We start from the raw sequence: 72,089 nt of genomic DNA, 5'->3' as shown, positions 1-72,089 counted from the left end.
AAGAAATATAGAGGGGAATAGAGTCTTGTGGGACCCTACAGTTAGGGCTTTGGTACCCAGTAAAAAAGAGGGGTATAGAGCCTTGTGGGACACCTATAGTTAGAGTTTTGGTACCCAAGAAATATAGAGGGATATAGAGTCTTGTGGGACCCCTACAGTTAGGGCTTTGGTACCCAATAAAAAGAGGGGTATAGAGCCTTGTGGGACACCTACAGCTAGGGATTTTTTACCCAATAAAAAAGAGGGGTCTAGAGCCTTGTGGGACACCTATAATTAGAGCTTTGGTACCCAAGAAATGTAGAGGCGTATAGAGTCTTGTGGGACCCCTACAGTTAGGGCTTTGGTACCCAATAAAAAGTGGGGTATAGAGCCTTGTGGGACACCTACAGTTAGGGCTTTGGTACCCAAGAAATAAAGAGGGGAATAGAGTATTGTGGGACCCCTACAGTTAGGGCTTTGGTACCCAAGAAATAAAGAGGGGTATAGAGTCTTGTGGGACCCCTACAGTTAGGGCTTTGGTACCCAGTAAAAAAGAGGGGTATAGAGCCTTGCGGGACACCTACAGTTAGGGCTTTGGTACCCAAGAAATAAAGAGGGGAATAGAGTATTGTGGGACCCCTACAGTCAGGGTTTTGGTACCCAAGAAATAAAGAGGGGTATAGAGTCTCGTGGGACCCCTACAGTTAGGGCTTTGGTACCCAGTAAAAAAGAGGGGTATAGAGCCTTGTGGGACACCTACAGTTAGGGCTTTGGTACCCAAGAAATAAAGAGGGGAATAGAGTATTGTGGGACCCCTACAGTCAGGGTTTTGGTACCCAAGAAATAAAGAGGGGTATAGAGTCTTGTGGGACCCCTACAGTTAGGGCTTTGGTACCCAGTAAAAAAGAGGGGTATAGAGCCTTGTGGGACACCTACAGTTAGGGATGTTGTACCCAATAAAAAAAAGGGGTCAAGACCTCTTGACCTCTGTTCCCCAAAAGGAATCCATCCATCTCATCTCTAGGCCCTCCAGTCCAATGGTATGCATTCGACGAAGAAGCAGAGTGCGAAACTGTATTAAAGGATGGTGACTGGTCTAGCAATATCAGCACAGCCATTTCCCATTTGTCTAAATTACATTTAATGCACCTTGACACCTTTAGGAGAGCTGGTCCAGTGCTCAAGCTCTGCCTAAATCCGGGTTGGCTGGGGTGCAGGAGGTAAATAGACTCCAAAGAGCAAGAAAGCTGTTGGTTTACAGATTTCCCTAGCAGCTTAGACAGCACAGGGACCAACGAAACAGGACTATAATTGGCCAATGTTTTAAGGTTTTTTCAAAAGGGGAAGAATTTCTGCCTCCTTCCAAGCAGAGGGTACGGCAGCGGTGGATAGGGAGTCATTTAGCAATTTATTCACTAATGGATTCATAACTTCTGCCCCCAAAATAATGAATCAATGGGGCAGGGGTCCTGTGGCACGCCAGATTTAAGGCCCGGAATAGCCACTATGGTGTCCTCCAGGGAAATAGGGTTGAAGGAGGATAGAGAACATTCTGCAACCTCGATTGCTTCATTAGAGAGGGTTTTACTCAAGCCATTGAAAGAGGCCATGAGAATATTAGATTGAATTTTGAGAATCTTATTATGAAAAAAGTGACCAATTTTTCACACCATTCTAAAGAGAGTGGCAGAATTCTGACACAAGCAGCGGTGGCATTTTTTTTTACGACCTTAAACACTTCTCGCAACTTGTTACCAATGGACTAAATTCTGTCTCAATATATAGCTTTATCCTCCTCCTTATAATATTTACGCCAGCGTCTCTTAGCCATTTTAAAGTGTTATATTTCAACTGTGAGGGTTCCGTAAAACATGGTATAGAGGGTCTACTTGTGCAAGGTTTGCGAACAGAGATAGGAGCTAACTTGTTCACCACGATGTGAAGCCAGCTATTTACAGTAGTGGCATCTACCTCAATGTTTCCTGAGAGCCTGGGTGTAGTTTTCATCAATGAGCCAAGAAACTTACATGACTTAACCTTACTATATGGCTTAAATGAGTAAGGGTCTTATCTAGTATGTTCTCCAGTATGCACTGTAGTACACTACCTAAACTTTATTTGAAAATTAACAGCCCAAGGTAAGGGGGGGTCCAACATGACATTGGAAAAAAAGTAAATTATGTGTCCTGCCAAGTAGGTGGGCTTAATGACAAATTTGGTGAGATTGCAAACGACATTATGCCCAACAAAGTGACTACCTGCTTCTTTGTCTGACGGTCCATATAAATATTAAATTCACCCAGTACCATAACATACAAAAACCTCAGTGCTAAGTGGAATAGAGCTTCATCCAAGGAATTTTAAAAATCCCCTGTCGGCCCCAGGGGTCTGTAGATTATGATTAAGAGGACAGTGCCCCTACCAAATAATCAGTCGCAAGAATCGTACAACTATAGGCTTATTTTAGCACTATGGCATTTCTGCCTCCCTTCCGCTAGGCCAATCTAAATTGTAGAGTTTGTATTCCATAGGGATGACCATTTCAATCGCAGGGCGGGTGGAATTGGAGAGCCAGGTCTCGGTTATAAAGAGGGCATCAGGTTGCTCCTCAGATAAAAGGTGGATGCAAGTTATAGTTTGCTCAGTTAAGTATACCGGATGAATTTCAGTGTTTTTTGCAATTAAAAGGATATGTTATGACAGATATTTGCAACAAACTATAACATAACTTTTGTTTCTTTAGTGAATGTCAATTTATTTTAACATATAGTTAGATATTACTACCATACCTAACTATAATGTTACCTTAACATTTGATTCTGTATGTATGTGTGTGTGTATATATGAATGTATATATATACATATATATACACACACACACGCGCACAACATATATTTATATACACACACACACAAACAAACACACACACACACACTCTCAGGGTATCCACCCCGTCATGAAAATACAATAAAACACAGGAGGCACTCCAGAAAGGGTTATGACTTTAATTTATCATTGCAAGCAACATGAAAGGTGGTATGGCGCGTTTTGACTACAGTAGCAATTGGGATTCTGTTCAACTGTGTGCAAAGAATAAGAATGTGACAAGAAAAGTTCACTCTTCAATTGGAGAATGACACTAGTCATATAAATACCAGGGGCCTTATTTATGAAGGTCTTGCGCCGCTGGTGCGTCACTTTTAAAATGGGAAAAAGTGACGTACCAGTGGCGCAAGGCCCTCATAAATGAGGCCCCAAGCATTTTAAAGTCCAAATTTATGGGATTACCAATATATCCCAGATAGCCTTGCATGAGACATTCCTATTTGAGGGCCTGAATTAATTATATTAAATTGAAAAATTCATGTTATCATTGTAATCCGAATTGGGTAACACCATGCACACTGAGCAATAATGACATAAGAATGGGTCAAGTCAATTGGAGAATGATAATCACCATACATCTGTTAAAATTTGATTTAGGGTTTATGCAAGGATAAAATGTTTTGAGGATGAACAACAGTTACCAGAATGCTTTGCTGGATAATTAGAATTAATGAAAGGGCAATATAAATAGTAATAATAGTTAGTGTCCTTAAATCAATGGTTAGAGTCCATATCAAATGAACAGGTCCGAACTTGATGGTCGTGCATTTTCAATTCTTTATTGTATTTTCACAGTAGAAAAAAATGGTCCAATTCACAGTAGATGTTCTTTTCTTAGCTAAGAAAAGAACATCTACTGTGAATTGGACCATTTTTTTCTACTGTGAAAATACAATAAAGAATTGAAAATACACGACCATCAAGTTCGGACCTGTTCATTTGATATGGACTCTAACCATTGATTTAAGGACACTAACTATTATTGCAAAAAAATGTTTTGTTGATGGGTGCTGATTCCACAGTTTATGTTGTGTATTTGGACTTTGTCCTTGAAGGAACAGATAGGGTTGTGTTCCTAGGTTTCTCAAGCACCATCATACCACTTAAGAGTCACTGGCCATAACAGGTGCAGGTTTCTTGCTCCAACCCTTCTTTTGCTAGTGTGTGGCAATATAAATAGTAGTTAGACATGGTTGCCGCTTTATGTGATCAAGACTTGTAGGCGAAATAAGTCATACTGGCATTCATGTTATTGTAAATGATAAATGAAAGCCAAAACCTTTCAGTGTGATATTGGATATATATCTATATCTATCTATCTATCTATCTAATTTTCTCCATCCTCAATAACACCGGTGCTATCAGTCCAGTACTTGCCAGGCTAGAGGAGAAACCCTTGCAAATAAGATGCACCATATCGCACGCACTCCTTACCAACAAAATAGGCAAAATTCATAAACGCGTGCAAATGTCGAAACGCGTTGGGCTAGTTTGGCCAAGCAATAAAGAATTCTGATGGTACCTTTATGAAGTTTGACTATTGCGTTGGGAAGGAGTGCATGCCACACATAACTCGGTAGAGTTTTGCGATACGGTGTATCGTCTATCTATCTATCTATCTATCTATCTATCTATCTATCTATCTATCTATCTATCTATCTATCTATCTATCTATCTATCTATCTATCTATCTATCTATCTATCAGTATATATATGTTCACTGAAAAAAACATAGGTTTCAGACATCTTATAGTTAGGAATTAGCATTTAAAAAACCTTAGAAAATCAGTGAAAAAAACATAGGTTTTTGGGGTGTTATAGTTAGCTGGACATTTTACTCATAGAAATCCATTGAAATTCCTCCGTTATAGTTAGTTGTACTAAGTATAACTCACACGCCTGCAATCCACTGCTGATGATGCACATATTACATCAACCATGACATGGTCATTGACATCACTGATGACATCTCAAATGACATCACTGATTACATTATCCAGTGAATGTGCTTTGGTTCGATATTTAAATAAGTATTACATATATATAGCAATCTGCATTGAAGACTGATTGGATGTATAAGTGTCTGGATGGAGGATTTAGTAGCACTGTGATTGACTGTCTAAGTGACTAATTTAAAGTGTCTCACTAAATATATGGGATAGTGATTAAATGTGTGAATACCTGTATCACTGTATCTCTTGTTGTGTAAACGACTAAATAAGTTGGTTACTAGCTATGTGAAAGTCTACATTAGTTATTAATTAGTTAAGTGAGTCTTTGTATGGGAGAGTGAATGTGTGTGTGGTTGGGTGGGAGAGATGTGACTGTCCAAAGATGTGTAAATAGTTGATTTAGTAGGTATATGAGGTTAAGACTGCATGTGGAAACACTTGTTTGGGTGAGTGAATCTCTTTATGGGTGTGGTGATGAGTAAATATATTTCTCAATGATAGATGTCCAACAAAGTAGAAATATAAAAGGCGTGTAATGTCGATGTAGGTGTATAAGTATATTTAATAATGTTCTATTGATCTTTGTTAGCATGTATGAGTGAATCTATAGGTAAGTGTTTAGATGTGTGTGTAGATGTAGAAATCACTGAGTGGGTTTTTAGAGACTTGTATTGGTGTGTCAATGGTTTCAGATATGGTACTCCATATTTTATAAGGAGTGTTGAAAGGTTATACTAGTGTATGATGAGGTGTATCAGATTGTCACTTGGATGATGTCATCAGTAATGTCATCAGTGATGTCACAGGGGACCTCAGGATTTAATAGGAATTAATTTCCCAACTTAAAATGCACCACAGGGTGTGTTTGCACACATATCACCTCAGGCCCCGCCCCTACCTTCAACACTGTGCAAACGCGCCTGTGGTGCATTTTAAGTTAGGGGATTAATTCCCCTTGAATCCTGAGGGTCCCTGGGGTCCAACTAGCCCACCAGTTACCTCCAGTAAGCGCCACGGAGCTGCGTTGCAGAGAGGTGTAAAAAGGGGCATGGACTCAGAACACCTCTCTGCAACGCAGCCCCTTGGTGCATACTAGAGGTTCCTGGTGGGCTAGTTGGCCCCCAGGAACCCCCAGTATTCAATTCAAGAGGAATTTGTTTCCCATCAAGGGAAAGAGGGAGCATGGCCTTGGCGCCTTGTTTTTAATAAGGGGGGCTGTGTGGCCGCCCTTCTTTTTCCAATTTATTGGCCCTGGGGACCCCATCCCCCAAGGCATGCCCCCAATTTTTTTCAAAAAATGTAAAAATCAGGAAGGGGGCCGCGTGGGCCCCTCCCTAGGCCATAATCTGCCCCGGGGACCCCAACCCCCGGGGCATGGTCCTTTTTTATATACATTTGTTTGGAGGGGGACTGCCTTGCCCCCCTCCTGTGGCCACTTATGGTCCCGGGGACCCCATCCACCAGGGCCGGCCTGTGTTTTTTTTTTGTTTCAATTTGAGGAGGGGGGCCGTGTGCCCCCCCTACCGGGCACTATTAGCCCGGGAGACCCCATCCCCCGGGGCTGGCCCTCTCCGTTGGGGCCGTGGGGAGGGGTCCTCAATCCCCCACAGTCCCAGCCGGCTCCCCATGTCCTGCGGGAGCCGGCATTGCTTTTCCACATGGGGAGCAGCTAACTAAGCATGGGCGAATTTTGCGAATCTCGCGTTCGCGAATTTTGCGGATTTGCGAACTCGCAATCCGCAAAATCCGCGAATTCTCGCGAATTTGCGGATTTTTTTTTGTGTTTGCGCGGGTTTCTGCCAGTTCGCGAGGGTTTTGTACAATTTCGCAAACGCGAACTTACTTGTCGGGTCGCAAGTTTTGCGAACTTGTTGTTTCTACGTGTCCAGCCTGTTTGGGACACTCTTCTTCATCACTGCCACCCTCTGTCACCACTGCCACTCTCTGACTACTCATGCCACCCTCTGACCCACCCATGCCACCCTCTGTTTCATCACAGCACCCTCTGGTTGTCCAGTGTACATTATTGTGGCAAAGCAAAGCACACCTTCCCTGCCTCAAGTGACCTGAATTAATTTGGGGCTGATTAATGTGTCACAGAATATTTTTTTAGCTGGCACCTGCTTCCTTAGTGCTTCCTGATTAGTGATCTTTTGCACTTGCTAAGTGCTTTCATTGTTGCAAAATTAGTTACAACACCTGCCCTGCCCCAACTGACAATAATGAATTAGGGGCTGATTAATGTGTCACTGGATTTGAACTTCCAGCCTGGCTCCTGCTTGTCTCCCTTAGCTGTAATTCAGGACCTTTGTGGCATATGTGTAACTATTCTGAGGGTCAGAGCAGGGTCACATAATAGTTGCAAGTAGGCAACTGAACTCTGGAGGGGCCCCTCAGGAAGCACTACAGGAAATGGCTACTAATGATGAGCTTGAACTTTTGAACCTGGTAAGTAGTTTCAGTTTTGCTAAGATCGTATTTCTGCAATTTAGCGCTTATTCGCGGGGCGCGAAGTTGAACTGGGAAGCCGCGAACTCACGCGAACAGTGCGAGCAAGCCATAAAATCCGCTGCTCGCGGATTTGCGGATTTTGCGGGAAATTCGTGAATCTCGCGGATTGCGAATTTACCGAAAATCCGCAAAATCCACGAGCGGAACGGATTTTCCGCCCATACTTACAGCTAACATGCTGTTCCCCATGTGGAAAACCAACATGCTTTGCTTCATTGAAGCAAGAGCAGGTTTCCCTGCTCTCGCTTCAATCAAGCAAAGCAGTTTGCAATGACAGGGTGGGAGCCGCGTGGCTCCCGCCCTGTCATTGCAAACGACAGTCTCCCGGGGGTAGTTACCCCGGGACACTGCAGGCACCGGCCCTGTGGTGTTGCGGTCCCTAGGGCATCAAGGACTCCAGGAGGGGCCCCTCCCCACAATTTACAAAGCCCCGGGGGCTGGTGGGCCCCCCAATTTTACTATTAAGTGTCCCGGGGAGGTGACGGTCCCCTTGGGCATGTGGAGGGGCTTGAGCCCTCCCCTACACAGGTTTTTTTTTTTAAATAAAAAAATCAAGCCCCCTGCAAATATATAAATAAAGCCTCGGGGTTGGCGGCCCCAGGGCTTGGGGTGGCCTTTGAACCTCCCACATTTAATTTTGTAGCCCAGGGTGGTGGCGGTCCCCAGGGTTGCGGGGGGCATGTGCCCCCCTCAATATCAATTACGTTGAGCCCCGGGGGTGGCAGTCCCCGGGGGGTCTTAGAGACCCCCCCAAATTATACTATTAAATCCTTGGGGTGGCGGTCCCAAGAACGGCTAAACGGAATTACAGCAAATTTGGCAAAGTTGTAGTCCTTGGTTCAGACTCGTGCCTTTTGCTTAAATGGTGTAAATCTGTTCAGTAGTTCCTGAGAAAATTACAATTAAAAGTACATATATATCTATGGCCCTGGTGGACCCGTGCATCTTGCACGGATTATAAGCGCACCGTCCCGATCACGCGCTGAATGCTGATTGGCTGTCAAGTGGTTGTCAACATTCGAAACCAGGAAGTATTAGCAGCCGTTTTGTGCCTTGGTAGAAGCAAGGATCTAGAAATTAGTGGAACAAGTGTTCAAAATGTATAAAGGGGGCAGGGAAGAAATATTTTGACCTTCTAGACCTGCTTAGGGGGCCCCACAAGGACCCCTAGGGCTCAAAAAAGATTTTTTTTTGTTTTTGAAAAAACAGAGAAATGTGCTCTGGGTGAATGAATCTGTCGTAAAAAAAATAAAAACGAAGCATGGGCTCCTGTGGTTGTTTAAAAATTAGCTACTTGGGTAGGAGAAATCCGGGGGTCTAAAATATTGCATTTGAAGCGGGGGCTGAGAAAAAAGGGGTCCCAAAACGTGTTTTCCCCATGTAATTTTCCATAGGAACTGTTCATTACCGCTACAGCCCGAACGGCTGAAGGGAATTACACCAAATTTGGCAAAGTGGTAGTCTTTGGTTCAGACTCGTGCCTTTTGCTCAAATGGTATAAATCCGTTCCTTAGTTCCTGAGAAAATTACAATTAACATTTCATATATATCTATGGCCTCAGTAGATCCGCGCATCTTGCGCGCACTCTATGCGCACCGTCCCAATCACGCGCTAATTGACTGTCAAGTGGTTGTCAACATTCGAAACCAGGAAGTGTTGGCAGCCATTTTGTGCCTCAAAGTGTTCAGAACGTATAAAGGGGGCATTTAAGAAATATTTTTATCATCTAGACCTGCTTAGGGGGTCCCACAAGGACCCCTAGGGTCCCCCCAAATTTTTTTTTGGGTGGGGGAACTGAGAAATGTACGTTGGGTGCATGGATCCGCCGTTATAAAAATAAAAACAAAGCTGGGGCTCCTGTGCTTCTTTAACAATTAGCTACCTGGGAGCCAAATCCCTGGGTCTAAAATATTACATTTGATGGGGTCCAGATGGGCCTTGTAGCCCGGGGACCGCCATTCCTCTGTGCTACAAAATAAATGGGTGAGGGAGCTCAAAGGTCCATCTAAGCCTTGGGGATTACCACCCTCGGGGGCTTTTTATATTTTGGGAGAGGGGCCGCGTGGTCTTCATTCTGGAGCAGTCGAAAGCCTTGGGGACCACCACCTCTCAGAAACGGCTCCTGCTGTGTCTCGGGGTGTCTACCCCCGAGACACTGCTGTTTGCTATGGCTGGGCGGGAGTCGAGGTTCCCGCTGTGTCATAGCAAACTTGAGGGCATGTTAACAAGTGCCATTTCGCTGCAATTTTTTTAAAAAAGCCAAAAATGCGGTGAAAATTATATTGCCCTATTAACTAGGTAACGTTAAGATGCATTAATGCATGTTAGCAGCCAGTTTGCTAAGGGCTCGTCTCATATCTCCAATGAGTTGCAATGTAGATGTTCTCAGTGGCAAGGTAGGTGTTTCTATATGAATATAAAAAGGAAGAGGGAGGTATGACAACAGCGTTGTATTTACAAGGCTGCCCTGGATTTGAGGACCGATAGCAAACCTCTCGCTAATTGTGGTTTATGTCGTATTTTAACATCTGTTCTGAAGTAGACTTAAGCATGTTTAATATGCGAGGTGGATTGATATGTTAAGTCCACAGTCTTATATTAACAAGCTTTTCACTTGCGAACATAAATTATCGCTGTATTTCACGCGATATTGGGGACATATTTACAAGGACAGCATTAAAATTATCGTCCCTTTAGCATTAGAAAAGTGTTGTTAATGTGCCCATTATGGCTTAGTTATAGGCTTTTGAGAATTTGTCAGAATTCCAATAGAAGCCCAGGTTTACACCAGAACATTTTAACACCGTTAAAGCGGCGACAGTTTTAACGCCGTCTTTGTAAATATGCCCCTAAGTTTTGTAATGTCGACAATCCCGTCTCCCATTTAAATAGTCACGAAGTATTTACTGAAGTGCGTTGTGAATCGTGAAGCAACACTGTCTTATTGTGATCAATAAAGAATTTGAAGAGTTGTGTACTTATTTTGCTCGTAATGTACATAGGGGCAGATTTACAAGTCCCTTGCGCCACTATTGCATCACTTTTAACATGGGAAAAGTGATGCAAAAGGGGTGCAAGGTGCTTGTAAATCTGCTACATAGTGTTCTGTCTTAGTTTGCTTTCCTCTCTGTCATGTAAAGGATCCTGAGTAAATATAACGGTTTCTGTACAGACAGTACCTTTCAACCCTACCCCCCAACAGCTTAGTGCCTGATACCATAGTAACAGTACATGGAACAGTTAAGTGAGCACACAGGTTACAAGTTCACCACACAATTTTGCTAATCCAAACAGTTACTGTGCTGGAGTTTTTATAATTTTCCATAGGAACTGTTAATCGCAGCTACAGACTCTGGTAAAGAGCTGGTAAAGAGTTAGCCTCAGTATTATAATTCTAGTTATAAACATCATTTCTATTTTTAATTGTTTAATGTTTTCTAAGCATGTGATTATCACATTAAATAATAGTGAAATGTTGTCAGAAAAAGGTACCTTTAAGATAATAATATAATAAATAACTAGAAACATAACTTTAACATAACAATATAATAAACAAAATGTGAGATGGACTCCAATGGAAAGAGGGTAGGTAACCTGCAAAACAAAAATGAAAATAAGTGTTTAAAATTAGATTGATGAGACTGAATGAGGTCAAAGATCACAAATTAAGGTAATATTTGGTTATTTGCACATCTGCAGTGTGCCTTATACATTACACCTCTCTTATAGGCCCACATTGAAGAGGTGTCTGTAGGGAAGTGCCTACTGCGCTAGATTTATAGTATGGACCAACAGGTCTTTAAAATGATTCAGAGATGAGACAGAATTTGGGTGAGAGATCACGTCACTATGCAGGACAATACAGTTTATTTCGAACGCATTTAATTGGAGGCATTGTGTATCTAGGCCGCTCTGATTAACTTGTGTAAACACTGTGGCGAACAGAGTTCACAACTTGACAACTTGATTTTTGCTTTGGATCTACACTGCAGACTGTATTAAATTCAGCCTTGATTTATTTATCAGCAGAGTGGATAGCAGCGTCCATAACTTGAAAAGAGAAAGAGAAACATTGTGAGAGAGAGGGAGAGAAACAACATTGAAAGTGTGAGAGAGAGAAAGTAATAGTTGGAGAAGGAGAGGTAGTGTTAATACTGGAGAAAATCTCCATAGCTCACCTTTTTGCTTCCGTTGTGTGTCCAAGCACGTGTTGGTTCATAGTGCACCCTCAAGTTTAGTGATCTGAAAGATAGTATAGAGTTAGTAATAGCAGAGTACATACAACTGCACAAGTATATTTCTGCTTTATGTCTTTGGACATTCAGGATACTGTATTACATCAACTTTCACTGCAAGGTGGAGTCTGTGCGCTCTTTTTCTCCCAGAGTACTATACCCCATGCACTCCCACTGCATAGCGGTGAGTTCTCATTACTGCGTACCCAGACTGTTGCACCCCATTGACTCCCAGAGTCATTGGGGTGCAACATCATTGTAGTGTCGCCATTGCTGACTTCCCATGCATAATCTCAAAATAGAGTAGCATTTAGATCAGGTACTCCACTAGCCAACACTTGTCCTCCTCCAGCAGCATGGCTTTGGCAGTTCCATCACCTCTCCTTTGGTTTACATAATCATTGTTAGAGCAAACAGGTGTTGAAGCATTTAGCCAGTTTAATTCCAACGTATTGACACTTCTTGTATAGAGGCTTTTACATGTACCTTATTAGCACGCAAATATTCCTGAACTACCTCTGGGACTTGAAAAAATGACTAAAATTAGTACAAATTGTCTGACATGTGACCAATATGTTGTTAACTATGTCTTCAGTTTTTGAGGAAGTCCTGCACAATTAGGTTTATGTAATCATAGACTCTGATGTATAATATTACAGCTATGGCCCTCACAATATTGCTCCCATTGTCAGTGGCAACAAATGCAATGATGAGACAACTGGGTTAAAGCCAATTTTTGACTTTAGTGTTAAATTGGTCCAAGATGGTGGCAGCTGTATACAATTTCTCCATGGTGAATGTCGCTGATGTTGCATGCCACTGAATGCTCCTGAAAGCATCATCATTGGTGAGACCAGTAGTTAGCCAATGCTTTATTCCTTGAAGTAGATCTAGCGTGCAGTGAAGCACATGTAATCTGTTGCTTGACAACTGCTCCACATAGATGTACTGAACAGCACTCTCCTTCATACCATCGCCAAACCATTGCAACACTTGATGTGCACCTTTGGCACAACAACAGTGGAAAAATAAGTCTGGCTTTAAACCTTCTATTTTTGTGCAGAGGGCTCCACAATTCAAAGAACCTCTCAACATTCCATGAAAGCACTAACTTTTTTGCCAACTTTCTCATGAGTTCGGTGGTATGACTACTCCTTGGCGAGCATAGTCTTGGAAACTGGTTGTTGTAACTGTTTTCTTTGTGCTATCCCCACTAATGTTCTACAGGAGTAGGTAGGCTGCTTTGGTGACTGTATCCCTTAGACTCCTATGCCACTCCAAGGTTGCTGCAAGTGATGAGTGCACACTATGTGCGACAGTCACAAGACTGGGTAGTATAGTGCTGACATCCCCTCTTCTTCCTCACCACCATCTCCTTCTATCAGTTGAACTTCTTCTTCTCTCTCACCACCACCACCAGCTATGCTTTTGAGGTATCCTTTTCACACCATTGCATGTTGATTTTCCAGCTACCCCACCTAGCTTACCACATTAAACTTTTTTGTGGCAAATTGAGCAACCTGTGATGTGCTCCTCATGCAGCCTGTGTATAAAAGAGTCCCAAACTTGGGAGCGGTGCTTTCTTATTGTGCCAAAGCCTGAAGAACTTGTCGAGGTGGAGCTAGGTGAGTGTGTTGTACCTCCTCCGAATTCCCATTATTATCAATATCTCAACTGAACTATTATAGTGATAAAAAGCTCATAAAGACAATTTGTTTCAATACTCCATTATATTATCTGTCTCTCGGGCAAGGAGCTTCAGAAGTGTTATGTGGCCATGATGTAATAAACCTGATTTTTTAGATTTCCCCTGGTGGTGTGATTGTTCAGTACAAGTTCCAAGCCGCGGAAAATAGTTACACTTGTCTGAAATCAGGGACGGCGTACTTAGTTGACAGAGCTTCTGTAGGGGCCTATTATAGCCTTTACGATCAGCAATTGACATCGACAAATTTGTCTTCTGGATTGTCTAATGGGCATAAACTAGCCCTAAAACGAGCTTCCCAGAGAATTGGTTTGCAGCTATCACTGGTTCACATATAAACTCTTCCAGCATTATTTATTTCCCAGTACTTACGTGTACATTTGAAGCGACTTGTACAACAAAGCACAATCATCACACAGTCCTCTCAATACTACAAATTCTTCCATAGAGCCTTGAGGAAGTCACTGGATGTGACAAAACATGTGTCAACTGTTTCCGTATCTGCTTCTTTGGATGGATGCACATCACCTTCATCAAAGGAATGTTTTATGAATCTGTACTCTCCTTGTGATTAATTTTGAATGCATCTAGTCTTGTTACAAACTGTTATAGTGATGCTTTTAGCCTGTATGCAAAACCTTTGTTTAAATGCATCTCTGGGTTCTTACCTGTGATTGAATAGACTCTTACCATATTGGTATATAACTTATCAAGGTCACTTATTTGAAATTTAAACTTCAGGAGTGTCGGGATTCACTTTGTTAAGTTCCAGCCTGCGTCAGCATTCTTTCCTCTATATGAGTGCCAACCTCCTGCCCCAGTATAATCAAGGGTTTTGCTCCACCAGTACCCAGCTGAAAAGGTTGCTGCAGACTGTGTTTCTCAGACCTTTTGGAACCTTTGTGTAATGATGTGCATGACTGTGTTGAGGTCCTCTGAGGTTGCATGTTGTCCCATTATTCAAGCAATTTCCAGACCTCTGCGTTCAAGGAGAAGAAGTGACTCCAGCCTTTTGATATATGATTTTCAGTTCCGAGGGATAAAGAAGTATAATTTTATTCCCAATGCTCGCAGTTGTTGTTGTTTCACTTTCACAAATATTTTGCATTGTATTTGTGGACTTCTAGTGCAATCAGGATATAATGTGATCTTGTGGTTCTCAAATAACAGGCATGTGCCCCCACTTACTGCAGAATTGTGTCTATATCACTGTGATTTAAAAATCCAGCAATAATTGCTTGAGGTGTAGCCCCATGAGGATGTGCCAGTCCCAGCCCCTGGGTGCCCATTCCACCCAAAAGCAAGGAGATAGATCAAGTATTGCAAGATTCTTCAGAACTCTGGAAAACCAGCAAATCTGAGTTTGTTTCTCCTGGACCACCCCTCTGCATCCTCAGCTTTGTTTTCCCATTATTTTATGACAGTTTATAATGAAGCCACAGTCGATCAACTCACAAACCTCTTCCTTTGTAGGTTCTCTGTGATTTTCGTCACATCTGTGCTGTCCAGATTGACCTCCATTTTGTTTTCTATGGATTCTTAAGAATTCTTAATTGCTTCGAAGATGTCAGCCATGATGCCAGAATGCCCTTGATCTGCCGCCATCTGTTCTGTCATTTATTTAGTCCCTGAGAGCTAGCAGCATTACCATGGTGCTACTCTCCATTTTGGATTTTTTGTCTTTACCCATCTTTGTAATCCAATGAATGTGCTTGCTTTCATTTATACACAGCAATGTTTACAGTTCAGTAGTGTCATTAGTGATTCTCAGGATGCAGTGGAAAACTGTAGTGTGTCTGCTTTCTTGCAGTTAGTGACAATGAGCACAATCAATATTGAAGTCTGTATTTCAAAGGGGAGAGTACAACACCCCACAAAGCTAAAGATAGCTGCATCTCAAACACTCCGGCCATCGCGGCGGAGTGAGTGTGTTGTCCAGTTCTTTAGTCTGTCTATAGCTTCCACTGCCACACCCTTGCACCTCAGGGGCCAAATTGTCTCATTCTCACTTGTAACCTGCCTGCACATTGAGCTACAGCAGTGTTCCACTTACTACAGCTGCCATCTTGTTTCCTTGCTGGCTTTGCGAGTACAACAATGCACCCAACAGCACCAGCAGTGGAGTGGTCAATTTGCCAGCTCCACTGCAGTCTACTGTAGTTTCACTCCACTGGTGCTGAGATGTCCCACAACTGCCAGAGGTCCTGAGCTGCTCCACAACCCATGAGGTAGGCACCAGATAGACTCCATCACGCTTGGTGAACTATGAAATAATCCAGTCAGTGTGCTGCTGGTTTTTCCACACATTGTTGCTGGCCAATGTTGCATGTGGTTATTGTATGGCTTACAGAGCCAAGATCTGCAGAATGGCTGCAGATATTTAGTTGGGGCCATGGAGCCTCAGCAGGATGATTCTAGTCTGCTGTATTGTTTGGCATGCTCCCCAAGTTTGATCTAATCTTACCAACTGGTGATTAATCATGGCAGCATGAAAGTCCATCATTCTTTTGTGCACTATGCCACTCCAGTCCAATATCTGCCACAGGCATGTTTGGCCTCATTTAGTTGGATACAATATTTTGTGAATTTTGCAATAGGTGAAACCTGCCTTTTGTCAAGTTCTTTTGGGTACTTCCACCAGAACTGACTACACAGCCAGATTCTAGTGTGTCTCTGTCACCCCATTGCACCTCTGCCTCCTGCTGTCCCCAGGTAAGTTGCTGAAGTGGGAAGCCGTACACACATTTGTTAACAAATGGTCTTCTTCATCCAATAGCTGAAGCACTGCTGGAAGTAGCAAGCTGCGTGTTCGCGTTAACTTTATTTCACCTGCTTCTGTTGATGGTCAGGCTTCTTTTGATGTTCATGATTAGGAATTATTGCAGCTCCATAAAGTGAGCCCTTCTACATGCCAGAAGAAGCCTTTGCTATTTGCAGCAGCAGGGGACATGAGGTTCATTAAAATGCTGTGGTGGGGAGGGATGTGAATGGTGAGAACTGAAAGCTGTGTGTGGTTCATTCACTTGCCTGTAGTTTATTTGTTTTTTTCAGTTCATATTCTGAGAAAAGTTGAATTTGCTCCAGGTTTCACATCTGTCTACTGCAAACTGAAAACAAATTGCTACCCCATATCAGAAAGGCACAGCATGAGTCCAAATGGCGCAGTGAGCACAGGACCTACATCTGGATTTAGCAATTACAATTCAATCAATCTGGATTAGTAGAGTGCGCAAATCACCAATGACCGTATCCAGGCACTGGAGTCTAGCTGCGATCAGTCAAAGAGCCAGGTCTTGAGTCCTTTTCTGAATTTTGTGAGAGAGAATGCTGTTTGGAGGTGGAGGGGAAGGTCGTTCCAGGCTTTGGTGGCGAGGTAGGAGAAGGAGCGTCCTCCCGTGGCGTGATCAGATGGGGAGAGTGTTGGTGAGGACGGGGGAGGCCAAGCACAGATGGCAGGTGGGTTGGTGGTAGTACATGTGGTGGTTGATGTATGTTGGTCCTTGGTCATGGAGGGCCTTATAGGCATGCATCAGCATCTTGAAATGGCATCTTTTCTAGATGGGGATCCAGTGGAGGTTCTCAATGTGGGTCCATTTGGGGAGGTTGAGGATGAGTCTGGCTGCTGAGTTCTGTATAGTCTGGAATCTCTTCAGGAGTTGGTTGGTGATTCCTGCAGAGAGTGCATTGCAGTAGTCAAGACGGCTGATGATCAGGGTTGGTTTTATTTGTGTTGACGGGGAGCCATCCGAAGACCTTTTGGAGCATGAGAAGGGTGTGGAATGAAGCAGAGACAAACGCGTTGATCTGGTGTTTCCTAGTATGTTTGCTGTCCAGGATGATGCCAACGTTGTGGGCATGGTCTGGTGGTGTGATTCTGAGTTCGGAGGGCAACCAGGTGTTGTTCCAGGTGGAGCTGCTGTTGTGACCAAAGATGATAACTTCGGTCTTGTCCATGTTGAGCTTCAGGCACTTGGTCTTCATTCATTCGGCAATGCTTGTCATGCAGTTGTAGAAGTTGATCCTGGTGGTAAAGGGGTTTTCTGAAAGCGAGAGGATGAGCTGGGTGTCGTCTGTGCAGGAAGTGATGTTGAGGCTGTGGGTTCTGATGATGCTGGCCAAGGTCTTTATGTAGGTGTTGAACAGGGTGGAGCTGAGGGATGACCCTTGCGGGACACCACAGATGATACTCTTGGGTTCCAATGTGAAGAGTGGCAGGCGGATTCTCTGGGTTCGTCCTCTGAGGAAGGATGCAATCAATTTCAGAGCGTCTCCTTGGATCTCAATGTGGTAGAGACTCCTGATAATGGTGTTGTGCAATACGGTGTTGAATGCTGCTGAGAGGTCAAGGAGGATCAGGGCTGGTGTATCTCCCCGGTAGAGGAGGGTTCTGATGTCATCAGTGACAGCAATCAGGGCAGTCTCGGTAATGAAGTTGGTTTCAAAGCAAGTCTGGGAGGTATCCAACAAGTTGTTGTTCTCAAGGTATTCGGTGAGTTGTCAGTTGATGGCCTTTTCTAGGACTTTGGAGGAGAAAGAGAGCAGAGAGATGGGGTGGTCGTTCTTGAGTTCGTTTGGGTCGGTGGAGGGTATTCTAGAGGAGTTTTAGGACATCTAACTTGGAAAAACTAAGAAAGTGTAGAGTGGAATGACTGCATAAATCTCAGCCTCTGAAAACAAATTGAGCAGCATTCCAAGCAATTGTTTTTTAATCCATTATGCCACTCTGAAAGAGACCAACAATATGTACATCAAACTTTTTCCTGCTCCACTGGAAGCATTCCAGTTCGAAGTACCATGCCAGTTTCTTTCAGGAAGCATAAATGATTTGTCCTCTGTGTGTAGCACTCATCCTCCATTTCCCAAACACCATTATTACTCTAAAGTAAATGTTAGTAATCACCATTTGGTAATCTTGGTGACAGGTGCACTGGTAGTATTCTCAAAGATGTCACTCCCTACATTTGTTTTCAGAAAGGACAACAACATTTCTGCAAGTAATGTTGACATACATTACATTTCAAAATAGGAGAAACCAAAGGGGTCCCCATATGTCAGACATCTGATGTACTTGCGGAGACCAGTAGGCAACTCTTCTTTGTGCCAGTGGACATTCAAAAACAAGAACAAAATGCCACCAGTCAAGGCATGTGCAAAGGGGGTCAATGGAGGCTACCCCAATCCCCTGGAGAATATAGGAAGGAGACCAACTTACAGTTTCCTCTCTCAGGACAAAAACAAAGGGTGGTCCTGAGGAGCACTAACTTACACCTTGAGGGTCCCTCAGGGTCAGACCCCCCGTCTTGCCCCAAAAAATATAAGTATAAATAAACTATTGGGGTAAATAATTTATTTTATTTTTTTATTTTAACAACTTGTAAAGCGCACAAATACCCGTAGGTGTCTCAGCACTAAAATAAGGGACACAGACAAATTCCAGGCATGCTCCATTTGTTCAGTGCCTTAGGGACATTTATCTTTGCAAAAAAGGTCTGGTGTGCATGGTGTTTGCCATACAAATATAGGCATAGCTAGACTGGCATGCAGGCTTTAGAATCATTGGCTTCCCACGGCCGCAAAGACCAAATATGGGGCCAGTTGCCCTTTGGGTGCTACCATCTTTGCCTAAGCACCCAGGCAGTGACAGCCTAACAAACCAGACTTCGAGGGTGAGAATATAATGCGTGCCATACAGCTATTTCAATGTTGGCCAAGGGTGCCTGATAGGGATTCTTAAAGCTGTACGGTCAGGTACGAAGGGTGCTGCATTGCAGTGCGGGCACTCCTGGTGGCCACACTGGGGAGAGAAATAAGAAAGGGAAGATTTTGGGAGCCATAAACACCAGGCAACGAGAGGACAACATGTGAAAGGGTATTGTACCTATCAGGTTTGTAGTATCTTGAATAGGCCTGGGCGGTAAATTCTGCGCCGGTCGCCGAATTTGTGGAATTTTGGCAATTCCACGTTCCGTGTAGTACGTGGAATTGCCGACAATTCCATGATCTGCAGCTTATTGGAATTGTTTCCTTGTTCGCGCTTTCAAAATACGTGTTCGCGTGCGACGAGTTTTCCTAGCCGTTTGTGTCGAGCCGCATGATACCACGAGAGTGCGCAATCGTGAACACGTCATTCAGATGCGCCATCAGACATCCACGTTCGCGAACAGGAAACACGCATCGCGAGCGGGCAAGTGAAACAAGATGGCCGCGACCGCATGGGCAAGTTCTAGAGATATTTCAGTTCGAGCACGCAAACGGCATCCCCGACCAGGAAAAATGCATCGCAAACGGGCGGAACACGCAATTCCGTGTGCTTGCGGAATTCTGCTTAGCTCACAGAGATTTTTTACTGTTTTGCAGAACTTTGCGTAACACGACTATGCAAATTCCACCCACCCAATTCTTGAACCGATGGTCAAGAACCCGGGTGTGTCACCTTATAATAGTACTATGAAGCTAAACATATATAGTCTGGAGGCACGCAAAAGTCTGTAGTCAATGCTCTCATTACCTCACGGCTTGACTACGGAAACGTCCTCTATTTAGGGTCCTCAAAAGCTGTCATGCAACGTCTCCAGCTCGTGCAAAACGCCGCAGCCAGACTGCTGTGTAAGTGCCGCAGGAGAGAACGTATGTCAGGGCATCTCAGTGCTTTGCACTGGCTCAGAATCGAAAACAGAGTCAAGTTCAAGACCCTGAGTTTCATGCATAGAATTAAATTTGGCTCTGCCCCGAGATACCTAAAAACTCTGGTACACTCCTACCTTCCTGCCCGTTGTCTAAGATCCTCTTCGCAGGGCCTTTTCAGCGTGCCTAAAGTCCGTCTAGCCAGGATGGGTGGAAGGTCCTTTTCACTCTTGGGACTAAAGTTGTGGAATTCCCTCCCCCTCAACTTACGCACAGAAACAAGCTATGTCCAGTTTCGCAAAGCCATAAAGTCCTGGCTGTTTAACCAATAATTTGTCGCTGCCTCGCACCTGAGTATTATGACCTACTCAACAGCTATCTATTTTCAGCGCCGGGAAACCATTTTTGGGTAGCTGTTGTGCTTTAAAAGCTCAATAAATAAATAAATAAATACATAAATAGTGTTAAAGGTTTTCAAAGTGCATGAAAATTGTGGAGACTATTTGAAAATCGGGCACATTTATCAAAAAATCATGCCGCACAGCAATCCACCTTACTGCACTGCGCAGTGTGACAGGGAAAGGGCAGCAATGCGCTGTATTTAACATTATGTGGTGCATTCCTGTCTGTTCCCTGTGATGTGCGCCAACGCAGACACCCTTGCACCATGGTGCAAGGGTGCCTGCATTTCAAGCAGGATTGTTTTTGTGCAGGAAGGGACACCTTCTTGCTTTGTTTGCTGCAGAATGCACCACACATATAAAGAGGAAAAAATGAGGAGAAATAAGTATATTTTACCTCGTTACACCTCACCGGTGGAGGCGTAGCATTTTCATGCATTTCCAGGTCTATCACTATGTGGCAAATCTGGAAGTGCGCCAAAACCCATGCATGGATGAATCAGAACACAGACGCTCCACCCATGGAACTCCTCCCTGGGGCAGAGTAGCGCAACGCCACGATTTGTGCTGCGTTGCGTTTCTCCAGATTTATCAAGCCACGCAGAGCCACCCAAGGTGCCTTGTGTGGCTTGATAAATCTTACTTAGTAGTTGCGTCGCCCTGCGCCCCAGTGCGTGGTGCAAGCACCCTCATGTCCCTTTGCTGGGCGCAAGGGTGATGCAACTGCTTGATAAATATGCCCCCCAGTGTCCAACAGTAACATTCACTAGTAGGATATTAATTAACCCCTCCCCTGCTGATGGCGGAACCGCTCCGTTATCAGCCGCGGTCGCGTTGTGCTGATGACGGAGCGGTTCTGTCATGGCCCGCTCGGCACGCCTGCACGGCGCAGATTCTGCGTCTGCGCTGAGCGTTCTATTGAGCGGGCGGGGCCGTGACGGAACCGCTCCGTCATAAGCACAGCGCAACCGACGCTGGTGACGGAGCGGTTCCGTCACCAGCATGCGCCCGCCGCTCTTCCGCCCCGACCACTTAGCAGTGCGGCGGAATAGCCGCCGCAGTGAAGGGGTTAAGGACTTTGTTGGCCGACATTTAGATTTATTATGTGGCTTCTTCAAAAGAAAAGAAATATGAATTTCCAACTTTGTGGGAGTCAATTGTCAGCATTTGCCAATACTGCCAGAAGGAGTAAGAATATGCTTTAAATCCAAAATATTTACCACACACGCATGCTCTACAAGGAAATCGAAAAAACGTGAGGAAGAAGGTATTAATAGATGAAAACAGATGTTATGTTATAATGGGTCTCCCCGAAAAGAACAAATCTATTTAAAGGCGCTGCCAATAAATAACTGCAAAAGTCCTCAATTGGCATTTAAATGTCTTTTGTTAAACACATGTGCCGCATGTAACAGAACCCCAGGCGCTATATCTGGCTGTCAGATATGTGCACTGAGGCGGGGTTGAAGACAACAACAGCAGAACCAGCGTCCTGGGCTGCTGGTCTGGTTACACTTTAACTCCTGAATGCTGTGAAAGGGTAGGAGGAGGCATTTCCCCTCTGTAAAAGACCAAACAAGCTTCACATATGCAAAAACGAGAAAAAAAAACACACAAAAAAGCACCCAGGACCACACAGGGCCTGTGTTTTGAGAAAACGAAGTGGGAGACTATTGTACAACAAGACAATTGACAGAAACTTACACTTATAAATCATTAACACCTCAAAAGCCAGAGTTTGATTATTTCACTCTGAAGCCTCGACAATGTTTTTTAGAAGATGCTACATAGGCGATGCATGTCCTTTTTTATTGCAGGGTTTTGATCGTATCTACCCTTATGATGTGTTTTCTGTTGACCGTTTTCGAAACCCAAACAAACATTCATAGTGAGAATTTTTTTCTTCAAACAAGTGATAATCAATTAAAAAAATCGTGATTTTTTTCTTTTAAAATATGCAATACTTTACATTTACAAATTCAAACCTACTAAGCGTAATAAATAGCTGAAGAAAAAAATGTGATATAATATTGTTCCAACTTCTTAGTAACTGGCAATTATTGGTATTTTTTAACAGTTCGCACATTACGTTGGTTTGTGACTCTATAGGTATATTTTGTAGTTAAATGTAAATATACGAATCATATACCTCCTAAATTCAAGAACTTTATCCAAACTCCAATCCCGGTCACCAACCCATTCATTGATATGTTTGCATATTCACAGAGAAGCCCTCAAACAAACTATTTCTGTAATAGTTAGTTGGGGAAATGTATGTCCCCTTTCCGACAGGAAATTTCACACATGTGATGTGTGATGTAGTTTCTATGGGCCCGTTCCTAAAATTAAGCACAGTGAGCGTGACAACCATGAGAACATTTTACAAACCAGTAGGTATAAAGGGGCAGATTTATGTTAACTGGCGCATCCCGAGGGATGCGCCAGTTAACGTGCGCCACAGCTACGCCACCCATGGTGCGCCGCATTTATAATGCGGCGCACCATGGTGCAAAAACGGCACAGATGCGTGACGCATCTGTGCCGGAAATGTGGCGCATTGCTGGAGTTGAGTTGCAAGCGCAACGCAGCTCCAGCAAGGCTCGGGGGTACCCCATCTACACAATGCTACATCAAGACCTACGCCTGCTTCAAGCAGGCACAGGGTTTTGACGCAGCATTGCCCTGAAAGTGACTGAGTGAAATCTCATAGATTTCACTCAGCCACTTTCAGGAGGCGTTCCTGCGCAGGAACGCCCCCCCCCTGCGCAGGAACGCCTCCTTATGGCGCAGGGCTTTACAACGTGACGCATCTCCTAGATGCGTTATGTTGTAAATAGGGCGCATTGTTTGCGCCGCAGTTGCGTCAAATAAAGTGACGCAATTGCGGCGCAAGGGCATCATAAATCTGCCCCTAAGTACCTTTATAATGATAAAATCGGATTCTTTTGAGTTTTGTTAAATAAACAGAGCTGAAGACTTTTCTCATTACACTATAATATGCCATTTGTGTTAGATTTGATAGTCTAATTTTTGGGTATATTGTATGTTTTTTGTGCAGTTGTTCTACTCATTTATACATATTATTAGTTGGAGGGGATGTGAGTCCTCACCAAGTAATAATGTCACAAGTCTGTACAAGATCCCCTTAGGTTTCAATAATTTAAATCTGAGCTCAGCACAGAGTAGACAGGCTTAATTTAGGAGAAATGTGTAATGCACTTATCAGTACACCTCAGTCCTGGGCACACGTAGGAGCAGGCCCAGACCTTCGGGTCTCTCTCTGCAGGGTCAACTGCAGGTGCCGTCCTTCTTCTGTCTTCCACAAGCCCAGATGTGTTTTGTAGATGCTATTGGGGTTGCCACATTTATGGCCAGTGCCAGCCTGTGGGTTGGGGAGACTCCTGGCTACTCCCAACCTAATGTGCTAAAAGTTCCTATGGGTGACGCTATCAACTTTTGCAGCATTTCCTGTTTTTTTTTACTGGAAGCTATCCCACACTGCCCCTCTCTACCTAGAGCCAACATGACAGAATCTTTCTTCTGTTGTGCAGACCTCCCTATGCCCACGCATGAGTGTGTCTATGATGACCGACAAGCCCTCCAGTGTAGACGCTCATCATCATCATCATCATCATACGTTATTCGGCAAATATAGGCATAAAAGGTACCACTGTAAAAACATACAATTACAAATACAAATAAAACAAAAAATGCAACTATAAAACAATGCAAAACACGGTAAAAAGCATAATAAAGCTGACAATGGGAGTAGTACCACTCTATGGCAAACATCTCCTAATTCATAACCAATTATGGGAAGAATTACATATCTAATACATACGGGAAGTCCACAGCGTCCTCAACGAGTGTGGAGAATCGTGCTCCAACCCCCTCGCCCATTTTAAATTATATTTACAATTCTTTCCTAGACTCCTAAATTGCAGTTAAAAATCTTCCTATTGCATATACAATATTTAAAGATCTCATATTTATCAACAGATTAAGGGTTTGATCCAAATTAATAATTTTGGGCCTGATTCAGAGAACTAACTTAAGACAAAATCCTAAACTTACTACTTTTGGTATTCACAGAAGTTAGGATTTTGTCTTAAGTTTGTCTTAAGACAGACCTAAGACAAACTTAAGACAAAATCCTAACTTCTGTGAATACCAAAAGTAGTAAGTTTAGGATTTTGTCTTAAGTTAGTTCTCTGAATAGGGCCCTTTAAACATAATAAAAGGGGTTTTAAAATCTTTTTCCATTCTTCTAGGAGCCACAAACAGTCCAGCAAGATGTGTGGGGCTCTACATTTTACATTTAGGCCACATGTACACAGTGTGGACACTCAAAACTAGTTCTGGGAGAACAGCCTTACTTACTGGGATTGGTGCCAGGCTGGCTAGCAGGACAATGAAGGGACAGGCCTAGGTGTATGTTATATCTCTTTGTGACTGAGTAGGCACCTTTTAGAGTGTACATTAGGTTCCTTGACGCAGCCCAGATGGCCATCCTGTCAGGGGGAAACATCTCTGCACACACAAGCCATTTGCCCACTGTCTGGAACCAATACACATCTCACAACAGGAAAGCCATTAACAGTCTGGTGACACTGAACGTTAACAGAAAGGCTAATTTGACAGACCGGAAAATGGCAACTTTCAGATTGTGGCATTGTCAAAATAGCTTTTTAAAATTCAACTTGGCCATTAGATTGGATTTTAAAATAGTCTTTGTACTAGAATTATTGTTTTAGCTATTCTCAAACTGAGCTATGCTTATTAAGGTGTTATAATGTACCCAGTGCTTTCCTAGGGGATAGCCAGCCTTGTTGCAATAAATAAAGGCTTTGAAGAATGTTCACTCCCAGGATATGTAAAACTTAATAACATGCCCTGTGTTTTAATACAATCCATTCTGCTCTATGGGCATTTAGGACTAACCTTAGGAATGACATATAAGTATTAAAGAGGAAGGTTTAGGCTGGAAAACGGTTTATTTTGCCTCTATTGATTTTACAGTTGAAAAAAGTGAACTCTAAGCCTGCAGGGTCAGGTTCTTAGACATTGCTTGTACTGTCTCTTGATTGATACAATAATAGGTGCTGCAGTCCACTTGTGACATTCAGCTTATAAGCCTGGGCACACTGGGTACCATGTACTAGGAACTTACTGATAAGTCAAATGTGCCAATCAAGGTTTTTAGCCAATTCCACAAGATCTGTTGTTGTCTTAGCATGCACTGGGGTCTTGGTAGCCATGTGCCAGGGCAAAGAGTTGAAAACCAAAATCATCAGTTCAGAAAATGGGTACAATTATGTAAAAATTGGCATTTTCTTACAACTATTAGAAGGTGCACTATGGCTAGAGTGTTCATGGTGGGCTTGTGCTCCTCTAACTGCTTGGAATTAAAAATGTGGAACTCGTCAGAGTTGCCCTGTCACCGTTTTTGTATTACTTTAGATCTTTAACCCAAAGCTATTCACTTGCGACAAAAAATACTGGCATTGGAAATTGAAGTAGGGCACTACATACATGTGATGTCTCTGCATGCAGGCAATATGCTGCTTTATTTATGGGACCCCATTGTGGTGAGCCCTATACTGACAGAACTGTTAGAGCAAGATGAGGATGTAGCTGAATTACTTATTAACTGGGGCAAATCAAATCATTTTCTTGTGGGATCTCTCTGGGGAACAGAAATTGGGAGGCTGCCAACACTTGGAATTCAGTGGGAACTATCTAGCTTTAAATATCTTGGCATACATTGCTCCAACGACAAAAACAGACAATTGCAGGATAATAAGGGAAGAGTAATGGTTACCATCTGAAATTAAAGTTTGGGGCAGAACTTCTATCATCTACTATGGTGTGAATATCCTTGATCAAAATGTTTTTTTTCTACCCAGATGTTTATATGCACCACTGTGCCCTATTCCTAGAGTATGCCCGGAGACCATGACATTCTTGTGGGGAACACTTTTTTGGGCACAATAAAGATGAGAAGTCAAATGTGTCTCACCTACAGTCTGAGGTACTAGGGGCATATTACCAACAACTGGCGATAATTATCGCTATATTGGCTTAGCGGCAATATTTTTATCGCCGAGCTGCGGCGATTTTTATTGCTTAGGAACCTTGCTATTATCAAGGTTTATCTCCTAAGCGATAAAAATCGTCCGAAATGCATGAATATCGCTGAAAAGTGAGCGATATTCATGCATTACCGAGCTAATGCTCTTAGCCATGTTATCCACCTACCATTGGATAACATGGCTAAGAACTGCTCAGGGGCAGGTGTTAGGTTTTGGAGATATTCGCCCTTTGCGCGAATATCTCCAAAAGTTGGTAATAGGAGATAGCGATGTTAGCGACTGTTTCCAGTCGCTAACATCTTGGCACGCCCACTTTGCATGTCATTAGTGATAAATTTCACTGACATGCAGAGCGGGGCCCAAGATCATCGCTATCTCCTACTAGCTGTCGCTAACTGGTGTTAGCGACAGCTAGGTAATAGGGAGATAATTTTATCTCCGCTTTCTTGGCTTTTAAAGCCAAAAAAGCGGGGATAAACCCCCTTGATAATATGCCCCAAAGTGGGTTTTTTTGTAAAAAAAAAGGTGCAGGCCATTCAACTCTCAATTGATGCAGGAAGGTTGATGCTGGGCCTTGCATTAGTCCGCTGTCCCCTACCTTCGAGGCTTCTATCACCATTGTTACAACATCCATCTTCGTGTCTAATACTTCTTCTACCTGACCCGCTCACCAGAAATTGAATGCATGGGACACAATGGACCTTCCACTCTTTATGTCATTGCTTTAATCTACCAAAACAGACTCCCCTTAAGATCTGCTTCCCCCAGCTAAGTTCAACGCTCTACACCCCGAAATTATGCAAGTTCTGGTAGAACTCTGAAACTCCTCTTTATAAGCAGGACACATTCCTCTATCATGGAAACATGCCAAGGTCCTACCCCTCCTGAAGAAATGTAATCTGGATCCCTCCAGCTGGTCTAACTACAGACCAATTTCTCTGCTCCCTGCCCTGTCTAAAATCATGGAAAAGAATTTCAAAAGACAACTTTCTATCTTTATGGAGTCCCAAAAAGCTCTCCATGCATCTCCGTTTGGGTTCAGAGTGGAACACTGTACTGAATCCGCACTTCTAGCAGTCACGGAACTTCTTAGACTCCTCCTGGATGAAGATGAGACGGCAGCGCTGGTACCACTCAATCTCAGCGCTGCATTCAACACTGTGTCGCATGTCATGCACTTAGAGAGATTGGTCGATCTAGGTCTTCAGGGTATGGCCTTATCGTGGATGGCATCTTTTTTAGAAGGTCCTACCTCGCCTCTGGTAGCACCTCTTCCTCATGACTTGCCTTTACTTCTGGGGTTCTCCAAGGTTCAGCCTTGATTCTGGTCCTGTTCAACATCTATGTATGCCCTGTGGCTCATCTGGTTGACAACTGCTGTCTCACCTTAATTTCCTATGCGGATGATACTCAATTTTTTTCCCCTGCCCACCGCTCAGGACCACAATCCTGAGACCCTCAACTCCTGTTTGAGTTTGGTCACCTCGTGGATAGTTAACCATTCTCTTAAGCTCAATGGAGACAAGACCGAGGTTCCGGTGCTAGGAAAGAACCAATCCCTATGGGGCCCACAGCACTGGCCAGAAATCTTGGGGGCTCTTCCAGCTCCTGCATCCAAGGTTAAGAACTTCAGTTTTAGGTTGGATGAAAAGCTGTCCAAGAAGCAGCAGCTGTTAGAGGGGGCTACTCTCGGTTTTGCTGTCCTGAAGTGGTTGTGTACAATCCTGCATATACTCCTATTCTCGGCCAAAGGACAGTCATTCAGGCCCTCGTTGTATCTAGACTTGACTACGTCAATGTCCTTTATTTGGGAACTGACAAAGCCTCGATAAGAAGGCTACAAGTGGTCCAGAATTCAACTGCCAGGCTCCTTTACAGACTTCCCAAAGCGCCTCATCCTTCTCGCTTCTTTGAGACCTGCACTGGCTCAATGTTGGGAAATGCATCCAAATGAATGCCCCGTGCTTGGTACATAGAGCCAAGTCAGGGGTTGGCCCCAATGCCTTCAGGAATTGGTGAGACCATATCAGCCGGCTCGCCCACCGCGTTCCAATAACAGTTCCCTGTGTACTACTCCCAGAGTCAAACAGACTGAAGGGGGAGGTCAGGCCTTTGCCTATCAGGGCCCCAAACTTTAGAATGCCCTGCAGGAAAACTTAAGAAGCTGCATCTCGCTTACCACTTTTCAGAAGCAGTTACAGACTTGGATGTTTTGATTTAGCTTGCTTGATGGGCCCTACCTGGCACTGAAGAGCCGGGAAACTCCATGTGGGTAGCTGAATGATATACCAGCTTCTAATAATAATAATAACTTGAGATTTCAAAGTTGCTGTGGGTACCAGGTGAATTTGGTCTGTTGGGTATGTTATTCTTCAATGCTGCTGCTCAGCTACACCATGCCGTACATTATTTTGAAGATTAAGTAATCTGGAAGAGGACATTATTAGCTTTACACTTATCCCCACAATACACTACAGAAAGCACTGATGATGAGTAACATCATACCAGCGGAATATTCATAAATAGTTCAACAGGTGGCGATAGTTTGATATAAAGTAGTTCAGCAACAAGGGGGTTGCAAAACTGTGGGTGACCGCTATCGTAATAATAAATTGCACATGATTGAGGAAGCACAAGAACTGTGCTTTATTGAAATTATTTATTAGTCTATCACGACGGTTCTACCTCCGCACGCTGCACTTTAGAACTTAGCTTTGGAATACTAAATGTGAAAACGTTTATTGTATATGTATGCTATGTACTTTTTCAATTCTAAACAAAATCTTTTGGTTATTTGAACAAGTTTACTAACTGTCTGCTCTCACACAACTTTGCACTTTATAACCTAAATGTTAAAACAACAATTTGTATGAATGCTTTCCAGTATTTTCCTTCCTCGTACTATATTAATTGGATTTCAATTGTATTGCATTGCTATATTTGAACTCTCAATAAAAAAAAAAAAATTAAAAAAAAGAACTGTTCCGCATGAGAAGGGGCAGTTCTTGCCACATGCCAACATAGAAAGAGTGGCGAGAGACTTCTGGTCCCAATTTCCTGAGGACTTGGGAATGCTCAGTTAAAGCAAAAACTCCTGAACATGGCAAAGGGAGGAAAAGTAACCGCAAACTTATAACGACACTTACTGCAAGATGCCACAATTGAGGTGATACAAATGAAACAAACTTGATGAATGCAAGTCCAGAACAATAGTGGAAAAGGAATGGGTTAAACCTTTGAACAGATTACAAAAATATCCACAAATGTTAGATTTAAACTGCCACAATTTCATTATATATAAAGAACATATCTTACTCCACATAAAGAGGCCTATTACAATGTTGGGTGGACTTGCATTCACCCGACACCATCTCAGAAATGGGACCGGCTGACCTCTGGTTGGTGGTCCCAACCTCCTGCTTAGGATGCGACCGAACACTGTTCGGTCGCATTCCAACATTTCCCTATGGGAACATGTATTACGGTCGTAAACCAGCTGTAGTACATGCTCCCATAGGGAAATGGGAGGTGGTGTTAATCTCAGCAACCCGTAGCAGGCACCTCAAGGTGCCTGCCACGGAGTGCAGGGATTAACAGGAGGCAGGCCCCCAACCGGAGGCCGTGCACACAAGGGGGCCTTGCTAGGGGACCCCAAACACGCTTTTCGACAGGGTTTTCATGTCAGACAGGCTGGCATGGAAACCCTGCCAGAAACCATGCATCGTAATCTCAAGGGCAGAAAGACCGCCCTTCGGGATTACGGGCCAGCGTCCGACTGGCCGACTGGCACCTTGAGCCCATTGGAAGCCAGCTGGAACGACTGACCAGTTTAGTTTCTTACCACCAGCATTGTAATGCGACGGTCGGAAAATAAACTGAGATGTGGCCCCGAAAGGCTCTGATCATCGGTCAGTTCCTTTCCAGGCTGCATGGTAATATTCCACACTGCGACTAAAATACATCCTACTTCTTGCCATTAGCTAAATGGATGTAAGATCACTATAAATTGGAAAAATAAACAGCTGCCTTCCTATAAAAGTTTTCCTTGAATGGGCAGTAGTTGAGGATCTGCACATCAACAGCAGTTATACCAACGAGAAGGTGACAGAATGGTCACAAATGTTACGACTTCTTCCGGGTCCTCCAGATGCATGCCCTCCTTGAACAATTCATTCATTGGCCGGAATGATTGCAGTTAAATGTATGTATTTTTCACTGAGAATATAATGCTAAATGCACCAGAACACAATTAGCAGCAGCCAGTAGCCCCTCGCTTTCTATGTTCATAGTTCCTGTTCTCCTGCAGTAAGGTTTTTCTGCCAAATTACTCACAATTACGCAAACAGGCATATTTTTGCGTAATTTTCAGTACTTTTGCATCAAAAGAGTAATGTGAAATTACCAAAATTACTCAGATTACGATTACTCCAGAATTAAAACTTCGACCTGGCCTTCTGATGACGCCTGCTCTGAAATGGTACCAAGCTGTGAGAAAATATTTTTTCACAAATCAAATGAAAACTGTTTGTTCTTCCTAAACACTGTACATTATAAAAGCCTAAAAAAAGACTGACAATAATAAAAAAACAAACTTTTTGCTCATCTTTCTGAATTCTTTGTTTTGGTACTATTTGAATGGGGTACAAATAGTTTCCCTCTAGAGCAGCCCCAGTAAGTTGTACACACGCCTCTACAGATAGACAGTATCTCTTGGTTTGCAGTATAAGGAGAAGAAGGGAAACTCTGACCCCACCTGATTGGCTGAACCTTTGACATTTGGGACATGCACTGAATAGTGATTGGCAGTGTGCATCTGCCTAACTGCCTGATTTATGGAATTTAAGCTGGCGCTGCCCTCAAGGTTACCGAACATCTTTTAGACTTGGGCCTGTATGGACCATGTACTATTAGTGTATCTGGAGTGTAAAGCTGTAGCTGCCCACATCTTTTTTGCCAGGACTAGTGGCGGCTGTCAGGGAACGGGGTGGCAGGATAGTGTGACAGCATATTAAAAAAAACACTCACCTCTTGCCGGCTTCTGGGTCTGCTCCGTTTCTGTCCCTTCCCATGCCGCCTTCTCCTCACCTTCGGCGGAAGCAAGAAGCAAACAGGCTCCCTCCCCTAAGCCAATCACAACTCTGCAATGCAGTGTTGTGATTGGCCTGAGCATCGTGGTTCGGTGCTCAGACAAGGAATAGGAACCTGGACATGTTCCTCACCAGGCAGTGTGATTGAGTCTGGTGGAGAACATGCAAATTGTGCTTGACGGTTTGGCTGGCCCAGTGTCAGGTCCGGGTGTCCTCAAGATCGTACGATGCTCAATGGGTTCCACCTCTAGACAGCCCCTAAGTCTAAATTACCACAAACACGAAGGAATGGTCAACTGAGGGAAAAAAGGGTAGGGTAGGATGGAGACGGCGGGGAGAGAGAGCTGTAACGAGAACAAGGCACTATAAGTCAAGCACATACACTGCGGTCACCCTAAACATAGGTATCAAGTGATACATACTAATATTCTGTATATAAACACATATGCAGCAATACCTGTAAAGGAAAATAAGTTTGCTTTGCCTGGCAATCTGGATATGCAGAGAACGTCACAAAGTCTAAAATGCAAAGAACTACAGGTTATATTTCTATCAACAGATTAGTGACATATCACCACAAAAAGCTTTGCAAACACGTACCAAATGATAAACGGAATAGGCTTCAACAGGGGGCAATGGAAAACAGCCTGCCAGGCGAAGCTCATTAACCCCTGTTGCAAGGAAACAAAAGATTGCGCAATGAATACTTCATAATCCAACTCTAGTGATTGCGCTCTTGGTTAATATCACCCTGAAGTATGCAACATGACATTATTATCCAATGATCCAGTTCAGAGAAGGTAGCACGGTACTGATTATCATGTGGACACAAAATTTCATTGTGTGCTGAACTTGCTTTCACCGAAAACAAAACGAAATACTAATTCTGCATGAAGTTCCATCTTGGTGTAGGTAACAAAGCACAATTGCCAAGATCCAAAAAACAAAGTCATCAGTAAAACTTGAAACGTCCCAACTCCAGAACGCAATATCCGGCATAAATTGTCGGGGAATATAGGTAGAGAATGGAAGCCAGCAGTATGTATCTCTTAACCCAGAGAAATCGATAGACAACAGTTCCCGGAGGCGGGCACGGTAAGACAATGTCAAGAATACTCTCTTACTGCAGAGAGTCACTCCAAAGTCACTTCAAAAGTGCCCGGAGGCGGGCACGGTACGACAAAGTCACGAATACTCTCTTACTGCAGAGAGTCACCCAAAGTCACATCATATGCATACGGTATAAACCCCCCCCCCCCCCCCCCCCCAATGCTTGATGACAGGAGCTCCTATCCGCAATAATACAATGTTCACAACAATACTCAGGAGAACGAACCGCTAGAGCTAAAATACTCAAAAGCCGAACCAACAAGGAACTGGAACAAAGAAGAGCAACTGAATGGCTCTCAGGAAAAGGATACACTTAGAACCGGTGCGAACACCCCTACCGTGATCTTCAAGAAAAACGCAGAATCAACGGCGGTGCTCCGCTGTTCCCGGCTTCATCTTGATACTTTGCGCGATGACGTCACCTGTCTCTTCCGCCGCGCGCTTCCCCTAGGAGCATGGGAATTGTAGTTTATGCCTGCCAAACAAGTCTCAAGGCAGTGTTCGAGCCTGCACTCCGCCATGGGACACAACACCCAGGATGACCAGCCAAACAGTCATGCACACTTAGGGAGTGCAAACCACTCCTCCCCCTGTGACCCCAGCCATGCTCCACCCTAACCTAGCCCCGTAGTGAAAATTAAATTGATAATAACGGGTTTTTGTTTTTTTACATTTGAGTTTATTGAAAACCGGAGAAAAAAGAACAACAGCACAATAAACATAATAAAGCTTAGTTAGCATCAAAATTATATAAAGGGACATGAAAAATAACAGGTTACAATAAACATACTATAAGTAATAAAGAGGGGGGAGGAGAGGGGAGGAGATAAGCAATATATTAGGTCACTATAAAGATTAAGAAAAAACGAAATATAAAATCAAACACTGTAGGCATATTAAATACTTAATGGATAAATATTGCAATATAAATACATAGGCATAGAACACTAATATAATAGTTTGAGTCCTCCAATGAATTTACAACATTAACAATAGAAACATTTGAAGAGGCTGACCAGGATAAGTATGTAGTGAGAGAAAGCCATAAAAGATCTCTTTTGATTGCTAGAGAAATAGGGTTAACATTATTAGTGTTGAGTCTATGGTGAAAACGCATGGTATATTTGTATTATTCATTTTTAAAAATGTATGAATTTTAAATTGGTAAAGGAGTTTAATTATTGTGTACTCTATGTGCTTAAATCTATATCCATACTAATATAATAAAGAGAGAGCCCAAACCTTTGAGGCAGGTAATCTCAGGAACCACAGCACCAATCACAACACCCAATACAGCGTTGGAAAGGGAAGTTGCAGCAGAAGGACATTGGCTATGCAGACGCCCACCATAAACATTTAAAAGGTAAAAGAACGGTGCCAGCAAAGTAGTCCCTTGTGGGCGTGTCTGTGTTGTGCTGTGGGCGTGTGCTGGGGGCGTGACAAACGCTGGGGGCATGTGGTACGTTCCGCCCTTCATGCCATGTCTCATATCGTGTGCTGTGGGCGTGTGCTGGGGGTGTGGGTGTGTGCGGGGCGCGGGATTACGGGAAAAAAGCGAGTGTTGTGCCCAATATTGCATTGTTTCTTCTTCCCAGGTTCTGTACATTCCAGCTCCGGGTGTCAACCCTGCTCCCTTTAAATACTGCTGCACCCCATAATCATAACCCACCCATACTCCTTAAAATACCCCAACACCCTTAAACACTAACCCATCTTAACCCTCTAAATATACCCTGTACCCCAAAACCCAAACCTATCCCTAAACCCTACAAATACCCCTGTACCCCAAAACCCAAACCTAGCCCTGAACCCTATAATTACCCTTGTACCTCAAAACCCAAACCCACCCCTGAACCATCAAAATACCCCTGTACCCCAAAACCCAAACCTAGCCCTGAACCCTAAAATGGCCCCTGTACCCCAAAACCCAAACCTACCACTGAACCCTAAAAATACCCCTGTATCCCAAACCCCAAACCTAGCCCTGAACCCTTAAAATACCCCTGTACCCCAAAACCCAAACCTATCCCTGAACCCTAATAATTCCCCTTTACCCCAAAACCCAAACCTAGCCTGAACCCTAAAAATACCCCTGTACCCCAAAACCCATACCTACCCCTAAACCCTAAAATTACCCCTGTACCCCATAACCCAAAACTATATCTGAACCCTTAAAATACCCAAACACCCCAAAACATATACCGCAGTACCCCAAAACATATACCCCTATACCCATACTTACCTTATCCAAACATTTTTTTTAAAAACATGCTTTTACGATTCATGCATTTACAACGAATTTCGTTGTAAATGTATGCGTGGTAAAAGCATATAAAATGTAATGCCATGCATTATAATGGCATTGCGGAGTCATGGTACTTTCGTAATGAAAGTATGCGGAGTGATGGTATGCGGAAAGAAAGTTGCGGAATAATGGGTGTTTACCCTCCCCCGGTAAGTACATTGGTAGCATGGCGGCCCACATCTCCAGCAACATACTCATATTTTTTAACCACCGATTTGAAAAATGCACATGTCTCTCTCATTGATGGCCAGCACCGACATACACTTTTAGACACACCTCCCACCACAAGTTCTAGAATTGCGACCTTTAGAACTGGGGGGCTACGTTCGAATCTCTGCATCAGCTCAACATCCTGTGATTCCAGGCAAATCGCTTTGTCTCCCCGTGCCCACCACAAATGAATGTGTTCTTCTGTAATGTAAATTGTGCTCATGCCATGTTGTCGAGTTCGCGCTATATAATATTGCAAGGAAAAATAAAGTAGGGAAACTCGAGTTCACACACTACTGAACGCGCACTCTTAAGTGCATCAACAGTGCACTGTGAATCGGAGCGTTACACAGGCCTGTCACAGATAAGAAATGCTATCAAAATGAAATCCTACAAAACAATATACTACTGGCCGGCAGCAATTCATACCCGGACAACGTCGGGACGGGCTGCTAGTATTTTATATTTTGATTATATATTTTATTTTATATGTTACAAGTTGTAATTTATATATGTATGTGTGTCTGTATATATGTTTTAAAATAGGTATTTTTTAAATTGCCTGCTCATCTCTATATATTTTATGGTCATAATAATTGTTTATTTTCTAATTTTTTAAAAAAAATATTTTATGTTTCAAATGCATATATTGTTTTTTATTTATCTTGATTATTATACATCTATTTAAATTAATATACTTTTTTTATTATTTCATGGGTAAATATTTTATAATATGTATGCTACATGAATACATATATACATGCATACATGTATGTGTGTAAGTGTGTGTTTGAGTTTATGAGTGTAAAATGTATGAGTATGAGTTTGGTGGTGCAGGACCTCCCCGCTCCCACGCCGCCAAACCCATGGTTGAACCACCCTCCAGATTAGAAGTTTTCTACTGTCTCATGGGTGGTTCATTGGCTTTCCCACAGCTTTGCCTATGAAATAGGCATTGCAGGGGGACAGTCAAAATCAGTACCTGCACAGCCCTGCCAAGCATATTGCGGCCTCAAGACCGCCGCACCACTGCCAGGGATCCCTGGTGGTTACATTGGTCTCAGGACTTCCCTACTGCCCTGGTCGTAATAGGGAGGTCAGAAGACCACCGACTCTTCACCCCGAGAGTCTGGCAGGACGTGGACCGTAGGACTCGTAATGAGGCCCTAAGCTGGTGCTTGCTCAGAGACAGATTGCTGCTTTTGTAGTCCAAGAATTATAAATAGAGCAGCACTCTAGATGTCAATAACAAAAAGCTTCCTCTTTATTGAAGGCAAAATGGAGAAAAAAAACGCTGATATGTTTCAATCCCAAAGGTCTTCGTTACAGGTAAACTGTTTCTTAGTTTGGGGTTGAAATCGTCAATTTCATCTCTCCTGCATCCAACATTTCCCCTATTGTTGCTTAGGTCTGAATGGCAATTGAAAATTTGACTTCTGCAAAATGTAGTATTTTCCACAATGTCATTTAGGGGCCGATTATGATAGCGGTTTTCCCACATCCTCCGGGCCGGTGGAAGCCACCGCCGGCACGGAGGATGCGGGAAAACCGCTGTGGAACCTCAAAAGACCCACCGCCATATTAGGATGTTGGGTCTTGAAATCTGTCCGCAGCCTTTCCGCCGCGGTCGCCTTCCGACCGCGGCGGAAAAGCTTTAACATGGCTGGCGGTGTCTATCAGACACCGCCAGCCATATTAGGATGGTGTGAAATGTATGCTTTTCCGCTGCGGTTTTTCCGCCGTGGAAAAGCATACGGACCTTCTCTTCGGGGGCCCATTGCGGGCCCCCTGGGTGAAGGGGGGTGGGGGGTGCACATGGGGGGTACCTATGGTACCTCATTGCATTTGCGTGAACAAAGCAGCAGGCACCGCGCGGTGCCTGCCGCTTTGTGCACGTAAATGCGGTGCATGCATTTTTAATATTGCGGCAGGTGCAGCTTCAAGCTGCACCCGCCGCAATGTTAAAGATAGAGGATGTGACCGCCACCCGGGCGGTCACATCCTCATCTGCACGGAGGGAACTCCGCAGCCCATGCGGACGTTCCCTCCTACTCTGAGGTCGCGGACGGACTCAAGTCCGTCCACGATCCTAATGACCCCCTTAGTTTGGAGTCAGGTTAGTAAATGTTATTTGTCCAAAATCTAACACTTTCTCTAGAGCTGTTTTGGCTGCACTGGGTATAGTACATTTTATTTTTATGTAATGTATGTGTTTTTTTATTTTTTGTTTGAAAAGAGTTATAAAAGTATGACTATTTTTATATGTATTTTATATAATCTATGTTAGATGTGAGTAAGAATTGTAACAATTGTTTCCTTGTATTCAAATTGTATCAATTTTTAGTAATGTTTGTAGGATTTTATTTATGGTAGCATTTTTTCAATATTGCATATTTTTTTATTTTTGGTATTTGCTTTGTTTGTCTTTTAGTGTTTTTGGATATATTTTTGAGATTTAGAGGCACATTAGTACGGCGGGCTGACTTTGTCCGCCCGCCATACCAGAGGGAAATGGGACCGCCTGCCATACCAGTGGGAAACAGGACCGCCTGCTACGGGTGCGGCGGTCCTGTACATCCCATTAGGATGCACCCGCCACACTGGCAGGAGCATCCCGCTTTTTTACCATTGCGGCAATGCCAAAAATGCATGTTGTACTTTTCAATGTACAACGTGACAGGCGCGCACTGTGCCTGCCACGTTGTTCATTGAAATGCAGGGGGGGTACCATAGGTACCCCCCATGTGCACCCCCCACCCCCTGAGGCCCTGGGCGCCCGCAACGGGCCCCCCAAGCAGACTCTGCATGTCTTTCATTGCCGCCACGGAAAGGCATTTCCAAAGCCACATTGTAATATGGCTGACGGTGTGCCGGCGGTGCCGGCGGGGGCGATCCGCCCGCTATCCTAATGGGGCCCTTAATGTGAAAGTATATATTTATTAAAGTGGTGTATTTTTATGTGTAATTTTAATTATTTAATACATTTCTTGTATGACTTTTGTATTATAATTGACATTCATATATTGTATTATCAAATAGTGTAATCGTTACTAATATTAATGTACTAGCTTACCCGTCGCACGTTGCTGCCATCTTAGAAGAAAGTAAATTTAAGAAAACTTGTTATGATAACATTCAATTTACATTGTGTCATTTTTATTGAAACGTATTCATTTTAATATGGAAAACATTTTAAAGTGTTGTTTTAATTCTGTTTATTTATTCGAGTGCTTGTGGATACACGGTATTTTTGGTTTTTCCGTCTGGTGCGTACACAAATAAATCCGAAGGTTTTCCGACACGTGAGCTGGCCACATGCAGTTGTCCATGTGAGAAGCACGGATTCTCCAAATCTAGTCCACACACTTGCAGCGATTGTCTTTGTGCTTTGTTGATGGTCATTGCAAAAGCGAGTCACACCGTAAACTGTAAACGTTCGTTATTGGAAAGATTATGAGGGCCCTGGGGGCCGGGGGCCGATATTTAACAATTATTTCTTTTTTGCCAGTTTTTTTTTTTTTCCAGAAACCTTCGCGGGAATGTACTCAACAACTTCCCAAAGTTTCATGGCGATCGGATGAATGGTGTAGTAATGCATAAAGGACAAACAGACATACTTTCGTTTTTATATATATAGATTATATATTTTAATAATTATATGTATTTATATGCTATTCTTAGTATTTTTTAACTTAAATCTATTTCAAAATTACATATTTCTTTTATTTTTTAAGCTATTAAATGTATTTTTACATTTTCTAAATTATATATATATTAATAGACACACACACATATGTAATTGTTATTGTTATGATAAATACTTCTATATATAAATGTTCGCCAATATATTTTGAATATTTTTTTCAACTTTCAAACTTTCAACTTGCTCAGAAAACTGAACAGAGTGAAAATGTTTGCTGTCTGGTTAGTATATAAACTAAAATACTTGACTCTGTAAGTCAGGCTAGAAGGAAAATATATTGGCTTCCTATGAAACAACCCATTTTTATTAAGACACTGTGCCTTAACCACATAGTGAACTATAATCAGAACAATACCCACTCTCATTTTACTGCTCACTCTATAACCCCTCTAAATGTGTGTGTTCTAAACCTGTGTTAAACATATTCCTTCTTACTTTATCTTCATACATTCATTAAAAATGTATCTTCTCCATTGAGTTGCTGTGTTCTTTTCACCTAATATAGCTCTTGGCGGTGTACATGTGCGTGATAAATAAATATATTATAATAAAAAGAATAATATTGTTGGGATCAATAGGCCTGATGTAGAACTCCTCCTAGTTCACAAAGTTCAGCATTTCAATGTATTAAGAACAAATTTGATAATACCCATGTTTAATCCTCTAGTATTTAACTTTTTATTGAGATGATGGGAATGGCAATAAGATTGGAGGCCCAGCTGTCTAGCTACTTGTTTCACTTGCAAGAATGAACTTTAATCTGCTGATGAAACACTTTACTGGGAATTGAATTTCGTGGTTACAGCCTTTGGCTTAATGAATAACTTTTCAAGAGCCAGCCCATAGAATTAATTATATCAAAACAGCTAATTGTATTGAATTCCTCTGCTTCATTCGTGCAAATAGGGCTGTGTCTCTGCTTTGAATCCTGAATATGATGCATGGGAATAAGAGTGGCAAGCACAGAAGAAAACATTTAGAAATTAAATGAGTGGCTTTTTTTGAAAAAATAGCCATTAGTTGGATTCCTGGAGTATTTTTTCTGTTCACTGGAGTTGGCCTCATCAATTGAGTAAGCATTATTATTTTACCTCATAGGTTACTTTTCCTTCAAACAGCTCCCTACTTTGCTCATGGTTTTTACACAACTCTTTCACTTAATAATTAATTGTACTTGGGAGGGATAGCCTTCTAGGATCAACTTCAGAAAAATATGCAGAGTTCTGCCATAGTTTGGAATATATTAAATTGTGATGTAGACTGATATGTAATGAATAAAATTTTGTGTAGGACGCAAGTTGTAAAAATACAACTATATTATCAACAGTTATTTGAAAGAAATAGATTCTTAAAAGTGAAATTAAAAGAAGAAAATGACAATAAACAATAATGTACCTAAATAAAAGGATGGTAACTGAACTCCTGCCTGTACTGAGTACCTGCACTTCTTTATTTTGAAAGGAAGAGCACCTGCATTTCTCAGCAGGGGTGCAATACTTTTAATTTGGAGAGTACCAGCACTTCTCAGAAGCAATCTGTACTCTGGTATAGGGTACCTGCACTTCTACTTTTTCATTTTAAAGCACTGTATACAGGTATTTCAGACATGAAAAAAGCCAAAACTCAATTCCATTGTAAAATGTACCTGCACTGTTGTTTGAAAGAACAAAACAGAGCAAAGGCTTTTTCTTTGTATTAAATTCAGTGCCCGATTTAATTTATGACAATGTAGTAATGCCATATTGCTGGGCAGGGCCAAATTTAAGTGGTATTACCTTCATTATGGGAGCTATTGCTGGGCTATGGAAAGCATTATGGAGTTAAGCGCTGTCCCCACCTTCCACCCTGCATTCATCCACACCTTTTTCTGTACTTGTACTTGCCTGTGCATCTGATAGCCTGCTCCCATCTTACCTAACCATCACCCTGTCCTCTATCAGCCAGCACTTCTCACTACTCATACCTTTCCCACCCTCTAAACTCATACCTCATCCTGCTCACACCCCACCTTGTCTATCCGGTCCTCTCCAAGCCTTGTCCTCTGCATGGTGCCACCTCTCCCTTTCACTAAGTCTAGCAGACCTCACTACTGACAGCCTTCAACATGGCCGTCCCTCTTCCTGTTGTCTATAGCTCTGCCTTCCTGAACATCTATGTGCCTGACTTTTTCCCTGCATGCATTTCTCCATGACAGTAAGTCTCTCACCTCTCATCCCTGATCCTTTCCCTGGCTGCCTATTTCACTTTACCACTTCCTGCCCACATGTCTCTATATCTGCAGATCTTCCACCTTAATCCTCATGGTACCCCTCTCATTCCCCCTACTTCTTTCTCCCTCTCTGCATATCCCTACCTTGACCTCTACCTGCCTCCATATCTCTCTTCCAATACCTCGTTCTGACAGGCAATATCCCTGCCTGGACCTATCCCTGTCCCATCTAGCCCAGCCTGCTCCCAGGATGCACTTCTCGCAACCTTTAACTCTCCCTAGTCATAACCATCTACTCTCCCCAGTCTCTGACACTCCCTACCCATCCAATGTCCAGCCTACTTGCATCTTTTGTAGTGGGCCTCCCATAGCATGCATTACAGTGATATTTAGTACATTTCCAATTCACAGTTCCCATCAATGTACTTTCTTGGTTATAGGTGTAGTGCGTGTGACTTAATAATTGCTTTCCTTTCTGCAATTTTATACATCTTGCTATTTCTGTCATTATGTCTAAAAATACATTTTTTTAAATGTGTATACATTTGATATTTACATATAACATAGTGCAACAATTTTTCCTGTTATACTTGCATGCATGCATGCTCTTTTAGATGTTTCACACTTTTTTGCAGATTTTCAGTTGGGGTGTTGTAATGTGGAGCAAGTTCTTTCTTTTCTATTGGTAGAAAGAATGAGCACCAGTTTAACTTTAAATGTTTATTTGTTGGTAGTTTGTAGAGGTAGAGGTCATTGGATTTTTTCTTTTTCGGTTTTAGGCTAAGTTTCTGTTTAATAATAATTTACATATTATTTCATTTTTCTGGGGGGGGGTGTCTGGTTCGTGGTAGTGTCGGTTTTGGTAGCTTAACACATTCTCAATGTTGTAGTATTTTCTTTTAGTAAGAGCATGTAAAGAGAAAGTGCTTTGTTAAATATTTGTTATTTTTTGATTTTATTTTTAAATAAATGTAAGTGTTAGTGTAAATATGAGTTGTACTTACTTTGCAAGGTAGTTATCAACTTATATATATATATGTTTTCAGATTATGGTCAGACAATCTGGCAGTGTTTCCTCTTGTGGCTTTTTGAGCATTAAGTGAAGTAGTGTGGCTCACTGGTTAGAGGCGGCAGACCCGAGAGCAGAGGACGGCCCGGGACCAGGGTTCGATTCCTGGCGCGGCAGGTTTCTGGACCAGGGTCAGCGGACTCGATAATTCTCTCGCCTCGGTGCCCACTCTGATCAGCGATCACACTCGGCAACTCTGGGCATTAGCTTGCCTCATCTTCACTAACGGCCCCACCAGACCGCCGGGGATGCCTGGTCTCACCTTGGAGATACCCATTAAGGGACCATCTCTCAGGGAAGCCAGGAAGGGTTTCGCAGCGGTCGAAGCGCCTTGGGACCCTACGGGTAAGTAGTGCGCTATATAAATGCCAATACATTTACATACATTTACAAATCTGTGTGCCTTTTATTTTGTTGATGTTAGTGTGATTTTATTGTTTAAGTACGTATATGGTTTATTTTACTGCTTAATTTTTTTTGTAATGGTTATGGCCTTTTATGGTAAACACGGATTAAGTTTTTATTTACAATGTTTAAAAAGCTGTTTGATAATTTGAATTGTATTTTATATGCATATATATATATGCATACATTTAGATTGTTGTATAAATGTTTGTAGTTTATGCAAAAAAAATAATGTTGCTATGTATTTAGGTATATTTTTATTTGCCGTGATTTAGTAATATTTTAGTGATGAAATATCTTTTTTTTTTAAATATGTGCATATTTTGTATAATGTTTATTTTTATATTTCCTGTAATGTAAAAAATATTTATTTTTATGTTTATTAATGATAATGTAACTATTTGGGTGAAATAATTGTTGGCAATATTGTGTGAGATTATCCTTTGAATAAATCATATGTTTATTTAACCCCTTCGATGCTGATGACGATATCGATAGCGTCTGCATTGATATTGTGTCATTGAGCCATTGTCTACAACACACCATTTTATAGAAGTGCACTGTTGCTCTCTTTCTGTTACAGAGATAGTGAGTCAGAGAGGCAGAAAGGGGTAGAGACCCAGGGACTGTGCTGCACTTAAATGGCTTTTTATGTCAGTGGGATTGTCATGCCCTTGAGGTGAGCAGTACCCAAAAACCTCGCAGTTGCAAGAACTATTTAAATTAAATAGGATAAATTCTACAGATATTTCCCAAACAGATAAATTCTGGAATTCAATAAGACAAATAGGATCTGGGTCTATACTACCTTCATGATACTTTTATTGTTCAGTTTAATTTTAGGTACTAAGGGCCTGATTAGGATGGCGGGCGGACTTTTGTCCGCCCACCACCCTAATGGAAACGGGACCGCCCGACCGGATGTCGGAAGTCCAACCTTAGGCATTACAATGCGACTGCTACCACAGCGGTCGCAATGCCTATATTTTGTATTGCTTTTTACAACAAAGGGAGTTTGGCCCATGCGGACAGAAGTGGGGTAAGGGCCCAAAATGCTATATGAAAAGAAGGAACCCACACTTCGATAAATTTCACACCATTTGACTTTAGGATGAAAGAAGATAAACAAAGTTTAATATGTTCATCTGGGCGATTAGTTGCGCCGTTTTGTTTATCAATTTTATCAAAAAGTAGAAGTCACTTCAGTCTAGAGAAATCACACATTGTATTTTTCATTAGTGGTATGTCTCTACAATTTGTTTTGTATGTTGCGTTAAATTGTTGTGTTACGATGCACTTTTTGATTTAAGTTTCTTGTCGTACGCTTGTGGTGAGTACGTTCAAGACATTGTGATTTCTCTAGACTGAAGTGACTTCTACTTTTTGATAAAATTGATAAACAAAACGGCGCAACTAATCGCCCAGATGAACATATTAAACTTTGTTTATCTTCTTTCATCCTAAAGTCAAATGGTGTGAAATTTATCGAAGTGTGGGTTCCTTCTTTTCATATATATTTTGTATTGCGGCATGTGCTGCTTGCTTCAGTACACGCTGCAGGACAAAAAGTGGGCACATGACATAACCCTGCACTACGTGGCAGGAACTATGGGGTGCCTGCCACACGATGCAGGGATATGTAGGGGGCATCATATGTTCACCTCCAAGACCATAGCTCAGGGCCAGGGGGGAAGGGGTCCCGCTACGGGCCCTCAAAGTCCCTTTCCATCTGGGTGGTCACGGCGGGTTAACCGCCGCTGACAGACAGGCGGAAAGGGATATCATAATTCCTATGAGGGTGCCTGGCAGGCACCGCCACCATTCTAGGGATAGCTGGCGATCCGATAGGCAATCGGAATCATTCTGACTGTCAGACCCATGGCAGTCGGTCATTCCAACCGCCACGCATACCCTGCCATTGTTATATGGCGGGTGGAAAACTTGGTTATGATGGTTGGGAGACCGTCATCGACAGCCTGTCGGTGGTGGTCTCCACACCATCATGGTGGTAATATATACCCTGATCCTATTTGCCTTACTGAATACCAGAGATTTGTCAACTGTTTACCTATCTACTTCAAATTGTTACAGAGATAGCATTAAACAAACACATAAAAACACAGCTTAATGCCCAAGACCCGTTGCTGGTTATTGATGTGCTCTTTATGTGTTCTGTGGTTTAGTCGGAGGGTTCTGCTTCAGCTTGCTCCAAGTCACTCAGCAGGGATAGACCAATGCCCTGATTTATATTTCTGAAGACTGGATATTCCATCACAAATATTGATGGATATCCTGCAGCCGTATTACATGTGCCATCGGATATATTGTACTTGTAATATGGCGGACGGGATATCCGTTATATTTGTGGTGGAGTTTCCTTTCCAGTCTGTCGAAATACAAATGAGTCATCAAATCTTCCAGTGATGAATCACTATTGCTTCAGTCTGTTTGTAACTTGCAAGTCACAGTTTCTAATTTGGGCTGGAACAATTCAGTCTTTCATCTTTCAAATAATATGGATTGTGTTAGTGGTAGTGCCTACATCTACTGCAATAATAATTGGAGATAGTTGCTATATTGAAACATATGTTGTTAAAATGATGTTTCATTTTCAGCATACTTCTTATTAAACTTTCCGCCAGACCTTCCTCGTGGCTTATGAAATGGGCAGATTTCTATATTCCTCTGGTAAGAAAGGCGCCTTTATGTTACAGCGCTGATTAGTAATATAACAACAGGAGGTGAGCATCATGGACAACAAGATGGAGGGTGGAGGTGGGCAGCATGGACAACAGGAGGGAGGGAGCTAAATGTAAGAAAGCAGTATGACACAGTCACCGCTGCCCGCGTCATATCGCGCTTTTTTCTTATGTCTGGTAGTGAGACAGCAACAAAGACAACGGAAGGGTGGGAGATGGAATGTGAATAAGCAACAAGACAAAGGGAGAGTGGGGTGGGAGGGAAGAAGCAACATGGACAATGGTGGGGGTGGGAGGGTAAAAAGCAACACGGACAAGAGTGGGGGTTGGAGGGGAACAAGTAGCATGGACAACAGGTAGGGGCAGGAGAGGAAGGAGCCGCAGGGGTGGGAGGGGAAGAGCATAAAGAAAAGAATTATGCCTGAATCACAACTAGTAGTAGATGGACAGTCAGACACTAATTAAAGAAAATCAATCAGTACTAGGTCTATGCTCCAAATCAAAGAACAGAAAGTGACCTTAGCAAGCACTGACCAATTAAGAGGCATCAAATAAAAGTGACAATGACAATGAAGCAATGAATGGCAAGCAATGGGCGGACTCTAAACCCCTTACAGTAAATAATATGTCTTGCAGGTTCAGTGCATAAGTTGTCAGCAGGCGAATCTAAAAATGTTTTATGGTGTAGGGCAAAGTTGCATAAATGATGGATAATTATGGTAATCCTTTTTTTAAAATCTAAGTGAGGTTTCAGAGTGCACTTTTCTCTTATTTTCGAGAAAATGCCTGTTGCAGATTAAGGTTTTGCTTTGCCAGGAAGATGGCCAACCAAGTCTGCTAGATGAGGGAAAGGGCACTCACTTGGTATGTTTGGTAGGGTTAATACCCATATGTCACCAGGGTGGTGTCAAAGAAGTGATGCAGATATTGAGGCACATACCATTAAGCTCTGGATTCTGGGGGTCGCGTGCGGTTCTCTCGAGGCACAATGGCCGTAATATTGATGAACTGTACAGACGTACTTTCTATGTTGGACCTATGAATTATTGCTATACAAGATTGGATAAACGTGTTAATAATCTACATCAGAGTCAGCAGTCTTATAGGGTCTATCCTTTGAGGATACTTGAACTACATAACGAACAGCACAGACCGGGACACTGTCTTATGCAAGTGACTATAGAAGATCTAACACTTAAGAACTCGACAGAGAGGATTTACTGCTATTTTTTAAGAATTCTTTGGCGTTCAATCACCCTTTTTCTATACTAAGATTGGGTGAAGATATTTTGCATCTTGGATTATTGTGGCCAACCTTGACCAATGACTCCGTATATTTAAATATCACAACACTACATAAAAGTCCTGACGAAGCTCCACCGGAACAAAACGCGTTGGCTGATGCTGAGGTTTTTTAAAGATTTTGAACAATAAAGTTTTTCCGAAGATTTCTGGAGACAGATTGAACTTTATTTACCTTTTTGTGCACCGTCCTCTTTGGATAAACATTGTTATCTGTGTATACAGTGGAGCTAAAGTGTGGCAATCTCCGGACGTGTGTTGCACTCTACTTGGATGGACTTATAAGAACTGAGAAATTGAAGTGCCTTACTAGGGTCAGCTGCACTGTTTGTTGTTGTAAAACATTCCATTAAGCTCTCGTCCAGCATAAATATTTTGGTAACCCTCATTTTTGTCTACACAATGGTTGTCTCTATAATTGCCCAGAATGCACAACATACATCATAACTGGGTCCATCCCTCTGCACTCAAGGGCCATGCTTATGAACTTGGCTGGTATATTGGGGGGAAGAGCTGATCTGCAAAGACCAGTACCATCACCTGTTACAAGTATGTTACAGTACTAACCCACTCTGTAAAAATGTCAACCAGCCAGTGCTAACACAGTCATAGTCAGTATATCTAGAGCCTTCCTCTGGCAATAAAAAACTATCAGAGATGTCTTGGACAATTATTGGTGGATACCTGGTACCACTAACTTATCTCCTGGAATTACCTTTCCATCTCCTGGCAATTATTGGAAATGTTTATAATTATGTAAAAGAGAAGAAAATGTATTTTCACCTGGAAACACTGTCCGTACTGTGGATATTCAAGCCCACAATTCACTGCGGATAATCAAGCCCACAATCAGGACTACAGAATGTTCCTACAGAAGGGTAGGTGTAGGGTTTTGTGGGGATTTTGCCACTGTTTTAAAAAATAGTATTATAGGGGCATATGTACAAAAGCATTTTTGCAGTCAAAAACTGCTCGATTCATATAATCGGGCCATAACCGACTGCAAAATTAATTTTCGATATATACAGATCACAAATTGCGATTCTGTAATATTCTATTGAGTCCCAACTTGTGCTTAGCAATTTTGTATTTGGAAGGGACGTGTTTAGTGAGTCTCTTCCAAATACCTAATTGCAGTACTATGTATTAATGTTTTGCAACTGAATTACGGCCGTACAACATTAATTTTTTACCCACACCTCAAGGGTGGTGGTAACCATTCACCAAGGGGGAAGGGATCCCAATGGGACCCCTCCACCTTTGTGAATGTTGAAACAAGTATTTTTTAAGAGCAGGCGGTGGTACAAGGGATCACTGCCTGCTCTTAAAAGATAAAACTTAAAAGTTTCATTTTATTTTTGCAAATGCATACTGTTTTCCTTTAAGTAAAACGGGCTGCATTTAAACAACGGAAAAAAAAAGATTGCTTTATTATCTAGCCTTTCCAAAGGAAATAGATGTTGCCTATACAAGAGCTATTATCTTTGCCAATAGGTTTTGGATGCTGTACACCAGCGTGGCTACTATTCAACATGGCTAAAAGTTAGTGATGTAAAGGCGACTAGCGTGGAGTGGAGTTTTGTAAAGTGGAGTAGAGTGGGTAGAGCAGAGAGTTATGGAGTGGTGTGGAGTGGCATAGAGTTGAGTGGCATGGGCTCTTGCAATGTTGTGGAGTGTTGTGGAGGGAGTAGAGTGTCATACGGTGGAAGGACGGAGAGTGGAGGGGTGCAGAGTAGAGTGCAGTAAGGCAGTGTGGAGTGGCATTGTGTGGAGTGGCGTAGTGTGGAGGGGTGTCGAGTAAGGTGCAGTGGTGTCGAGTGGAATTATGCACCGCTGAGTACAGTGGGGTAAAGTGGAGAGTACATGGTGTGGTTGAACACTGCCATTACAGGCAACACATTTTCAATTGAAATGACCATTTCAATTCCACAGACATACAGTTTTACTAATACAACTATACAGCGCTCAAACAATGTGGGAAACTGTCATCGCCTAGTGCATTGATTCTATTTGATCATGGTAAGATATTTGTTTCCACCACACTGCAGAATTACCAAGAAATATGCTTTATTTGTGCTTCCCTAATCCTGATAAATTCTGAAATAGTTTCTTTATGATGCCTCGGATCATTGCCCCGCATGATGGGAGCCGCGCTAAATGTGAAAAATAAAATGGCAATGAAATAATTTCATTTTCCACTGAGGAGCGCTGCAGCCGCCAGCCTGCTCCTGAGATGGGAGAATTGCGGGATATATCCTCTGCTGCTGATAGGCAGCATGAAGGACTGGAGCAGTGGCTTGATTGGACACTGTAAAGTGCGCGTGCCAATTTGATCGACTGTCTTACAACAGCCAGTCTGACATGTGCACTTTGCAGCTAGCTGGGTGGAGATCAAGCACAGGTCTCCAGGGCCTGAAGGAGCGTTCAGAACACTGCTCCTTCCAATCCTGATGCTTCTCTCATGCTGGTTAACAGCATGAGAGCTGTATCTGGATTGGTTAGGGGAGCGCTTCGTGCATCAGAATACAGAAGAACACTGAGGGGATGTGCAACAATGTGGAAACCATTTTATTTTAGTTTATTGATTAGAAATGTGTAATGCATGTAAATATATGTATTCTAGTTACTGGTTATGTTTTATTTGGGCATTTGGAGGGAAGGGTTGTTTTTATTTGGGCTTTTTGAGGGAGGGGTTAGTTCGTTTTTGGCTTTTGGAGCGAGGGGCCATTTTGTTTACTTTTTTGAGAAGCGGTGGGGCACTTTGCTCGTCCTACCATTTTCAAAGGCTACCAACCACCCCTGCATTTACAAACATTTACATTTTGTTGTATGCTAGAAACAAAAATACCATTGTACAGCCTTTCCTCCATCACACTCACAGTAGCCAGCATGATTGTCACATAAATCTTCTCTCTCTTAAGTCAGAGAAAGAAAAGTAAACACCAAGCCCATTGGAAGACAGAGCCTGACGTTTGACCTCTGTCACTAAATGCACAGCAAATGTGACAAGATAAGAGGAGGATTTAAAGGTCTATTTACAGAAACTGAGCACTGGTGGAAGGATACTGAAAATAGGTTACGGGCTATGGAAGAGACAAACTCAAGCTGGACAGACTATGACAATTAAACCCAGGAAATAGAAAACAAGCAAATGTGAGTTACAAAAGACAAAGCCAATGGATGCATTTCTAGGGAAGCTTTCAGAATGTCCCCAAGATGTTGTTAGCAAACCAGACAGGTAGGCTTCGACCTAAAAAGCAATCACAGACATGGTGGTCTGCTGACCCCAGCAGGCCACCATCCCTGTGATGGCAGTAGTTCCTAATGGGTGGCAAATTGTGACTACCTCATTAATTTTCATGAGGTAGGTCGATTTACGACCCCATTAGGAATCACTAAATGAAACTCAATGAGTTCCATACATCAGGCACAGTGATTTCCTAATTGCGATTCGCAAAAAATCACAATTAGGTACTCTCAATTCCTTTAATTTGTACATATGACCCAAAGTTTGAACACAGATTTTACTGCCCTGTGAAAAACATTTTTCTGCATTTTTTTCTCTTCTTCCTCACTGTTTCGATCCGTTTTTCGCGCCAGAATGATATTTCTCCTCTTTTCTCCCGGCCCCCGTCCCCTTTAATCGTGTTTATCTTTGCACGCCTTTCCCACACGGCTTTATTTTGTTTCCCCGGCCCGCTGAACACACAGCTACAAGCCGGGGGTGCACACAGCCACACAGACGCAGTAATGGGCACACAGGCCTGCACACATTCCCACCGAGAGGGTCACACCTCGGCCGAGAGGTGCCAACCCATATCTCATTGACGCTGAATGCGCATCATTATCACCTGTCACTTCCTCTAACAAGATGTGAGGGCCTGGCCTCAGCCCAGCACCCGCTCCCCACCGTCACCCCCCACCCCAATCCATCATGGCGCAGCCCCTCTCAATTATGGACAACAACCGGGCCTGCTAGGCCGTAGACGGGTTTCCCCTCGATTTATTTAGCGCCGATACTGGGTGTCTAGGACCCTCGAGTGGCCGCTGTCGCTCGTCCACCTTGAACAAACCGGTGGCTGCACTTTTCTTAAGTGGACTACCAAAAGAGACAAAGTTTGAGCCCCTAGCCTGAGGCCCCGTCTGCAAAAATGCCTCCCCCCCCCCCAATAATTTCCTCTTTTTTTGTTGACGTTTTATTCCTCATCTTTCCCTGCTTTTAAATTTGTTTTGAGTTCTTTCACCTGTATTTCCGCCTTTCACGTTTGTTTCTTTCATCTATGACTTTCTTCGTATGTTTCAACTGTCCTGTTTGTTTCTTCCAGTCGTTCTTTCCTTATTGTTTCTAGCAATCCCCATTAAATACACTCACTCCGTCTCTCACTTTCTACTCTACGTCTTGTCGCCTTAGATCTTCAACCCTCCGACTTTTCCGTATTTTGTATTTTACCTGTTTTTCTTTTTTCATTTTCCCCCTTTCCTCTTTTTGCCACGTTCTATCTGCCCCTTTTCTTCCTTTTTCTCTCACTCTGCCTTTTTTTGTCTGTTTTCATTTTCTCTATTGTTTCGTTACTGTTACTTTCTCACTTTACCCATAATTCTTTTTGATTCTGCTTTTCCCCCCATTTTCTCTCAATTTCACGCGCATTTTTTAACCTTTGCCTTTTTTATCCCACGTTCCCCCTCGTTTCTACTTTTCTCCTCATCGCTGCCCTCTTTGTCTTTCCTCCTCCGTCCTCTTCCTTCACACTAGAAACGTTCCTTTTTTCTTATTCTTTTTCGATTTCTTTCCTTTCCCTATTACGTCCTGTCTTTCATTCTCTTGTATTCATTTTTGTTCATCCTTCTCTTCTTGCTCACACTTATTTTTTCTCTCTGTTTTCTACCCTGTTGTGCGCTCTTTTCTTCTCATTGAATTTCTTCTAGCTCGTTTTCTTTTTTTAAATCGTTCTTTTTCCTTCTCTTTCTTTTGCATTTCTCTTCATTCTTTCTCTGGGCTTCTCGTTCTGCTCGCTTTCTCATTCCATTATCCTTTCTTTTAATTATTTATTTTTCCTTTTCTGCGATGTTTTTATTGTCCCTTCACACTTCTTATTCTTGCTCCTATATTTGTCCTGTTTACTCTATTTTTCTCTATTTGCTTTTGCTCCTCACTCTCCCCTTTTCACTGCTTCTTTCTTTTTGGTACCTATTTCTCTCTATTTCTTTTCCTCTCTCACGTGTTCTGTTTATTTGATGCATTTCCTTTTCATTTCACTGGTTTAGTTTCCCAGGCATTCTTTTTTTTGCTAGATCTCACTCTTGTCTATATTCTGCTTCAATCTAATTCATCCTCGTTCCTTCTGTATCTTTCTAAATCTCTTTTCATTCCTCTTGTTGTGAATGCCATAAAGGAACATTCAGAGCATGACCTATAAGAGACATAAATAATACCCCCAGCAGGCTGACAGACCAAAAGGATTCTCATCCCATCCAGCTCTGATAGCTCCCTCGATTGATGACTTCCTCCTAGGCAAGGTGCCATATCATGCCTATTGGGATAGTTTGAGAACAATTTGTACAACTTACTTTTTTATATAAATCTATGTCTTTGAAGACCGGACAACTGAAAACGCTTGCTGCAAAAAGTATAAGGTGGACGCATCTATCGCCGATTACTTTTATTGGGTTTGTTTCATGTTGTTCTCTTTTTCATGCCCACTACTGTGAAGCGCTCTGATACCTTCGGGTCTTGTTAGCGCTATAGAAAACTTCTAAATAAAAATAAATATGGTAAGACATTGGGGCAGCGACATCTTTAAAACTGCGATTACTACTCCACAGTTGAAGACACCTAACCTTCCTCTGGTGGAGTCCAGTAGCACATGGGTAATTGGAGCCCCCCCCCACTGCTTTGTAAAATTCTGGTTAAATAAGTGCCCATCCAGTTGAAAAACTATCTAGGCCAGCATCTCCTGCTGCGTGTCCATTAGTCAAGATGGCTCATCTTGAGCCAAGAGACCTCTAGGCGGACAAGCGCTTTATACAACATTGGAAACATAACGTGCATGGGGTGGAATCTGCCCTTCTTGAAGTTACTGACATTGCAAATTGCATTCAAATGTCAAGTTGCTCTTCTGATCTTACTGAATCTTTCTGAAGCGCTTGGTGCCATGGACCATCCAACTCTCCTGGGCGGTGTAGGTTCTCTAGCGGTCATTAAGTGTGTGCTCTATATTAGGTTGTGGTCTTTCATGCAAGGCACCCAGGTGGTGTTCAAAGTGGGTCTGTTTCGGTCAATTTCATTGATTATTGATTATACAGATCCCCGGCGTGGCCACCAGGCCTTATTCATCATCACATTAGCCAACCTTTTATTTTTTTATTTTTTAAGGGTACGAGCCTATGCTAAAAAAAAATGAGGCAGATGACACTCAAATGTTGGTACAACGAGGCACCCGCTTGGACCAGTTCCAAATCCTCTGTCTGTCTGTCTGTCTGTCTGTCTATGTATGTATGTATGTATGTATGTATGTATGTATGTATGTATGCATGCATGCATGCATCGTATCGTATCGTAAGGGGTGCTTGTAGAGCGCACTGACACCATGGGTTTCCTGGCGCTGGTTGGAAGTAGAGGGGGCAGAAAGACTAACCAGATTGGGGAAAGAGCCAAGTTTTTAAAGACTTACGGAAAAGGGTCAGAGAGTTAGAAGTTTTGAGAGAGAGGGGGAAAGAGTTCCAAAGCTTGGGGGCCAGGTAAGCAAATCTCCGGCCTCCAGATCTACAAAGCTTGTAGGAAGGAACAGTCAAGAAATGGAGGTGAGAGGATCTCAGGTTGCGGGATGGGCAATAGGGTCTGATGAGGGATTTTACGAAAACAGGACAGGGGCCAGCTAATGACTTAAAAATAGAAGGAAAGTGCCCCCTGTGCGTGTGATGTGCATGTATGTATGTAGGTAGGTAGGTAGATAGATAGATAGATAGATAGATAGATAGATAGATAGATAGATAGATAGATAGATAGATAGATAGTAGATATATAGATAGATGGACGGATGGATGGATGGATGGATGGATGGATGGATGGATGGATGGACCTACACAAATACGCACATATATGCATGATATACATGCACATATACATATATGTATATATATCTAATATATATGTATTCCTATACATTTATATATATATAAAGACACTGACACGCAAACACGGTGATTCCCATGTAACTGCCTCAAAATGTTGCTGATTCGAAGGCTTCAAAAGACCTGCACTGGATTTGGTAGATAACTCCTTCCGGTTCAAAAGACTGCGTCTTACAGCACTCTGTGCATGGGATGGGGCTGGCTACCTGCCTGAGAGACAACCACGCCATCCGCGAGGGCTTGAACATTTGCCGCTAATAAAGGTTTTCTGCACCCCTCTCCCTTGCACCCTCCAACTCCTGGCCTCTTGAAAAACGATAGCGTCTTTCCGGAAGAGGCCTGCGAAAGAACATTCTCCCAGAAAAAGACAAGAAGCCCCGGGAATCTGTTTAGGGCCCGCCTGCCGGCCCGTCTCTTCGCCTAAACCACTTTCTCCTTATCTCCCAGGACATTTGTAAGCATTTAGTAAACCGGCGCCTAGAGGCGTTTCGGCTATGGCGCTATATGAGTGCTCGTCATCATTATCACCCTCGCATCGTGATGGGGCCCATTGTCTCAGCACGTGTCTTTGCACCTGGCTGCCGGGGTAGGCCACTGTTTCCGCTCCTCTCGCGCGCACCGCGTTTACTTTCCAACCTCGAGCCTGTCAGGAGCTCGGGGGTGCGTTGCACACTAATCAATGTGTGGAGTGACATTTTACACACTCAATTACCTCAAACACCTGTGTTGACACCAGACAGGAGCAAGTGGGAAGTGTGTCCACACTCTTTCAATGTATGTGGTAACCGGCGCACGAACATCTGGCGCTGTGTGGTGCTTACGCACCACACGCACAGAGGGCGCTTTCCTTCTATGTTCACTCTCGGTTTCTGTTTTCAGTCATACATTATAAACTCCCGGGTGAGCTGTGTATGATTTTGTGATTCCATATCACTTGTCTTGCACAAGGGGGGCTTGGGGGAGGGCAGCCGACCACCGGGAGGTCTCCTCCCCCGGGCGGTTTGGGAGATCTGGGTGGGGTATTCCTTCTAGCAGGTTCTTTGGGCGTTTTTGGGCTGGTTTTAGTTGTTTTGTGCGCTCCCCTATAAATGGGCGGGGCTCCTCGCTCCGGGCACCATTTTAGGCTTGGTGACCTGGTGGCCGGTTGAGCTTAGAATTTTTGTGTGTTCATACTTTGGTAGTATTGTTCTTTTTCCTTAGCTAGTTTGATCCGATATCATGTCTGGTGAGGATTATCGCGTGTTGGAAGCTATTCGCCTGCTCAGCGAGGCTGGGCGTTTGGACCTGGTCATTGGCGACCGGGGTCGGGCCGTGACCCCGCGACCCCAGCGGGAGGCCTCTGCGGGGGTGTTGGCTGCGGTGGCAGCATGTTACTCCCCGAAACGTCGGAGACAGGATGGGGTAAGTGAGCGGGGTCGTTCTAAGACCCGTCGGGGGGGTTCTAGGGCCCGGAGGGGGAGTGATGCTAGTTCTTCTGACCCGGCCGTTTCTTTGGATTCTACGTTGTTGGAGGGGGCTGGGGTTGGGGGTTTCCCTCTCGGGGAGGGGGAGGTTTCTGAGCTCGTTCTGAGGGATAGAGCGGCCTCTGCGCCCGTTTTGCGGGGCCGTCGTGCTTCCAGGCAACGTGGTTGCACGCGGCGTTCGGCTTCTGCCTCCGCAGGGGTGGGGTCTGACGTCACTCAGGCAGGGCGGGCGGAGGCCATTTTGGATATGGTTTCTGTGGCGCAGCAACCGTTGCGGGGTGCCCCGGATCCGGACATTGAGGAGGTGGTCGCTCCACTGAGCGTTATACGCCACCATGTGGGGCAGGTCCCGGTGTCGGTTGATGGGGGTGCGGTTGGTGAGCAGGTCGCGCGGCCTTTAGTGTCTTCTGCGGGTGTCGGGGGGCCTGAGGGCCGTGGCTTTCTGGTTTGCGCGGTGGGTAGGGAGCCGCAGAGTCCGTTATTGTTTTCCCCCTCTGGATCTGCGGTGGGGGAGGAGGCCATGTCGGGGGGTTTCAGTTCCTTGGGGGAAGGGGAGTGGGCCCAGATGGGTATGGGAGAGGGTGCGGGGCGGCATGATTTGTTGGCTGCGGGTGGGGAGCTGGGCAGCGCGGGCGGGTCGGTGGTTGATTCCTGCCAGTTTCGGGTGGTGGGGGATGTGGCGCAGCGAGGGGTGGGGGGGGTAGGAGCCTTTTATAGGCTGTCGGGGGATTTTCAAGGTCATAGTGGTTTGGTGGGTTCGGGGCCTGCTTACCGGGGTGATGTTTCGGTTGGGGGGGTTCAGGATTGGGACCCTCAGGGGACGGCTTCGAGAGTTATTCATGCTGTGTTGAATGCTAGTTCGGATGAGGAGGTCTGTCCGCCGTCTCCGCGTCTTTGCGATGCTTTAAAGAGGAAAAGTGTGGTTAGTTCTGGTGGTTTTAGGATGTCGAGTAGGGGGGGCGGGGTAACTGTTAGCGGTTTTTCTGCCCCTCATAGAGTTGGTTTTTGTGAGGGACCCGGCACACCAGTCCGGCCTTTTTCTTTGCAGGAGGAAGCTCGATCATCGGCAGCAGACTTGGCAGGGCGGCAGGCAGCCCGGGTACGCCGAGGAGAAGTGCGGGTGGAGCCTGGCGCGGCACGTCCCATACCTTCGAGGGATCCCGCCGTGGCCATCACAAGCAGGTTTAATACGACCTCGATGGTCCCACCGAGGGAATTCTACATAGGCGGCGCATCCGGGTCCAGTACGACCTTCCCGGCCTCGGCGGTGGATTCCAGCGTTGCTCATGGGGGCAGGTTACGTACGACCTCTCCCGTGCCACGTAGTGTTTCGACTACTGGTTTTTCATATTCTGGAAGTCAACAGGTGGTCAGTGTTTCTGGTGGGGGGGTGTGTAGACGAGTTCAGTCGTCCTCCCCACCTAGGTCCAGAGTAAGGGCTGGTAAGGCCCATGGTCGATCAAATACGGTGGAGTCGAGACAGACTTCGGTGGTTGCCCCCCCCCCTCAGTTGGAAGACTCTTTGATTTTGGATTATGATGAGGATAGCCCTGAAGAGGGCGAGGTTCGTGATGTGGTGTCTGGGGGGGGGCGTGTTAATGTTTCTCATGACATGTTACAGGACCAAGTGGTGCGGACTCGTGTGGAATCGTCACTGCCAAGAGTGCTCGGCCCCGTGGTGAGGGCTCCTCGAAGGCCAGATGTCGGTGCACGAACAACGTGGAGGACGGAAACCAGTCAACCGCCTCTTTTAAATCCAGGTGAGGATGCCGTGCGGCCCCATATGGTATCTGTTGGTGTTGGTGTCGACCTAATGTCGACGGAGAAAGGTTGTAAACTGTATAAAGGTCGTGTGGTACGGGATCAAGGTGTTGGTACTAACGGTGAGGAGGTTGGTACAAGTCACATGGTGGATAGTGGTACGTCCACTGTTGGTGTGGTTACTACGTCAAGGGTGCTTCACAGTAAGGAACTAAAAATTAAAAAGTTGCCATACATGGGTGTGGCGAAGCCTTTGGGGGCTCATTTGATGTTCAGTACGAAAGAAAAAATTTGGAATGGTGAGTATGTGGAACTGCTCAAGTTGCTACACAGGGAAGTGCGGGCTAAGGAAGGTTCTAAGGAGGAGGAGTTCGAGCTCGCTAAACGCCCTAAGGTGCCCCTGACTATAGAAAATTGGACGGCGGCCTTTTTAATCTTTGCCAGCGTCTACTGTGAGAAGTTTCCTGAACGTTGTGTGTCCCTGTTTAAATACATGGACGTTATTCGTAAGGCTCAGCTAACCCGGAGTGATTATGCGTGGGCCCAATATGATGAGGAGTTCAGGGCCAGGATGGCTTGGGACCCTGAGGCGAAATGGGGGGAGCTGGACTCTGACCTTTGGCAGCAAACTATGGGTTCGTCTGCCTCTGGGAGGACCATATTTACGGCCAGTGGTCTCCCTATATTGTATCGTCCCTTTCAGTCCCGTCCCACCCGGGGAGGGGTGGGGACCGTCTCTTCCGCCCAGGCGCCCATTGGCACATGCTGGGATTTTAATACCGGGACCTGTACCAGACAGTTTTGTAAGTTCCGCCATGAATGCTCCCAATGTGGCCGGAAGAGTCATCCGTTGTCCCGCTGCTGGGGGCCCAGGGCCCCTGGGCCCCAGGGTGCCCCACAAAGTTCGGGAACTTTCGTGCCACCCCAACAACCCCCAGCTCCCAGGGGAGGGAAATCTTCATCTGGGGCTGGGCCCAAAGGCTCGTACTCCGGTTGATGTAACCAGATTGGCCGCGGCTTTGCGGGACTATGAGCCTGCGGAGTTTCGGTCGACCTTGTTGCTGGGTTTTCAGGTGGGTTTTCGTTTGGGGTATGAGGGACCGCGTCTGAGACGTTGGTCCAAGAATTTAAAGTCAGCGAGTGAACACCCAGACATTGTTCAGTTGAAATTGGACAAGGAGGTGAGTGAAGGTCGGATGGCGGGCCCATTTGATGACTGGCCTTTGGCGAACCTCATCATATCCCCGATTGGTGTAGTCCCCAAGAAGGAGCCTGGTCAGTTCCGGCTCATTCAACACCTGTCCTGGCCGGACGGTGAGTCAGTAAATGATTTCATTGACCCGGAAGCTGCATCAGTGTCTTATTCCTCTGTGGATGTGGCCATGCGGCTGGTTGTCTCGGCGGGCCCTAACGCCCTGATGGCAAAATGCGACATTAAGTCCGCATTTCGGCTCCTTCCAGTCCATCCTGAGGACTGGTGTCTTCTGGGCATCCATTTCCTAGGGAAATGGTACGTGGACAAGGCGTTGCCAATGGGCTGTTCTATGTCCTGTGCTTTGTTCGAAACGTTCAGCACCTTTCTTCAATGGTGGTTTACTTCACAGAGTGGCCATGACCTTGTCACTCATTATTTGGATGACTTCTTTTTTGTAGGTGCTGCCAGTTCCTTAGCCTGCCAGGCGGCTCTCACATCTTTTCAATCACTTATGAGTTATTTGGGTGTGCCATTGGCTCCGGAGAAGACCATGGGTCCTTGCGCGACCATGTCTTTTTTGGGGATCGAGCTTGACTCTCATTTGATGCAGGCTCGTCTTCCATTGGAAAAGAAACTGAAAATGCTCGAGCTGGTTGGAACTATGTTGGGGAAAGAGAAGGTGTTTGTGAGAGAGATACAGGTTCTGCTGGGTCACCTGAATTTTGCCTGTAGGGTGGTTCGGGCGGGTAGGACTTTCTGTAGGCGTTTAGGCAGAGCCTTGTCTGGTCATTCCCTTCCACATCATAGAGTGAGACTGTCTGCGGGAGTGAAAGAGGACTTACGTATGTGGGTTTTCTTTTTACATTCCTTCAATGGTGTGCCTTTGTGTTGGGAGGTGGATTGGTGTTGGGAGGTACAGATCTTCTCTGATGCCGCTGGTAGTGAGGGTTTTGGTCTTTACTGGCAAGGAAGGTGGTGTGCTCAACAGTGGCCCATCCAATGGAAGAATGGTGGTCGAAGTATTGCCTTTCTGGAACTCTTTCCTGTAGTTGTGGCGGTTACACTGTGGGGAGCGGAGTTGGCCCACAAAAAGGTCCTTTTTCGGATCGACAACATGGCTGTGGTTCAGGTGATTAACAAACAGTCGGCCAGAGATCCCCAGATTTTGAAACTTCTGAGAGTATTTGTGTTGTGTTGTCTGAAACACGATATTGGTTTTCGGGCCCTTCACGTGCCTGGCGTGGACAATGACATTGCGGATGCTTTGTCTCGTTCACAGTGGGAGAGATTCCGTGGGCTTGCTTTGGAGGCAGACGAGGAGCCGACTCCCATGCCGGAACAGCTTTGGAAGATAGGAAACACCGGGTCCTTCACTTGGTTTTAGGTTCCCTGGCCCCTTCCACGAGGACGGCGTACGAGTTAGCCTGGAAGGAATTTTTGGAGTCAGGCGCTTGTCGGAGGGACCTGGATTGGCAAAGGTCGGAAGATGTGGTACAGTTTCTTTTGGTATTGATGGATAAGAGGTTGTCTAGGGTTACTATAGCTGGGAAACTGGCTGGTGTTTCTTTCATGGGTAAGCTTTTGTGGGGTTACTCGCCGTCGGCTGGGGAGCTGGGTAGGAGAATGTTGGAAGGGTGGTCTAGAGAGAGTGGTGCTATTCGCACTATGCGATCCCCTTTGTCGTGGCAGAAACTGTTCCAGGTTATCTCTGTCCTGCCGGTGGTGTGTACTGACCGAGTGGAAGCGTGTTTGTTTGCCACGTTGATGGTGTGGATGTTTTTTGGTGCTTTTCGTGTGTCTGAATTGCTTGGCAACAGATCCTCTCCTGGCCTTGTGTGGGGGGATGTTACGATCACGGAGCGGGGGGTTCATATTTGGCTCTCACACTCCAAAACGGATCAGAGAAGTGTGGGTAAAGGTGTCTGGTTAGAATCGGTTTCCCCTCAGGAAACGTGCCCTTTACATTGGGGACTATGTTGGAAGGCATTGTCGGGTGGGTTGGTGGAGTTTCGAGTTTTTCAACATGCCAATGGGTCTAGGGTGACGAATTATCAACTGCGCATGGTACTGCGAAAAGCGCTGCGACATATTGGTTTAGATGGGTCTTCATACGGTACTCATTCCTTTCGGATTGGGGCGGCCACGGAGGCCTTCCACAGGGGATGGTCGAGGGAGGACATCATGGGTCTGGGGCGCTGGACTTCTAACTGTTTTCGGCGCTATGTTCGTAATGAGCCTACTGGAGCGCTGGCGTCCGCCTCTGTTTTGCCTGTCTGACTCTGTTTTCTTTTTCAGGTTCTGTGGCTGGTCCTCGGGCTGCTTACGTTACCGTTTGGATCGTGGGCCATTCGTTCATTAAAAGAGCTCAAGTCCAAGCCCGTCAGAGTTATTTTGGTTCCTCGTTGGGGTTCAATGACAGTTTGTTTCATGTGGTTTGGAGGGGGAAGGGGGGAATGTTGTGGAAAGAACTGATACCTGCCTTGAATTCTTGGTTGGTGGGGGGGGTTTGCCCGGATGTCTTGGTGATTCATTTGGGTGAGAATGACATGGGTTCTGTCAAAGGGGTTGTCCTGCTCCGGGCGATTAAGAAGGACTTGGCCTTGCTACACAGTCAGTGGTCGGGTTGTCATGTCATTTGGACGGAGATGGTTCCTCGACGGGTTTGGAGGTATGCGGTGAAACCGAAGGCGGTGGACAAATCCCGGCGGAAGGTGAATTTGGAGGTTTCCCGATTTTGTAGAGACCTGGGTTTCGGTCGCATCGTCCATAGTGACATTAAATATGATGCGGTGGAATTTTTTCGGGGGGATGGTGTACACCTGTCTCGTATGGGTATGGACCTGTATCTTCTGGAGTTGCGGGAGGTTCTATCTCGCTGTTTGACGGTTCGTCAGTTGGTTGGTGAGTAAGTGGTAGTCGGTTCTGTATTCTGGTACCCCCCCCCCCCCCTTTTTTCCTGGGTCTCCCTCGTACTCCCACCCCTCCCTGTTTTCGGCGTTGGGGGGGCAGAAAGGTGGGGCTCTCTCCGTATAAGTCTTTCACCCCACGGCTTTCTGGGTGGCGGTTTTGCTATGAGATCGTCAGTGTTGGGCCAAGTTGGACCCGTTAGTTGTATCGGTTATTGTTTGGGGATTGTTCAGTTTGATTGACGTGGGGTTCGGAGAATATGGATCGGGGGATATGTTATGTTGGTTTATAGTCAGAAATGTAAGGTTATATTTATTAGGTGATGTTATAATGTTATAATGTTATTGGGTTTTGTATGGTTTTGTGTTTGGGTATGTACGGGTGGGGGTGGGGTGTGATGGAGGGTGTGGGGTGGGGGCGGGGTTTTGGGTTTTGAAATAAAAACGAACAAAACTTGGGTTGTGGTTTAGATTGTGAGGCGGTTGCCGAGTTGTGTATTTTGTAAATGTGCACCTGTTCCAATAAAGCGGCCTTTTTCACACTTAAAGGGTTTTTTGAGTCTGCTCACTCTCCCCCCACCCCTCTCTCCCAAGGGGGGCTTGGGGGAGGGCAGCCGACCACCGGGAGGTCTCCTCCCCCGGGCGGTTTGGGAGATCTGGGTGGGGTATTCCTTCTAGCAGGTTCTTTGGGCGTTTTTGGGCTGGTTTTAGTTGTTTTGTGCGCTCCCCTATAAATGGGCGGGGCTCCTCGCTCCGGGCACCATTTTAGGCTTGGTGACCTGGTGGCCGGTTGAGCTTAGAATTTTTGTCCCTCCCTCCCTCCCCTTTTTTAAGGGTTTTTTATTTATTATTTATTTTATTTTTCGTCTGGCTGCGGTTTGAAACATGTGTTCATGGGGTTTTACATTGTTCTTTGTCGCTTGGGACAGGTGCGTGGCGGTTTTGCTATGAGATCGTCAGTGTTGGGCCAAGTTGGACCCGTTAGTTGTATCGGTTATTGTTTGGGGATTGTTCAGTTTGATTGACGTGGGGTTCGGAGAATATGGATCGGGGGATATGTTATGTTGGTTTATAGTCAGAAATGTAAGGTTATATTTATTAGGTGATGTTATAATGTTATAATGTTATTGGGTTTTGTATGGTTTTGTGTTTGGGTATGTACGGGTGGGGGTGGGGTGTGATGGAGGGTGTGGGGTGGGGGCGGGGTTTTGGGTTTTGAAATAAAAACGAACAAAACTTGGGTTGTGGTTTAGATTGTGAGGCGGTTGCCGAGTTGTGTATTTTGTAAATGTGCACCTGTTCCAATAAAGCGGCCTTTTTCACACTTAAAGGGTTTTTTGAGTCTGCTCACTCTCCCCCCACCCCTCTCTCCCAATAGGCGTTTGCGTAGACAGCGGCACTATTTACGTAGAAACAGAAATGGCGACAGTCGTTTCCACAGTGCTATGTGCACAGGATCACACAGTGTGCCAAAGCATGAACGGGGACTGCAAATGAAAGACTAACCACAAACAACGGTAATTAAATAATTGTTTAGCATTCTCAACTTTATATCATACAATTTCTCTTCTCCTCGTCCCTGTCTCTGGTGTCTCAACCCCCCCCCCCCCCCCCCCCTCCCACGCACACACACCTCTTTATTGCTTGACACCGTTCTGAATGGGGCAAATTTGCATTTCTCTGTTGAGGCCAATGTGTCGTGAGCTGAGAGGCTGTAATCCACTCCCAGTGGCCTGCTCGCTGTTTGTCTGCAGTGTTCGAGCTGATTGCTGTTACATTGCAGTACAGGCAGCGGTTGATGTCGAGGGCCCTGCTGTTCTTGGGTTCCCGCCCAAGGTGACGACTTGAGTTGGTTTTCGCAATATTTATTATTGTTTCCGATGTGGAGTGCTGGAGCAGCGAGGAGGAGGTTTGAAAGAGAGCAGAATGGAAGGAAGAGAGCGAGGTGTGGAGATGAGGTTAAAAAGCAAAGGAGAGGAAAACTGAGTGACGTGGGAGTGGATGGAGAAAAGGCAGAACAAGAGAAAAAGAAAAAAAATATGAAAGGACAAAGGAGGAAAGAGTTCGAAAGAGAGAAGTTGCTTGGCTGTAAAAATCTGTGTGTGCCAGTGTGGTTGTGTGTTAATAAAGCATACATGCAGTTCTATTGTCACAACTTTGCTTGCTGGTTACACGCAAAACAATAGGTTGACAGAAAAACTTCATTTAATTGTTCATTCAGTATCTTCGAAACTGGCACAAGGGACCATTAACTTGTCACATGTGAGGCACAAACATATTTCCCCAATGGATATTAAGCTTTCCATAAAATTAGTACCAGCGCTGTTTGAAATAACATTACCTCAAGTCTTCTTTTTTTCCTCTTTGGAGCCAGGAAATCAGGTTGTTGAGCCATAACACGGCTCCCGCATGCGGCAGCATTGTCTCTAAAATGCCACCGCATCGTTGCCCAAATTAGCACTCAGAAATATTGCAGCATCGCCTGAAAATGTAATGTAATATGAGTACTGGTCTTTCAATTTGTGCATTTCCCAATAAACTAAGATTATTCTCGCATGTATTTCGTGGCATTGTCAGATCCAAAGAAGACACAAATTTGGCCCTGAAGCCAGGAAGTTGCATATAGAACCCATAACATTGCCCATAATGCCAGTATTTAGGGGGGGACCCTTTATGCTGTCTAACTTGTGCACCTTACTACCTAAATTGAAAACGTGGACCATGTATATAGTGCGCACAACAAACTTAGATATGCAGTGTGATTATATCTTCTTTTACCTAACTCACAGATTACCTAATGGTGATAGCCGGTAGGTAGTTATAGTTAAGATCAGCTCCCTCACACACATAGCCACACACACAGTCCCTCTCTCACCCATACAGCCACTCACACATCCACTCACACACCAATACAGCCACTTACTCACCCATAGAATGACTCACACATCCATAGAGCAATTCAGGCACCTCCTCACACATGGATACACACAGTCACACAGCTACTCACATAATATGTGTTACAAATAATATCACTCTTTAGTAGTACACATAGTGAATTCATTTAACATTTGTTGTATCTTAAATATATATCGCTTTAACACTCAGAAACTTTTAGAAAACACCCACAATCACTGGATGATGTCATCACTGATGTCATATGAGATGTCATCAGTGAAGTCATGAGTGATGTCACTGACCATGTCATGAGCAATGGTAATATGTGAGGTCATAAGCAGTGCATTGCGGGGGTGAATTCATGGTTAGCTCAGATAACTATAACTGCAGAATTTCACTAGTTTTGTATGAGTGAAATCTGTGCCTAACTTTAATGTCCCAGTAACCTTTGTTTTTTTCAGTGAATTTCAGTTTTTTCAATTCTATTCCCTAACTATAACTTCCCTGTAACCTTTGTTTTTTCAGTGAATTTTAGTTTTTTTAAATTCTATGCATTCAGTGAGTTTCAAAGGCTTTTCTACAGTCTAATTCCTAACTATAACGTCCCTCTAACTTTTGTTCTTTCAGTGAATTTCCAACTTTTTAAATTTTTTATTTCCTAACTGTAACCTGTAAACTTTGATAATGGGTGTGGGAGTGGCTGTATAGGTTGGTGAGTGGCTGTAAGAATGGCTGTACGGGTCTGTATGTGGATGTGTGAGGGGCTGTATGGGTCAGTGAGTGGATGTGGGAGTGCCAGTGTAGGTCTGTGAGTTGGTGTGTGAGTGCCTATGTGGGTCTCTGACTGGGTCTTTGAGTAAATGTAAATGTAAATGTACATGTATTTATATAGCGCTAATAACCGACCCGGTATCTAAGCGCTTGCTTAGGGAACCCGTCCTGGTATTCCCCTGTGAGATAACCCCGGCAGGGTATCCACAAGGTGAAAGCCAGGCATCCCACCGCGAGGGGCCGTTGTGGAGATTAAGCAAGCTATTGCCCAGAGTCGCAGAGTGTGAACCCGTGAATCGAGTAGGCACCGGAGCGAGAATTGTCGAGTCCGTGGACATTTTAGGACTCAAGACCCAGCTGAGCCGGGAATTGAACCCTGGTCCTGGGCTGACCTCTGCTTCCAGGTCTGCCTCCTCTAACCAGTGAGCCACACTTCTCCACCATAGCACTATGGGTCTGTGGGTGAGTGTGTAAGTGGCTGTGTAGGTCTGTGAGCAACTGTGTGAGTGCCTATGTGTGTCTGTGAGTGGGTGTGTGAGTGGTGCAATTGGTCTACAAGTGGGTGTGTGAGTGCCTGTGTGGGTCTGTGAGTGGGCTTATAAGTATCTGTGTGGGTCTGTGAGTGGGTGTGTGAGTGTCTGCGTGGGTCTGTGAGTGGTTGTATGAGTGTGTGTGTCAGTGAGTGGATGTGCGAGTTGTTCTATGGGTCTGTTAGTGAGTGTGCCAATGCCTGTGTGGGTTTGTGAGTGGGTGTGGGACTGCCTGTGTGGGTCTGTGAGTGAGTATGTGAGTGCCTTTGACTGGGTGTGTGAGTGGCACTATGGATTTTAGGCATTTGCATACTTAGGGTATTTAAAGGGCAGAACCATGGACTCTGCTGTCACAAGAAGATAACAAGTAACCACGCATCACAGTCACTACAGATCAGATTTCTCTTCATCAGATCAACAATGCATTCACCTCCATTAGGGATTTCAGATCAATTTCAAACGTGGTATACAAGAGGAAACACATTTGATTTGCCTCGTCAAGCCAAAGAAGTTATGAACGGTTGTGCTTAACTGAAGTGGAGCTTCAACCGGGGTACTTGCTATGTTTATATTTGTAAGTGCTTTCCGATGATGTATAATTTCAGTGAAATAAGTACCAGGGCCAGATTCAACCCTAATTTTTCCCAGCAGAGTCCCCAGTTTTGCCGAAAATGTCCACCCAACTGGAGTAATTTCATCAGGTTAATTAGTAAGTGCTTCCTTGTTTGGTACATATCTAGTGCATATTCTACACTACAGCTGGGTAAAGGACCACAAGTGTGCATCCCCTGGGGCCCAATTTAGCTTTTATGGGGAGAGGTGTATGTGGCCCCCCTCCCAGGGCCCATTTCGGTCCCAAGGACTCCTTCACCTGGGGCCCAGTCAACACTCAATGGGGGAGGGGGTCGCGTGGTCCTTTCCCCGAACTGATTTCGGCCTGCGGGACCATCCTCTGGGGCTGGCCATAATTCAATGGGGATGGAGGCCATGCAGCCCCCCTCCCCAAACTGATTTCGGCCCCAGGGACCCCATCCCCAGGGGCCCAGCCACATCTTCCTGGGTGCCCTGGTCCCACAAAGGGCACCCATTGTGCATGTTGGGGACCGAAGGGTAGCCTCAAGGCCCCCAGTAGTCCCTACCGGCTACCCGCCTCCTGCAAGAGCCAAAATTGCTTTTGCACACAGGGAGCTGCTGGAAATGCAGTGCCCTGCGTGCAGCAGCAATATTTTTTTAATCTCTTTCCCTTCCTGGATGTCTGTGGGCAGGGAAAGAGATGAAAACTCTGTTTCCAACAAGTGGGAGTACTTTGGCAGCTCCCGCTTGATGAAAGTGGAGTGTTTGCTTTTGCTTGGCGGGAGCTGAGCATATAGCTATCTCCAGAGGGTGGGTACCTCGAGGGATAGCAGGAGCCAGCCCTAGGGGGTGGCGCTCACCAGGGCCATATATGGCTCCAGGAAGGGGGGGGGGGGTCCAGCCCCCCTCCTCTGTTATTTACAGCCTGCACCAGGGAGGTGGTGGTCCCCGAGCCGAATGGCCCTGGAGGGGGGCCATATGGCCCTCTCCCTCTTTTAAAAAAAGTAATTACCCCCGGGTGGTGGTGGTCCCTGGGGCCCGGGCTCTGTGTAGACCCCCTTTTTATTGGTTATTGTAGCCCCGGGGATGTGGTGGCGCCTGGGGCCCGGGTGGGGGTGTGTGCGCAGCCCCCCATTTATTATTAATATAAGCTCTGGGGAGGTGGTGGTCACTGGGGTAAAAAAAAGGTCTTGGAGGGGGGCCCTTTGAGCCCCATTCAATTTTTTAATAAATATTTGCACAACCCGTGGGACTTGGCCCACCCGGGGGCAACATTATAAATAAGGCTCCCTGTTTTCCGTTTTTACTGATTTTTACAGATAAATACATACAGAAAACAATGTGTTTTCTGTCTGCATTTATATTTAAAAGTGGATAAATACAGAAAATTGTGCTTCTTTCAAGTAATTCTCCGTGCAGTCTTTAAAGAATTACAGGCCAGAAGCTGAGCAGATGGACAGCAAGGGGAAAAAAACAGGATGAAATTTCTTTAAATAACAGAATATGTCAACATACATTCATGGTATAATGCTAGTATTTACCAGTGGATGTACCGTTATGTAATATTTGGCAGCTTAAATAGCTAAAAAAAACAACAGACATCATAGTATGAGTGCGCGTCTATCAGTTAAATAGATACGAAAATGTACAGTTTTACAACTTCATACATACGAAAAACACAAAATAAATATGGATAAATACAGATAAAATGGCTCCAAAATAAATATGGATAAATACAGACGGAAATGGCCCAAAAATAAATACCATAAAACCGGGAGCCTTAATTATAAACAAGTGTGGGATACTGCGCTTGTTTTTTTTTTTTAATTCACAACGATATTCGAAAAACTATAGTGAATTTTAAAAAACATGCTTTTTTGCCCTGCCAGGGTCTCTAGGACCAAGGGTACAGGGTTAGGGGATTCATACCATGCCCCTTTTCTTTTTTTGTGTTATTTATTTTGGGACACAGCTGGTTGAAGTGTTAGCAGCCAATCAGAGCTTTGCAGGTCTCTGCACAAGCTTGATATTATTCGCGAAGGCTTTGCTACCCTAGATATCCCAATTTGGATTTCCTTTAATTTCTTGACAACTGCAGAACGGATTTACACCAAATAACAAAAACGTGTGATTTGTGAAAAGAATCTACCTGTCCGCCAAATTTGGTGTAATTCTATCCAGCAGTTAAAGGTTCAGGCCTGTCTAAAGACTCTATGGGAATTAACATGGGAAATGCTTTTTTTTGTTGGAAAATTTTGTGAAGATAAGTCAAACGGCGCCAAAGATTAAAGCAAGTAAAAAAACGCTTTCCCTGTGGAAGCATGGTCCTAACCATAACTACCTACTGACGACCGCCAGTAGGTAATATATATATGTTTGTGTCTGTGTATATGTATGTTGATATATATGTATATTACCTACTGGCGGTCGCCAGTAGGTAGTTATAGTTAGGACCTAGTTTCCATAGGAAGATAATTTTTTTTGTTTATAATTTTGGCGTCGTTTGATGAATCTTCATGAAACTTTCAAAACTAATTCTTTGTTGATATTAGCTCCTATATTAAAAGTTTGGGGGTGATTCGTAAAGGGGGGCTGAGAAAAAAGGGAGGTCCCAAAACGTGTTTTCTCCATGTTAATTTCTATAGGAAACTTTAGACAAGGCTACAGGTCGAACGGGTGAACTGAATTATCCCAAATATGGCAGGGAGAAGGGTCTTGGTCTAGAAAGCACGCTTTTGTTTATTTGGTGTAAATCTGTTCAGTTTTTTTAACCAAATATCGAAATTTACAGATATCAATATTTGGGAATTCTGCCATCTGATTGGCTGAGGCTTTACAAGCATGAGCTTGCTGCTTATTGGTTGCGAGTGCTGCGAGCGGTTGGTACTAGGAAGTGGTGGCCACGATTTTGTGATTCTGTTGAAGCGAGTAAGGGAGAAAAAGGAGGAAAAAAGTAGGAAAGGAGGGTAGGAGCACTGTAAACTCTTTGGGGGAGTGCGAAGTGAAGTAGTCATTCCTACCGGTCTGAAAGTGCGGTGTTGCTCAGAGTGACATGGTGCTGAGATGATATGCTGCTACACTCGGGTATGAAACCTAGAGCGTAAACCGTGAGCTCAGTGCTGCAAAGTGATGTGCTCTGGTCTTTGTAGCATATGTGTGCAAGTAGTGTTAGTAGACGTTTATACCATAAAGGGAGTGGGAAGCGAAGAAGTGGATGCTATTGTACGTTTATACTATACCGGAAGCGGGAAGCAAAGTGCTCACGCCTACCGGTGTGAAGACTTGGGGATCAAACCAAGGTGATTGCTGTAAAGGGATGGGCTCTGGGCGCTGTAGTATACGTGTGCAAGTAGTGTTAGTAGGCGTTTATACCATACAGGAAGTGGGAAGCCAACTACTGACCGCTACTGTGCGTTTATACTATACCGGAAGCGAAGTACTCACGCCTACCGGTGTGAAGACTCGGGGATCAAACCGAGCTGATTGCTGTAAAGGGATGGGCTCTGGGCGCTGTAGTATATGTGTGCAAGTAGTGTTAGTAGGCGTTTATACTATACAGGGAGTGGGAAGCGAACTACTGACCGCTACCGTGCGTTTATACTATACTGGAAGCGAAGAACTCACGCCTACCGGTGTGAAGATTCAGGGATCAAACCGAGCTGATTGCTGTAAAGTGATGGGCTCTGGGCGATGTAGGATACAAGCCGCTGTAGTATAAGTGTGTTAGTAGTGCTAGTATGCGATTATAGTATATAGGGAGTGGGTAGCGAACTACTTTCTCCTACTGGTCTGAAGACTCAGGGATTAAAGCGTGAGGCTAAATCAGGAGGTCATTGCTGGAAAGTGATGTGCTGTGGGCGCTGTAGTATACCTGTGGAAGTAGTGTGAGTTTGCGTTTATATAATACAGGGAGTGGGAAGCGAACTACTCACCCCTACCTGTCTGATGACTCCTGGAGGAAACCATGAGCTCATTGCTGTAAAGTCATGTGCTCTGTGTAGTATTCCAATGTAAGACATAGTAGAATGTTAGTATGCAATTCTACTCGAATGTAAGTATATAATGTTAGAATGTAGGGCTGTCATGAGGGGAACCTTGGGGAGTTTGTACATGGTGCTGGAGAAGACGGTCGTCCTGCTGTCTGCTCCTGTTGGTGGGTGTTTAAAGTGTCTTGTTTTCCTGCAATAAATCTACTTATCGGATCCACTGCTGTCTGCCTCTTCACTACATAAATTTGGCGACGAGCGGGAGAAGGTAAAAAGAAGGCAACCCTCACCAATACTTCAAAGTTGCTTGCGTTGTGCTGAAGACCCGTTTTCTTTGTGTAGCTGTTTCTACTCATCCCAGGGTCGTCAGCTCATAGAAATATGTCATCCGACCTCTGGTGGGAATTATATTTTTAGATTTTGCACTTCCTCTGCCTCTTCACTACACTCTGGTTGCAGTAGTACACCTGTGTAAGTAGCGATAGTATGCGTTTATACTAACCAATGCATCATGGTCCTAGGGAGAAGGACCTCCCAGACACAGTTCATATAATGTCCCGGGGTGTGCATCCGTAGGACATTTATGGCTTCCACCCTGTGATAGCAAATCCTTGTTCGACTAATTGAAGCGAGAGGAGGAAAACCTCGTATCGCTTTAATAGAGCGGATCTGGATGGTAAAAATGGAGAAAAAAAAGCGGGGTCTCACTCGTTGTTTTAAATTAGTCTCCCGGTGGGTAATGTTCTGTGGATAATCCTAATATCATATTGCGGGGTCTCTGTAGGACTTGGGGTCTTAATGCTACATGGAAATTAGGCGTGGAAGGGCACAGAGACGTTTCGAGCATAGGGGAGCGCCACCATCTCGGGTATTGTTTACTAATTGTTCGGGGGGCTTCGAGGCCAACTGAAGTCCGGGGATTGCCACCCTCTGGGGCTTTACTTGAATATGCAGGGTGGGCCCCGGCAGTCCTTGAAGTCGCGGTGGTGCTAGGCAGTGCCTTATTGGTTCTGTAATCACACGGGCAGTACTCATGGTGTTATAAAGTGATACACGCATAGAACCCTTGCAGTTGTAGAATTACGCAGGCTTCATTTATGAAATAGTCTATTGGTTTATATTTGGTAGGTGCACCACTAAATTATAAATCTTTTCTCTCTACACCTCCTACAAACAGACGAATTTCACAATAAACTACAGACAAGTGTTGTCAGAAAAAGACCTATACACTCACTTATTTATTGGAAAAAAAATCTGTATTAAAACAACACAAATAAATGGAAACGCGAGTTCATTAGAACAAACAACAGTTTAACATGAAATATGTGGGTGGGACTCCTCCGGAAGCAGCGTACAAAACCTGAAAGACAAAAATGGAACATAAGTATGTCTGCCATGTGGAAGAGGAAAAGAAAGGTAGTCCGAATGAAAGGAAGATAGTGAGAATGGGAGAGATAGGGAGTGGGTGGAAGGGAGAAGGTGAGGGAGAGTCAAAAGAACAGAGGGAAGAGGAGACAGAGCATCGGCCTATTGCACCCAGCCCTCAGTGTTTACGTCCCGTCACCCGTTTGTCTAGGACGCTGGGGTCCGCGAGAAAGAGTGTGGTTGAGCAAGTCCTTAAAATGAAACATATGAATGAGGCCAGAGATTACATTATTAGCTACTGTAACATCGCTTGCCTGCACCTGTGCATCCAGGCTGCTGCACCCCAGCACTTTCCCCCGCACTGTGCTCAACTGTAGGTCCTGTGCACCGAGGTTTCACTGCACACCTTCCACCATTGGTATGTCCAACGACGTGTTGGTGCAAGCTCAGAGTCCGGGGTACCTTTCTAGGGTGCGTGAGCAGGTCTCTGGTCGGGGACGGTGTCTTGATACCACGATGAAAGGCATCAGAATGCAGAGGGTATCATGGCGAGGTGAGCACCCGCTCCACACATTTTCGGTCAATTCAGTGTCTGAAAAGGGAGAAATAATTTAATGGTGGAAACGTCTGGAGGTAAATGAAGGTTTATTTCAACCTTAGTAGAAAACACCAGTTGAGTGCATCCTTCATTTTTGAAGTACAATCTACCAACTGTTAGTGGTAATCGTGGTTCAAAGAGGAGTTGGAGCGCACAACAATACACAAGGTTAAATAATAATATGTTATTACAAGGATTCACATACAAAGGAACAGAGCACATGCTAGAAGCATAATGTGCATGTGTATTGCAGTGGCAGAAGCCTGTGTGCATGTACACTTAGTAATGAGCTCACTACATTGCCCAAAAAGCCAACGCCACATGTCCTACAGTACGGTCCAGCAGGTGCTTAAAATGAGACAGACATGTGACTGAATGAGGTCAGAGATCACATCATTACGCACAGCAACATCACTTGTTCGCACCTGC

This window comes from Lissotriton vulgaris, chromosome 11 (assembly GCF_964263255.1).
Source record: "Lissotriton vulgaris chromosome 11, aLisVul1.2, whole genome shotgun sequence".
NCBI lineage: Eukaryota > Metazoa > Chordata > Amphibia > Caudata > Salamandridae > Lissotriton > Lissotriton vulgaris.
Note: the sequence above shows the minus strand (reverse complement) of the source record.